At 53.1% G+C, this 61,317-nt stretch overlaps 1 protein-coding gene, 2 long non-coding RNA genes and 1 pseudogene across 3 annotated transcripts in view; all 4 read right to left on the bottom strand.

Annotated features, from left to right (window-relative positions):
• Positions 1-639: 639 nt before the first annotated feature.
• Positions 640-7,030, bottom strand: LOC135978578 (formin-2-like). The gene is made up of 5 exons (XM_065579461.1): positions 6,941-7,030; positions 6,642-6,794; positions 2,266-5,727; positions 1,619-1,790; positions 640-1,465 (listed from the first exon to the last, which is right to left on the bottom strand). The coding sequence occupies exons 2-3, from the start codon at positions 6,729-6,731 to the stop codon at positions 5,239-5,241; spliced, it is 579 nt and encodes a 192-aa protein (XP_065435533.1). The 5' UTR covers positions 6,732-6,794; positions 6,941-7,030; the 3' UTR covers positions 640-1,465; positions 1,619-1,790; positions 2,266-5,238.
• Positions 7,031-17,281: 10,251 nt separating this feature from the next.
• LOC135978576 (centrosomal protein of 164 kDa-like) lies at positions 17,282-38,350 on the bottom strand (annotated as a pseudogene).
• A 9,941-nt stretch (positions 38,351-48,291) lies between these two features.
• Positions 48,292-51,987, bottom strand: LOC135978577 (uncharacterized). Its single transcript, XR_010595973.1, has 4 exons — positions 51,904-51,987; positions 48,956-49,012; positions 48,546-48,632; positions 48,292-48,426 (listed from the first exon to the last, which is right to left on the bottom strand). It is a non-coding gene; the product is annotated as an uncharacterized LOC135978577 (long non-coding RNA).
• Positions 51,988-60,305: 8,318 nt separating this feature from the next.
• LOC135978579 (uncharacterized) overlaps positions 60,306-61,317 on the bottom strand; it is a 5,052-nt gene continuing 4,040 nt past the window's right edge. Inside the window, exon 3 of the long non-coding RNA XR_010595974.1 lies at positions 60,306-61,317. This exon is cut by the window's right edge and continues 253 nt beyond it. This is a non-coding gene — a long non-coding RNA (uncharacterized LOC135978579).

The following is a 61,317-nucleotide window of genomic DNA, read 5'->3' as shown; positions in this document are numbered from 1 at the left end:
CCACCAGAGCCATGTTAACAGGCAACACTGCCTCTGTCTTTCCTTGGCCACATGTATCGTGTCCTTTATCTGGTGGCTAGTCCAGAAAAGGAGGACAAGCGCTCACTACTGCTGCCACCTGAGGGAGTTGCAATAGCCCCAGAATCTGGGACTTCAAGCCCCTAGACTGACCTCTTACCTTTATAGACACCCCCCTCGCCCATACACAGCTATTTTAAAGTTTAGCCTGATAGTAAAGAGACCCCTTTTCAACCCTTCACCACACAAGAGAAAGCCGGCAGCATTTGTTATTAACTATTTATTTCTTCTCTCCTGGCTCCCAAACTGCTTCTCCTCCCTACTGCCGCCAGCCACCTTCGAGTTCTCCCTCTTCTCTCCCCGGCTCTGCTCGCTGGATTGCAGCAGCTCAGCGGATGGTCCAGCTTTACTCTTTCACTTCCATTCTTCTTCCCTTCTTTGCGTGGCTGCATTTGCCATTGAGCAGGCTGATGGAAATACCTGAGTGTCTGTCTAGGCCAGGGGTCTCCAACACGCGGCCTGCGGGGCTATTTCTCTAGGACAATCCATCAGCTCCCATCTGGTGTTCAGCTCCAGGATGGATGGGGAGCCCTAGCCGGAGCATAGAAAGACAGGGGGGTGTTCTTTGGTGGAAACTGCTGGAGCTTCAGCCTCTGCTCCCACCTCCGCCCCCACGCTAAGGGCTTCAAAAGTGGTGCCTGACCCCAGGTAAACAAAGTAGCCGAGCTGAGGCCAGAGTGGGACTGATCCTAAGAAAAGAGCAGATTTCTCTTCTGCTCTAGGGAGATTCCCCTAGGAAAAGCAGCTGGGGTGGGGCGATACAAGCACTACCCCTCAGCCCATGAATAGCGGGCAACTGGGACTTTGGGAGCCAAGGGACTGGTGTATCTTCCTGGAGATCAGAAAGGGGCAATGGAGAAGTTGTACCAAAGTCAATGTCATGGCTGGGTCAAGGGCAGCCAGACCTACTGGTCAGAGCCAGAGTCCACACTCACATGACAGGAGTGGAGAGTCAGCCAGGTCAGGATACTGGAAGATGAGCAGCAAAAGACAAACTTGCGATCACCACCACAACTCAGATGCCAGGAAATCAAGCCAGGGGAGCGGCAGCAGAACCAGGCAGCGCACAGTCCAGAACCGGGAGGAGGCCTGGTGTTCAGTCAGCTTCGTGTTCCTGCTGCTGTCTTACGTAGGGCCAGGGGGCCAGTGAGCTTTCCTGGGACTCCTCCAATAGGACCTCAGGAGTGGAGCCTCAAACTGGGGCTGAACTTCATGGGTCCGAGGTAAGCAATTTTCAGCAGGCTTCCAGGTGGAGGGTTGGAGTGTGGCTGCTCCCGTGAACCCTGCAGACCCGGGTTGGAGACCCCTGGGTCGTGACAGTGAGTGATCTCTCCCTGCTCAAACCTCCTGCAGCAGGAAACAGTCTCCAGGATCCTGGACACTGCCTCTGAGAATAAAATGAGGATATCATGATGAGAAATAGTGCTCTGTACCAGGGCTGGGATCCAGGGACAGGGAAAGCTCCCAGACAGGCTATGCATCGGGGATGCCATTTCTCCCCCAAGAGACCCACACGCCCCAAGAAGTAAATGGCTCTTACCTCCATGAGGGACTGGGGTCTTCCATCTAAGCCTCTTTGAGAGCCGGCATTGCTGGGACGAGGTGACCTGTCCCCACTGCTCCCTGACGTGGCTCAGCTACAGGAAGCGCCCGTCTGGGAGGCTGTGCCAGATCCCAGGGCCTGAAAGACAGCTGGAAGGAGGCTCCTATTCCTGTGACACCCAGAGACCCCATAGAAGGGCCAAGGGGAGAATAAAGGGCAGAAGGTGAAGCTAGCCCTGAGCCTCTGTCCCACCCCCACCTCCTCAAAAGTGGAGCTTTCCGAGCCCCAGTGGGGCTGTGGCCCTGACACAAGGGCTTTTCTGCACAATATGGGGCAGGGAGAGCTCTGCCTGGGCGCAGCGGGAATGAGCGGGGGTAGACCAAGGATAGGGAGGAGGGGAGTGGGTGCAAGGGAAAGAGGTCCTGCCCCATATGAAGGAATTTGGGGGGCAGAGGGAAGAACCCTGCTCCACAGAGAGGGGAGAGAGTTTCTGTGAGTGCCAGGAGGCTCCATTTCCCCTTCTCACTCTCCCAATCAGAGGAAGAGGGCCACTCCAGCTGGCCCAGTCTGGTCCTGACCAGAGTCTGCAGGGTAGCAGTGGGCCCACAATAGGGCTGGGCGGTTTTGACAGGGTTGGGACTCACCAGCATGGCGCCTCCCGCTGGTCGCTCTGGGAATGAGCTCAGTCCATGGGGAACGCCCTCTGCTGGCAGCGTCCCATCCGTCTCTTGTCCTCCCTTGGCATCTGGAGCCGCGTTGCTCACCGCTTGACACTGCCTCCAGCAGTGCCCACTAGTCCATCCTCACCCCATTCCAGGGGCGGGGGTTAGCAACAGGCCTTGCACCTGCCTTGATGGCCAACTGCAACCCCCAAAGTCTAGCCCCTTGTCTCAAGGGCCGGTTACAATTTGTCTCGGCCATCGGATGGCCAGATGCAGTACTGCCCAGCCCGAGATGCTGGTCTCCTGCTCTGGAGACAGACCTTCCCCCATGAAATTCTGGGACACACTACCTGCTGCTCTCCTGGGCAGCCATTATATAGGGCCTAGCCTAGCCCTGATTGGCTGGCTCTAATCTCGGCCCTGATTGGCTCTCAGTAGGCCCTTCCCTGATTGGAAGACGGCTTGCACAGCCATTCTGGCCTACTCTAGTTCCCTCTCACATGGGGGTGGGGCAGCCGTCCCACCACAAACCCTCCCCCTTAAAAAATGCTCACGGGGGAGGGGAGGAAAGGGGTCCCTATAACCCCAGCTTCCTTCGTAGTGGGGCCTGCAGGGCATCCCTTTCCTCTCACAGGCCCGCCAAAGTCTGGAGTCAGCAGCTTCCCAGCTGTAGGGTCTGGGTTCGCACTGTTGAACGCCCTGGTCCTACGTGGGTTCCTACTTCTGTTTGGGTTCCCACATGGGCCCTCCTGGCTCCTATGTGGGTTCCCTCATTTCGGTGGGGCCTCTCTGCCCCAGCCCCTTTCTCTCTAGGGGCCTCCGTCTTCACCACCTCTTCTCTGTGGCTAGTCTCTGACCGAGCCCTTGTCTCAGACACTCCCCCTTTCTGCCTCAGGGGGCAGTGCCTCTTTAGATGTCCCCGTTGGTGGCAGTGGAAGCACTTTCTGGGTCTTCCCCCTGCCACATCCCTACTCCTGCTTGTTTGGGCCCTAGCCCTTCCTTCTGGGCTGGCCTGGGCCTTGGGAGTCCTGTAGGGGCACTCTCTCTTCAGGTGCCCTGGCTCCCCACAGACCCAACAAGCTGGGGGCCCCCCTGTTACTCTCACAGGGGGTGCCTTTTCTAGGTGGGGTCTCTCTGCCCCATCCCAGGAGGGACACTCCCTCCTTTAGTGTCCCTGTCACCTACAGGCGAAGCAGTTCAGCGTTCCTGGCCTCTCGCCCTCGGTGACGGATCTCTTGTTTGGTCTGGGTGCCGACCTCCCCAGCAGCCAGAACAACTCCCTCTGCTGTTCGGCAAGCCGAGCCACCCAGGCCCTCCAATAGAAGTCTCTTTTCTCCACCATTTTGGACTCTCCATGTGGCACAATCTGCCTAGTCCGCTTGATGGTGTCCTTCTTCAGGCCACTTCCCTCCAGCAGTGCCCCCTAATCCATCCTCATCTCCTTCCGGCGGGGAGGAGGAAGCAGGTTAGCAACAGTCCTTGCACATGCCTCAGCGGCCAACCAAAACCCCCAAAGTCTAGCCCCTTGTCTCAAGGGAGGTTGCAGTTTGACTCAGCCACCACATGGCCAGGTGCAGTACAAGAGGGAACAGGGGGACCCAGGCCCACCAACTATCCTGGGTCCAAACCCAGGGATCCTCTAGTGGCAGTCTCCCTGCTCTCCCCTTGTCCAACTGTCCCTGGGCCACTTCTCCTCTTGGCCCTCTAGGCCCTTTCTATCAGGGCCCGCAGTCTGGCAGGTCTTGGGCCGGAGCTGTAGTATGCTCCCTTCAGCCTGCCCAGCACTGCTCTTTTGGAGATGCTGGTCTACTGCTCTGAAGACAGACCTTCTCCCATCAAGGTCTGGGGGATACTGCCTGCTGCTCGCCTGGGCAGCCTTTATATAGGGCCTAGCTTAGTCCTGATTGGCTGGCTCTAATCTCGGCCCTGATTGGCTCTCAGTTGGCCCTTCTCTGATTGGCTACCAGCCTCTGCAGCCGCTCTGGCCTACTCTAGCGCCCTCTTGCATGGGGGTGGAGCAGCCGCCCCACCTCAGCGATCAGCTGTCGCAACCAGGCTGTGGCCTGGGCTGCGGGGCTGGCTCCAGGCACCAGCGGAGGAAGCACATGCCTGGGGCGGCATTCCGTCCATTCTTGGGGCAGCACAGGCCGGGCGACTTTTTTGTTTTTTGCACTTCAGCAGTTCGGGTGGCGGCAGTCCGAGCTTTGTTGTTGTTGGTTTTTTTTCTGCTTCGGCAGTTCGGGTGGCAGCAGTCCAAGTGGTTGGGAGTTTTTTGGTTTTCTTTTTGCTCACTTTGGCAGTCCGAGCGCTGTTGTATTTTTTTTTTTTTTTGCTTGGGGCAGCAAAAATGGTAGAGCCGGCGCTGCTGGGCTGAGGTCGCTCAAGTGGTCAGCCCCTCAACACACTGTATCGGGGGTGGCTCAGGTCTGGGCGGGGCCCAAGCACCCCACAAACAACCAGACTTCAAGGGCGGGCCCTGGCCTGTGTGGGGACCCGGTGGCCAGCCAACAAACAGTTCCTGTCCTGGCCTAGAGCCCCCTTGCACCGTGTAGGGGGTCAGCCACCCGGGGTGGAGTGGCAGGGGGACGCGGTCCCACCCTCCTCCCCCGCGTCCCAGCCCAAGGCGCTGGCAGGGGCAGGATTGGTTGCCCCTGCGTCGGCGGGGATCCAGCCGCAACACGCCGACTGAGCCGCGCCGGGCTCTGCAGCCAGCAGCTCCCGGGCTGCCCCTGGGCTACTTCCTGCCTCCCCGGGGTTTGGTATCTGCGGCCTCCAGGCCTCTTCCGGCTCCTTGGGGTAAACCGCAGCGGGTACTCCGGGCCAGTCCTCGTCCATGTCTGGGGTTAGGGTTAGGGGACTCTGGAGAACAGGCCAAGTGTCCTCCTCTGTTGCGGGCTGTCCCCCAACTGTGGTGAAGGGCCGGCCTTTTATATTTCCGACCCCACGCCCCGGTCCTTATGGCGAGGGGGGCGGGGCGATATAGGCTCCGCCCTCCAAGGGGCGTGTAGGGCAGCCCTCGCTCTCCCGCTCGGAGGGAGGCCGCTCAGTTGCAACAGCGTCTACCAGAGGCCCCGGTGGCCAGCCAACAGGCGAGGGGGGTGGGGCGATATAGGCTCTGCCGTCCAAGGGGCGTGTAGAGGGGCCCTCGCTCTCCTGCTCGGAGGGAGGCCGCTCAGTTGCAACAGCGTCTACCAGAGGCCTCGGTGGCCAGCCAACAGGCAAGGTGGGTGGGGTGATATAGGCTCTGCCCTCCAAGGGGCGTGTAGAGGGGCCCTCGCTCTCCTGCTCGGAGGGAGGCCACTCAGTCTCACTACACTCCCCGTTTAGAGGGAGTAGGAGTTGCTGGTGGCCTTGGAGGCAGAATTCCTGCAGCGCCTCCGGCACTTGGCGCAAGTGCCGGATGATGTGAAGTTGATTCATTATGTTGGCCGTGACGACCTCCTGCTGCAAGGGAACGAGGACCTGTCAGAGACTCAGATGCCCCCGTGGAATCAGGGGGAATTAAGGGCACCTGGGACCAGCAGCAATTCCACCCAGCACCCGCGCACCTCTGAGGGATGAAGTCCCCCTCCTGACCCCCAGAATGGAGTCTTGTTTTCCTTTTAAGGGACCTCCAGTGCCAACAACCTCCTTGTAGGGGAGCTCCTGCCACCTCCCACCCAGTGCCCCTGACAGCTGTTCCACCTCCAATCCACAGCTCAAGTTCTCTGACCCCTCTCCTCCACCCCCACCCAGGTTGGGCAGGGAGGGGGCTCTAGCGGGGCGGAGGGATTCTGGCAGCAGTGAAGTGGGATGTGGGCAGCTTGAGACCTTTCCCCAAGTCATCCCAGCCACTGAGGCTGAAGCCGCAGGATGGCAGCCCTGGTGAATGGGGCAGATCAGCAGCCCCTGCTGACTGAATCCTCCCATTCTCTCTAGAGCGAGTCCAGCCCTGCCGGCAGCAGGACGAGCTTCCCCCGCCCATGTGCCTCAGAACTGCCCGCTCAGTCGCCATCACCCCTCAGTCCTTGGCCTCCCAGGCTGCCAGTGATGGGAACAACTCTGGGTGGTGGCACGGGTGACAGGAGAGGCACGCAGAGGGCACGTAGAGGACTCTGCTGCCCTTCCCAAGAACAGAAGTCCGTGCTGAGGCAATGCTTGTCAATCATTAGCCTTGCTAACGAGCTGGGCTGGAGCTGCTCCGGGAACAAGCTGGCTCCCTCCTGCTCATGGAGGTGAATTCATCTCCCTTCCCAGGAGCACCTGCTCTCACTCTCATTCCCCACCGGTCGCCTTGCTGCCAGGCCGGCGAATGGCCAGAGGATGGGAATGAGGCCTGGGCCCCGCCCCAATCTCCTGAGTCTAATGCAGCTGCTCACCTTGCTCCCCATCAGCTGCTCGGCTTGCCCCAGGAGGGAGTAAGTGAGGAGCAGCCCAGCCTGGCTGACACGCAGCTGGGGGTCGTGCATGGCCAGCACTGTTGTCTGCAGGAAGAAGCTTCTCTGCCCCTCCGAGAACAATTTGGCAAAAACCTGAAACCAACCAGATGTGAGGCTTCAGCAGATTGCCCTGAACCAGGCTCCAAATCCTGGCCTAGAACGGCAACTCTGTTGCGTGGCTCCAGGAGGCAGTCACCTGCCCTGCAGAGCTGTGCCATGCCCTGGCAGAGCGTCCTTACCTCCCCCACCCTGGCTGTGTTCTTATAGCCGAGGAGCCTGTTGTCCTGGTGCCAGTCCCAGCACCAAAGGTATTCGACCTCATGGATGTTCAGGTCTGGGAAAGAGAGAGACACATACACATTGGTCATTCTGGTTGCAGGGCTTGTGTCCTTCCAATCCCATATGTGGCTGCACAGTGGGCAGAGCCCAACAGAACTGCGGGGGTAGTGGAGAACACAGAAAGAGATAGAGAGAGACTGATCCGCCAGCCGGGGTCACTCGGAGAGAAATTGGCTGGGGTCCCAGTCTCACTCGTCTAGCCGGGTTCCTTACCCCTCTGGCGCAGCAGGAGCTGGTAGAGCCGGTAAACCCCCTCCCTGGCCTGCTGGCTGATGTCCTCGTCTGGGTCACCTACGAACAGAGCCAGCTGTGCCACGTGGTGGCCCATCCTGGGGAATTCGGCTGAGTTCTAATGGAAGGGAGAGGGAGAGGGGACTCCATCAGCATTTTCCTGTCAGCTCCCAGTCCCCGCCTGGGCCAGGACTCTCCTTCCCCTCAACCCCTCTGCAGGAGATGCTAGAGGACAGGAGCTAGAGCTGGATCCTTAGTTATCTCTGCCCGCAAGGGAGCCCGGAGAACAGGGATGTGGGCAGGGCCCTCCAGGAGGATTTGCTTCCCCAGCTGCTCCAGGATGACAAGAAGGCAAGAACCTGGAGCATGGTCTCCTTACAAGCGAGAGTCTTCACTTAACCAGGACAAGAAGAACTTGTCTCAAGCCAGGCTCATTCTCTGCTCTGACTCTGCCTCCCCAAGAGGAACACTCCTAGCCCACAGCCCCTGCAGCAGCAGATCCTCCAGCCCGTTGGATCCAGCCCACCTACGCCTGGAGTCAGGAAGCTGGGCTCAGAGGCCACTTACGTCAAAGTCAGGGAGGGAGATGACGGACGTGAGCAGGGCTGCGCTGCTCCTGATGGCCCTGGCTCTCTCTCGTGGCACCCTGGACACGGTCCAGTAGTTAATGTGCTGTGGGGAAAGGAGGCAGCTCAGGATTGATGAGGGGGTGCATGTGTAGTGCTAATGGCCCCCCCATCCCAAGGGGGCTGAGACATTGCATGCGGTGAGGGTGGAATATCAGATTCATTGACTGCAGAGCTTTAGAAGGGGACTCTTGCCCCCAGGACGATGCTTGTATCCTGCAGGTCACAACTTGTCATTGTCTCTCTAGATTGGGACAATGCTCAGTGTTGGGGCTGGTCCCATCCTCCCTGAACACCTGATTCCTGAACAGCTCCCCAGGAAGGAGACAGACCCCTCCCCCCTCCCTGGCTCTCAAGTCCTTGGCTGGGTGAAGGGACTGAGTGTGAGCACAATCCCCCCAGGAATCTCGGGGCCCGTCAGAGACAAGGGCTGATTCTCTGGGGCCCTCCTGTTTCTCCAGGAATGAGGCTGTGGCTCTTCTCTGAGGACCATCTTCTGGATCTCCCAGGAGGGGTTCAGACTCTCACTCCTCAAGCCAGCCGGGGGCCCTGTGGTCAGTGCTCAACACAAGCAGGCAGAGCTCTGGCTTGAAGTCCCAGCTCCTTCCTCTGTCCTTCAAGGAGGAAAGGCCTGACCCTGCATTGCACTGACTGCCCTGACCAAGGATGGCCACTGGGGGCCCAGCTAGGAGGACAGACTGGAAAATGGATCTAAGAGTTAAGGTAAAATTGCCCCCACCCTCTCACCAGACTCACCTGCAAGATGTAGTGGAGCTTGTCCGTGTCTGGGGTCTTTGCCAGCAGGTTCCCCAGCATGGCGTCCAGGAGGTCTGGTATGACCCTATGCAGATCCTGCAAAGCAAGGGAGAGCCATGGGTCAGAGTTAGGGAAAGTGGGGCTACACCTGCCACAGGATGGGAAGAGGGGTCTCTGGGAAGCACTGGTGAGACCCCCAAACACATATCCTGGCCTCTCTCATTCACATCCCACTGCAGGCAATTAGCAAGGATTCGGGCAGGATAACAGCTGGCTGATCTACCTGGACTTGGTTGATGTCCGTCTGCGTGCCCAGGGTGAAGACGGCGTGCAGAGTGGCTCGGAGGAGGTGGGTCTCCAGCTCCGGCTCCAGGGCAGGTGTTATGGTGCTGGCAAGAGAGAGGAGCCGGTATTAGACTGTGCAGTGCGGGGGTGGGACTGGCACCAACACGGACGTGAAACTGCAGGGAAATAGGCAGAGGCTGGCGAGAATGGCAACTGAGGCACTGAGCCAGGGAATGATAAGGCCAAGGTTTCCCAGACCGACAGTGGCAGGGCAGGAATGGCGCCTGTTCCCTGGACCCTGCTGCCTCTCCTGTATCTGATCCTGGGAGTCAGCCTCTCCCCAAAGCCATTGCAATGTGAATGGAGTGAAAAGAAAAGAGCAGCCAGGAGAGGGAGTGACCCTTCCTGCCACCTCTGCCAGAGGAGCCCCCCTTGAGGGGTGAGCTGGGAGTGGGAGGGGCAGTGACTCCCAGCCATGGGCCTGAGCAGCACCGGGGTTAGGAGAACCGGGCGGGAGGGTCTCGGTACCTGAGGTTGGCCACAGCAATGAGGGAGTTGGCCAGGACGGCGTCAGGTGGAGAGTTAGGAGGAATCTCCTCAATGAGCTCCTGTGAGACGCAAAGGAGACAAAGGAGCGGGTGAGATTCGGGCCTCACTGACACTCCCCAAGGAGGAGATTACACAGCCAGCAGGATCCCCCCAGCTGCCTCCCGCTCCTCCGATTCCTGCCCACTAGTTCTCCCGTCTCCTCTCCCCAATCTTCAGCCCCAGCAATCCCTGCCCTCAGCTGCCCTCCAGCACCAGCCATCCCCCAACCCTCGGCCCGGGGAGACCCCTGCCCCTCCCATGTCTCTGTCCACCCTCCAGCTCCCGGGCGCCGTGTCTTACTCACCACAATCCTCTCCACCACAGCCGCCTTCGAGCAGTGTGGCTCCATTGTGTAGTCCCCTCTCTGCTGGGCAGCGAGGCACGCGGGGTAGATGGCGTGCAGGAACTCGAGCTGCTGCGCCTCGTCCTGCGCCCACCAGGAGTGGGGTTAGGGGAGAGAGAGCCAGTTAGCCAGGGACCTCCCTGCCCCAGCCACACCAGCTGCAGGACATAGGCCTGAATGGGGGATAGTGGGGACCTGCCTATTGTTCAAATCACCCACGACTCCTCCACAATCAGGGTCAGGAACTGGGACAGTGCCTGTGGGGGGAGGAGACCCCGGCTGGTGTGTGACAAACACCCCCATCTTGGGGGTCCCAGATCATGAAGGAGAAAGGTCCCCATTAGAGCCAAGACCTTCTGCAGGGGGTCGGGATGCTGGGAAGGAGCAGGAGAATCTCAGTTCCAGCACAGCTGGGGAACGTTTGTACCTTTTCTCGGGCATGGAGCTGCTCTCGGATGTTCATGAGAGCAGCCTCCTCTGTTACCAAGTCTACCCGGTCTTCTTTCTCCTCGTCGTCCTCGGAGTCCCTGGCGGACGCTGCACCAGGGAGAGAAGGGGACAAGGTGACTGCTGCTGCCACTCGGGGGAAGGACAGGGGCATGGTGGGACAATGTGTCCCCTTCCCACCTCCGGGACATAGGGCAGATTGGGCCCCACACTCCCCCCTCTCAGTGATGGCATCAGCCCCCAACTCCTTCAGGAGCCCATAGCAAAGAGATCCTCCCCACTGTCCTGGACTCCCTTGGAGGTGCCTCCCCCCAGCCCCGCCCAATGGAGCACCAAGGACCAAAGTGGCAGCATCTAGTGTCCGTGGAGTTCACATGGCTCAGGCCAGACACCTGGGCTGGAGACCCGCCCCCATAGCACTGCTTGAGGGCCTGGGCCCAGGGTGTTCACAGCCCCCTCCTCACCCCTCCCCGAGCCCAGCCTGGATCCTCACCTAGAACAAAGCAGAAGCGTCCGTCGGCCACGCTGCTAGCCGAGTCGCAGGCGCTGCTGCTGTCGGATGGGGAGCGGCCCGAGCTGCTGGGGCTGGCAGAGGGATCCTCCACCTCCTGCCCTGAGGAGGCTGGAAGGTCCTCACTGACCGGGCAGGGCGATGGCCCCTGTTGGAAGTTGGGGCTGGGCGCCTGGGGCCGCTGCTGCCCACACAACAACAAGCCCCAGAGCCACCCTGCCCGGTTCCGCCCCTGGGCTGGGTCCTGCCTGCCCAGCCGCAGCCTGGCCCAGCTCCATTTTGGCCTGGGAGGTGATGCTCCCACCTCGGCGCCTGTGCCGGGAGTGGGTTTCCTCCGCCAGAAGGCTGGGCGCTTCCACCTCCTGGCGCGGCCGGAAGCTTCTTCCCCTCCAGCGGGGACGGAGAGGCCGCTTCGCTCCTGGGGAAGATGTTGTCTGCTTCCCTCAGGCTCTGGGGCCACCTGCACAGCCTTCTTCCCGAACATCCTCAGGAGCCTGGCCATCCTGGAACCCAGTGGGAAGCAGGCATGAGTCTGGGGTCAAGGCAGCCTCTCACTAACCAGCCTGTTTGGTCCCTCCCCATCCCTGCCCCAGCCAGAGCAGCTCCTGCTCCCCCCACAGGGGTGCAGGGAGGGCAAGCTACCCGCATTGGCAGGAGTTCATTGTATGATCTGCTCCCCCTCAACGCTCCCCCTCGTCATCGCTGGGGCTGCAAGAACTGGGGAGTCTCGTCCTTTTCGAACACTGGGGTCAGTCACAAAGACACTGGTCACTTTGGACAAGCAGCTCCCTCCTGCCACCCCAGACCACACTCACACCCCCCCACCCTCCGCCCAGGCTAGAGAAGGAACAGAACCCAGGCAGGGCAGGCTTTAGGCCGATTTGCCCGATTCCCCAGAATTGGGCCCCGTGCATAAGAGGGCCTCTCGCACTCACCCCAGCGGCATTCGTCTTCGGGGGCCCCGCTCCCCTGGCCAGAGCGCCGGCCGGAGCGCGGCAGCCCCGCGGCCCCACTCTCCCGGCTGGAGCTCCGGCGGAGCGTGGCAGCCCCGTGGCCCCGCGACCCAGGCCGGAGCGCGGCAGCCCTGTGACCCCGTGACCCCGGCTGGAGCTCCGGCGGAGCACGGCAGCTCCGCGAGCCCGGCAGGAGCTCCGGCCAGAACATGGCTGCCCCATGGCCCTGCGACCCTGGCTGCAGCTCCGGCCAGCCCCGTGGCCCCGCAGCCCCAGCCGGACCGCAACAGCCCTGCAGCTCCACGACCCCGGCCAGACCGCCGGCCGGACCGCGGCAAGCCCCGTGGCGCTGCATTCCTGGCCAGAGCGCCGTCCAGAGTGTGGCAGCCCCGCGGGGCCACCTCCCCCAGCCAGCAATCCGAAGTGCCGCCCCAGGAATCGGGCCCCGCACTTGCTAAACCCGGCCCTGAACCCAGGAGTCTGGACTTCTCCTGGGAAACCATTCCCCACTTCAAAGTCCCTAGGCATAGCAAGGCCAGGGCCCCCTCGGTTCCCATTGATTTCCATGCTCAGCAGCTCACTGGGTCTGGCCCAGCTCACAGACTCTCAGCCTGGGGAACAGTCTCCCACAAGGGAAGGGCTGGGAGCCCCATTGCTGGGACCTTGCCAAACACACTGGAGACGGCTCTGGAGAAGCCCTTTCCCGGTCTGAGAGCGAGGGGGTCCTGGGGGCTGTTTGCAAATCCAATCTCCTTTGGGAGAGATTCTCTCCCCCTCTTTCTGCCTCTCCCCAGACAGACAGGGGACGCCCCCGAGGAACCCTAATGCCACTCACTTGCTCTGGTGACGGAGAGATGGTTGGAGGATGTTCAGGGTCGTCCCTCGCCCTTCTCCTCTCTCTCCAAGCCCAAGGCAGGCTGGAGAGGGTGGTGGTGAGCTGAGGAGGTCCCTGCCCAGGAAGCAGGCAGGGTGATGGCACGGGGCGATCGGCTGGCTGTGAAAACAAGAGTCTGTCTTATTACCAAGGGACAGAGAAACTCGGCCAGCAGCAGGGGGTGCAGAACACCGCCCTAGTGCAGGGGTGACAGCGCCTCTGGGATCCCGACATCCCTGCACTTTACACACCTTCCTGGAGCCTCCCAACCCCCCTGGGCTGTCGGGACTGCGACCCCAACCCCACTGATGAGAACCAGGCCTGGGAGGGGAAGCTACTGGCACAGGGTCACACCAAGTGTCAGAAGAATGGATGGGACCCAGCAGGCCTTCTTTCCAGGCCCCTTCGCTAACCACTGCTGCACACTCCCTCCCACAGCTGGCAATTACAACCAGGCCCCCATGTCCACTCCCCCGGCTTTGAGAGGGAGTGTGCTCCGCTGGAGTGACTGGACCAGGGGACTGAGAACCAGGACTCCAGAGTTCCATTGCTGGGTTTCCTGTTGGTTCCACTGCTGGTTGTTTTCCTTTTCCTGTGGGACTTTGGGCAAGTTGCTCCCCCGTCTCTGGCTCTGTCCCCAGCAGTCAAACGGGGATTTCATACTTTCCCACTATTGGAAAGTGCTGGGAGAATTGCTCGGCCAAGAACCACGCCGGCCCCGGCCCCCGGTGCAGCATCGCGCTGGCCCCCGGCCGTGCACCGCGCCAGCCCCCGGCACGGCTCCCTGCCGAGCACCGCGCCAGCCCCCAGCCAAGTGTCCACACCGCTGGCCCAGCACCGCGCCGGCCCCTGGCCGAGCACCGTGCCGGCCCACGGCCCGGCCCACGGCCCAGCACCGCGCCGGCACCGGCCCCCGGCCCCCGGACAAGTGCCTGCGCACCCGGCCCCAGCTCCGGCCGAACACCACGCCGGCCCCCCGGCCAAGTGCCCCCGCCCCCGGCCGAGCACCGCACCGGTCCCCCGGCCAGCACCGCACCGGCCCCCGGCCGAGCACCGCGCCAGCCCCCGGCACGGCTCCCGGCCGAGCACCACACCGGCCCCCGGCATGGCTCCCGGCTGAGCACCGCGCCAGCCCCCAGCCAAGTGTCTGCACCGTCGGCCCAGCACCGCGCCGGCCCCCGGCCCCGCGCCCCCGGCACGGCCCCCAGTCCAGCACCGCGCCGGCACCGGCCCAGCACCGCACCGGCCCCTGGCCAAGTGCCCGCGCCCCCGGCCCGGCCCCCGGCCGAGCACCGTGCTGGCCCCCAGCCAAGTGCCCGAACCGCCGGCATAGCTCCGCGCCGGCCCCCGGCCGAGCACCGCGCCGGCCCCCGCCCGGCTCGCAGCCGAGCACCGCGCTGGCCCCCAGCCAAGTGCTCGCACCGCCGGCCCAGCTCCGCGCCGGCCCCCGGCCGAGCACTGCGCCGGCCCCCGGCCCGGCCCCCGGTGCAGCACCGCGCCGTCCCCTGTCCAGCACCATGCCGGCCCCGGCCCCTGGCTGAGCACCACACCGGCTACTGGCCCGGCCCCCGGACCAGCACCGCGCCGGCCTCCGGCCCCCGGCCGAGCACCACGCCAGCCTCCGGCCAAGTGCCCGCACCGCCGGCCCAGCACCGCGCCGGCCCCCGGCCAAGTGCCCGCACCGCCAGCCCAGCACTGCGCCGGCCCCCGGCCGAGCACTGCGCCGGCCTCTGGCCCGGCACCCGGCCCAGCACCGCACTGGCCCCCGGCCGAGCACCGCACCGGCCCCGGCCCCCGGCTGAGCACCGCGCCGGCCCCCGGCCCGGCCCGGGCCCCGGCCCAGCACCGCCCCCGGCCCCGGCCCTCATCCGAGCACTGCGCCAGCCCCCGGCCAAGTGCCCGTACCGCTGGCCCAGCACCGCGCCAGCCCCCGGCCCCGCGCCCCCGGCCCCAGCCCCTGCCGAGCACCGCGCCTAGACAGCAAGGCGGTGGCAGAGCCAGAAAGAGAAGCCACCAGTCCTGACTCCTGTTCTAATGGACAACAAACCGCCCAGAAGCACGGCAGAGGGGAAAGTAAACCAGTCCGGTCCGGTACAGCGGAGCGGCAAGAGCCAGTACGCCATGCCGGACTGGACCGGCTTCCGCGGCGGAGATTTAAAGGGCCCAGGGCTCCAGCCGCTGTGGGGAGCCCTGGGCCCTTTAAAGCGCCGCTGGAGCTCCGGCAGCCGGTCTCCCGCGGTGATTTAAAGGGCCCAGAGCTCCGCGGTGGCTGGAGCCCCGGGCCCTTTAATTCGCCCTTGAACCCCGCGGCTCCCAGCCGCCTCTGCAACTGGTAGCTCCGGGGTGATTTAAAGGCCCTGGGGCTCCCAGCCACAGCCGGAGCCCCTGGGCCTTTAAATCTTGAAAGGCCCCGCCTCTTCCGGTTGAGGCTAGACCCCCGCTCAGGACTCCGGCGTAATGGTAAATCCTTTAAGTTCCTTTCACCCCTGGGCAGGGATAGAGCCCTGGAATCAAGATGGTGGGGAAATTTCATTGAAACCGTTTCTGTCAGAAAATCCCATTCAGACTAAACCAGTTTGTTTCTTGAACTCATAACAAGTGGGATGAAAGTTCTTTGCAAAAAGATTTTCTTGCAAAACAAAAGCATCTCCTGTTTGTCACAGTGTGTTAAATTGTCTCCTCGCACACCAAGAGGAGACACTTAGATCTCGAAAATTAGATAAGATGCTTCAGTCTGAGCTAAGTAGTTGCTGCTCTTATCAATTTCAAAATAAAAAAATACAAATAAAATCAACTATTTCAGCTATTCTATTATGTCACACTCTGATCTGAGTAAATGTGATAGGACACCTCATATTATGCACTCCTCCTAGTGACACTCTCCAATGGATCTCCATCCTCCACCCACTGTGAGGTAAGTAGGAGCGAATCATTATTATCCCTACTTGAAAGAGGGAGAAGCTAAGGTTGAGAAAGGAGAATTGACTTGTCTTAGGTCACACAGCCAGTCAGTGGCAGAGTTGGGAATAGGACCCAAGAGCCCTGATTTTCAAACTAACCATCGGATCTTGAATTTGCGTGCAGGAGGTCAGCGCCGGCCGGGCAGGCCAAGCAAGCTTCAGAGCAGAGCGTGGGCCCCGCCCGCTGGCGCCATGGTAACCCCTGACTAAGGCGCCACTTTTGGAAAATGTGCTGAGGGGAAGTGGCTGCTTCCCCTGCACCGCCCTTAGCTACGCTACTGGTGGGGATCACTGCCGGGGCACTATTTCAGCCCCACATTTTCGGGTGGACCTCCCACCGTGGGAGCTGCAGAGCACTCCCCCGCGACACACAAACACACACACCCTGGTGTTGGGGAGGGGAACAGGGGAAAGGACAAAAGAAGCAAGAGAAGAAAAGAAAGGAGGGAGGGCTGGAGGAAAAGGTGAAACAAAAAGGACAAACCCCAATGTCCCCAGTGATTCTAAGGGACAAAATCCCAGGTGCGGAATAAAATTCTGCCTCCTTAGGCTCGTGTTTTCCATGCCTAGAATTCAACTCTCACCCGATGGATCAGACTGAACAGGTTTCAAACCTCGAGGAGGCTCTTACCTTCTACACAGGGACGTCTGCTTTCTAGTACAAATCACTAAAAGGGAAGGAGAAAACTCAACAGAGGTTCCTCCTGCCGCTCACGTGCGTGAACTCGAATGTTCTCTCAGTCCTCAAAGAGAGACCTCGAGACAGAGACTTGCTGAAGCAAAGCCACAGGAGTCTCTGAGGTTTCCCGGGCCACTCGCCTCTGTCCTGCCTGGCTGATGTCAGCATCTCTCTGTGAGGTCACCACCTTTGACCAATAGTCTGAGGTCCTGCAAAAAGCCTTTGTGATGTCACTGCCACGCCCCTCCCTTGCTGTGCTAATGTCCTGCCCCTGGCCAGGCACCTGGGAGCTTTGAGCTACTCCCTGTGGATCACCCCACTCAAGGCGTGTTCATTCTAGGAAGCAAGCCGACTAGACAGTAAAACCTCAGACGCTGCTCCCAATGCTACACTCAGTTTTTCAGAAATTAGTAGACTTGATGGCCAGAAGAGACCATTAGAGCATGTAATCTGACCCCCTGCATGTCACAGGCCTCCTGTATGACACAATAGCTACTTTGGGGGCAAACACATTCCAGAAAGGCATCTAGTCTTCATTAAATGACAGCAAGAGAGGGCGAATTCACCACTTTCCTTGGTAGCTTGTTCCTGTGGTGAATCATTCTCACTGTTGCAGGGGGTGCAGCAGGGGCTGGCTGCAGGCAGCGGGTGCGGGGCTGGCTGCAGGCAGGGGCTGGCTGGAGACAGGCTGGTGGGGGCAGGGGGTGCGGGGCTGGAGGCAGGGCAGGGGGTGCAGCAGGGGCTGGCTGCAGGTAGGGCAGGGGCCCCCCTGCTTCTACCACCTTGGCCCTTTAAATAGCTGCCGGAGCCCTGGGGAAGCTGCGGGGCTCTCGCGGCTATTTAGAGGACCGAGGCAGCAGAGGTAGCTGGAGCCCCGGCACTTTAAATAGCCCCCGGAGCCCCCTGCTACCCCAGGGCTCTGGTCCAACCACTAGACCCCCCCCATAAGCGCCACAGCTCCCCCTTCTCCTCCACTGGGTACATAAAACTACAAGTCCCAGAATCTCTTGCTTCCCCCGTCCCATCTCCTGAAGGGGCAGCCAATGGGCCGGAGCCGTTTGCTGATTGGCAGGTGCGCGTGCCAGTGGGGGGGAGCCCGTGCCCGGCGCGAGTTGGCAGCTGGCGATGGCCCAATGTACAGGCCCAACCACTCGGCCTTCTTCACTTTAAAGCGCTGCCCGTAGGCCGACAGGAACTCGTCCATCTGCTTGTCCAGCTCCTGCTTCAGCTCCTCCAAGGCCGCCTGTTTCTGGGGGTCCTCGCCCCGCAGCTCCCCCCGGCAGCGCTCCCCTCCTGGCGTCGCTTCATCTCCAGGGGCTTCACTCTCAGACAGCTGCTCATGCTCTGGTGGCCACGGTCCTGCCGGGAGGGGGGCGAGATCGTCCATGAGGGACGGGAACTAGCATTACCCAGCCACAGGGGGAACTTCTGCCTCACACACCTGTAGCCCCCTCAACTCCAACCTACAGCCCCCTGCTAGCCCAGCCCTGCCCCCCGTCAGTCCTGTCGGTGCCCCTCACTCCCGACCCGCAGCCCCTCTGCACTCACCAGCTGCTGCACAAATTGTTCATATTCCCTCCTGGCAGCTTCTACTGCTTTTCTGTTTGCCTTCTCTCTCATCTCTGCCATCTCCGCCATCTGTGGTGGGAGAGGGAAAAGGGTAGGGGTGGGGATGGGATCCCCTCTGAACTGGGAGCCCCCCTTCCCCCACTCACCACCTTCTCCTAATTCCTCCAGGACCCTGCTTGCTGCTGTCACCCCCCCACTGGTGCCCCACTGGTGCCCCCTTTGTGGTGCCCCCTCCTGGCCCCCTAGTGCAATTGGCCAATGGCGGGTGGACCTGGGCTGAGAATGAACTGAAAACTGTCGGACTGGGATTTGGGCTTTCAGACCTCCCTAACCCCTTTGTATTGTTTTCAAATCAGTGGGGAAATGAGGGGAATCACCCAAAATTGTCCCCTCTACACATACGGACTGTATCAGGGGAGGAGAAAATCTTTAAAACAAACACAAAATATGAAAATCAATTTTTCTCCTACTTGTTGAAAATGAAAGCCAATGAAATTTGTCACTGAGCGATGCAGGGGGTAGCTCGGGGCGCAGGGGCCAGGACCGGGTTATTTATTGACTGACGTCGATGGGGTCAGGGCTGGATTCTGATCTCGGTGACCCCGCTGTAAATCAATCAACCTATGTGTCCTTTTGGACACTCACCTTCTCCCCATTCTTCCTAATACACCACCTCTATCTAATCTATCTATCTATCTATCCCCACACACCCCCTCTATCTATCGATCTATCTATCTATCTATCCCCACACACCCCCTCTATCTATCTATCCCCACATACCTCATCATCTATCTATCTATCCATCCATCTATCTTGAGTGGATCACTGCAGACTACGTGGCTCTGGGAAGAAGGATAAAGGATTTGAGGCACAAGTGGTGTTCTCGTCCATCCTCCCTGTGCAAGGAAAAGGCCGGGGTAGAGACCGTCGAATCGTGGAAGTCAACGAATGGCTACGCAGGTGGTGTCGGAGAGAAGGCTTTGATTCTTCGACCATGGGATGGTGTTCCAAGAAGAAGGAGTGCTAGGCAGAGATGGGCTCCCCCTCTCCACGAAGAGAGGGAAGAGCATCTTCACCAGCAGGCTGGCTAACCTAGTGAGGAGGGCTTTAAACTAGGTTCACCGGGGGAAGGAGACCAAAGCCCTGAGGTAAGTGGGGAAATGGGATCCTGGGAGGAAGCACAAGCAGGAGAGCGCAGGGGAGGACTCCTGTCTCATGCTGAGAAAGAGGGACGATCAAGGAGTTATCTTAAGTGCCTATACACAAATGCAAGAAGCCTGGGAAACAAGCAGGGAGAACTGGAAGTCCTGGCACAGTCAGGGAACTATGATGTGATTGGAATAACAGAGACTTGGTGGGACAACTCACATGACTGGAGTACTGTCATGGATGGATATAAACTGTTCAGGAAGGACAGGCAGGGCAGAAAAGGTGGGGGAGTTGCGTTGTATATAAGAGAGGAGTATGACTGCTCAGAGCTCCGGTATGAAACTACAGAAAAACCTGAGAGTCTCTGGATAAAGTTGAGAAGTGGGAGCAACAAGGGTGATGTCGTGGTTGGAGTCTGCTATAGACCACCAGACCAGGGGGATGAGGTGGATGAGGCTTTCTTCTGGCAACTAGCAGAAGTTGCTAGATCGCAGGCCCTGGTTCTCATGGGAGACTTTAATCACCCTGATATCCGCTGGGAGAGCAATACAGCGGTGCACAGGCAATCCAGGAAATTTTTGGAAAGTGTAGGGGACAATTTCCTGGTGCAAGTGCTGGAGGAACCAACTAGGGGCAAAGCTTTTCTTGACCTGCTGCTCACAAACAGGGAAGAACTAGTAGGGGAAGCAAAAGTGGATGGGAACCTGGGAGGCAGTGACCATGAGATGGTCGAGTTCAGGATCCTGACACAAGGAAGAAAGGAGAGCAGCAGAATACGGACCCTGGACTTCAGAAAAGCAGACTTTGACTCCCTCAGGGAACAGATGGGCAGGATCCCCTGGGAGAATAACATGAAGGGCAAAGGGGTCCAGGGAGAGCTGGCTGTATTTTAAAGAATCCTTATTGAGGTTGCAGGAACAAACCATCCCGATGTGTAGAAAGAATAGTAAATATGGCAGGCGACCAGCTTGGCTAAACAGTGAAATCCTTGCTGATCTTAAACGCAAAAAAGAAGCTTACAAGAAGTGGAAGATTGGACAAATGACCAGGGAGGAGTATAAAAATATTGCTCAGGCGTGCAGGAGTGAAATCAGGAAGGCCAAATCACACTTGGAGTTGCAGTTAGCAAGAGATGTTAAGAGTAACAAGAAGGGTTTCTTCAGGTATGTTAGCAACAAGAAGAAAATCAAGGAAAGTGTGGGCCCCTTACTGAATAAGGGAGGCAACCTAGTGACCGAGGATGTGGAAAAAGCTAATGTACTCAATGATTTTTTTGCCTCTGTCTTCACGCACAAGGTCAGCTCCCAGATTGCTGCACTGGGCAGTACAGCATGGGGAGAAGGTGACCAACCCTCTGTGGAGAAAGAAGTGTTTCGGGACTATTTAGAAAAACTGGACGTGCACAAGTCCATGGGGCCGGATGCGCTGCATCCGAGGGTGCTAAAGGAGTTGGCGGGTGAGATTGCAGAGCCATTAGCCATTATTTTTGAAAACTCATGGCGATCGGGGGAGGTCCCAGATGACTGGAAAAAGGCTAATGTAGTGCCCATCTTTAAAAAAGGGAAGAAGGAGGATCCGGGGAACTACAGGCCAGTCAGCCTCACCTCAGTCCCTGGAAAAATCATGGAGCAGGTCCTCAAGGAATCAATTATGAAACATTTAGAGGAGAGGAAAGTGATCAGGAACAGTCAGCATGGATTCACGAAGGGGAAGTCGTGCCTGACTAACCTAATTGCCTTCTATGATGAGATAACTGGCTCTGTGGATGAGGGGAAAGCAGTGGATGTGTTATTCCTTGACTTTAGCAAAGCTTTTGATACGGTCTCCCACAGTATTCTTGCCGCCAAGTTAAAGAAGTATGGGCTGGATGAATGGACTGTAAGGTGGATAGAAAGCTGGCTAGATCGTCGGGCTCAACGGGTAGTGATCAATGGCTCCATGTCTAGTTGGCAGCCGGTTTCAAGTGGAGTGCCCCAAGGGTCGGTCCTGGGGCCGGTTTTGTTTAATATCTTTATTAATGATCTGGAGGATGGTGTGGACTGCACTCTCAGCAAGTTTGCAGATGACACTAAACTAGGAGGCATGGTAGATACACTAGAGGGTAGGGATCGGATACAGAGGGACCTAGACAAATTAGAGGATTGGGCTGAAAAAAACCTGATGAGGTTCAACAAGGACAAGTGCAGAGTCCTGCACTTAGGACGGAAGAATCCCATGCACTGCTACAGACTAGGGACCGAATGGCTAGGTAGCAGTTCTGCAGAAAAGGACCTAGGGGACACAGTGGACGAGAAGCTAGATATGAGTCAACAGTGTGCTCTTGTTGCCAAGAAGGCTAACGGCATTTTGGGCTGTATAAGTAGGGGCATTGCCAGCAGATCGAGGAACGTGATCGTTCCCCTTTATTCGACATTGGTGAGGCCTCATCTGGAATACTGTGTCCAGTTTTGGGCCCCACACTACAAGAAGGATGTGGAAAAATTGGAAAGAGTCCAGCGGAGGGCAACAAAAATGATTAGGGGTCTGGAGCACATGACTTATGAGGAGAGGCTGAGGGAACTGGGATTGTTTAGTCTCCAGAAAAGAAGAATGAGGGGGGATTTGATAGCAGCCTTCAACTACCTGAAGGGGGGTTCCAAAGAGGATGGAGCTCGGCTGTTCTCAGTGGTGGCAGACGACAGAACAAGGAGCAATGGTCTCAAGTTGCAGTGGGGGAGGTCCAGGTTGGAAATCAGGAAAAACTATTTCACTAGGAGGGTGGTGAAACACTGGAATGCGTTACCTATGGAGGTGGTGGAGTCTCCTTCCTTGGAGGTTTTTAAGGCCCGGCTTGACAAAGCCCTGGCTGGGATGATTTAGCTGGGAATTGGTCCTGCTTTGAGCAGGGGGTTGGACTAGATGACCTCTTGAGGTCCCTTCCAACTCTGATATTCTATGATTCTATGAATTTGGGGGCTCGTCCGGGATGACAACGCCTGCAGAGGTACCGGCAGCTGCTACGGATCGTTCCCCTTCGAACCCCATGGCGCCACAATAGAGGTAAGAGACCTTTTAAAATCTCTATTGGGGTGTCAAGGAAGGACTGTCCGTGGAGCCGTCTGTCCCTGTTGGGCTCACGCCATCCAAACTTATTGACTGTGCAGCAAGATCTGATGCAGAGCGGTTCTGGGGCATTGTTTTGCCGCCCCCAATAAGGTAGTTGTATGTGGTTCTGGGACCTGTTAGTTTGGCCGCCCCCATATGCATATAAAAAATGCATAGGTATGCACCTGTGCTGAGGGGTTGTTACCGCCTCAAGAGGGGTTGTTACCGCCTCATAGTGTATTGAGTCTGGACATAAGGTACAGATGCATCGTGGTATTTGGAAATAGAGGCCTTGGGTGTGGGTGTGTGTGTGTGTGTGTGTGTGTGTGTGTGTGTGTGTAAACACCAGTGCGAATTGAGAGTTACCAGAAGATGCCCAGAGTACTCTGCGAAGTCTTTTGGCTCGTGACCAGAACTACTCTAACACAAGCCCGGTAACTAGAGGATCTTTTAGGAGATCTGACTCACGGTGGGCTGACTCGGCCTGGCATCGTCCGGCAAGGAAGCTACCTGGGTCTAGGAGTGTGTGAACCCATCTTCCCTCCCCTTTCCTCTCTGTGTGAGCCACTGACAGTCTGATCATCTCGCTGGATGCAAAGAGAATGAGCGGCGCCGTCTCTCTGAGACTAGCCGACGCTCTTTGCTGAAGGGAGGTGTAGGAGGGTTGTGGTCATCCTCGTTAGCCTCTCCTGTGAGAGTATTCTCTAGGGAGTTGTGACAATGCGGTTCTGGCGGGACCCAACCGAGAGTGCCAACTCAGGACAAATTGCTCAAACAGGGCAGTTACAGCCCAAGGCCGGGGTTCTTCCACCTCTAAGGCAAACCAAACCAGCCAGACTAAAACTTCGGTCTCATCCCACTGGCTAACCGCAAGTCTCACAAGCAATCTCCTTAGACACTCCAGTTTCCCAGTATTACCACCAGTGCCACTCGTTATGGGGACAAATGGTTATGAAAACCAATACCCCAGTAAAAGAAAAAGGTTCTCCTGATCCCAAAGGACCAAGCCCCAGACCCAGGTCAATATACAAATCAGATCTTACCCACAAATCACGCTGTTGCCAATCCTTTAGAATCTAAAATCTAAAGGTTTATTCATAAAAGGAAAAAGACAGAGATGAGAGTTAGAATTGGTTAAATGGAATCAATTACATACAGTAATGGCAAAGTTCTTGGTTCAGGCTTGCAGCAGCGATGGAATAAACTGCAGGTTCAAATCAAGTCTCTGGAATACATCCCCAGCCGGGATGGGTCCTCAGTCCTTTGTTCAGAGCTTCAGTTTGTAGCAAAGTTCCTCCAGAAGTAAGAAGCAGGATTGAAGACCAGATGGAGATGAGGCATCAGCCTTATATAGTCTCTTCCAGGTGTAAGAACACCTCTTTGTTCTTACTGTGGAAAATTACAGCAAAATGGAGTCTGGAGTCACATGGGCCAGTCCCTGCATACTTTGCTGAGTTACAAGGCGTATCTGCCTTCTCTCAATGGGTCCATTGTATAGCTGATGGTCCTTAATGGGCCATCAAGCAGGCTAGGCAGAGCTAATCTCAGCTTGTCTGGGATGTCACCCAGAAGCATAGCATAAGTTTGCCATACAGACAGTATAGAGCCAATATTTATAACTTCAACTACAAAATTGATACACACATATAGACAGCATAATCATAACCAGTAAACCATAACCTTGTCCTAGGCACCTCATTTGACCCCCTTTATACAAGATTTGCGTGCCACTACAGGACCTTGGTTGCAACAATGATCTAGACGGTCCCAGTTTATGTCAATAACGTCACACCCCCAACGCAAAATTGATGCAGGAAGGGATGACACAAACATCACTGACTGCATCCCAAGAGCTCCCCATCCTGGGTTCTGTCTCACTACAGCTAGTATTGGGGTAGGAGCCATACCAGTGTGTAACAGAAATGGTTTATCAAAATCATGTTCAACCACATGATTGAACCTCTTTACAAACTCAAGGTAAAACTTAGTTAGAACAATAGTGGATTGGATCTGCTCTGGCAGCATGGTTCCTGTATGTGTCATGTGATCTTGCCAAGAGCTAAAGAAAACAGCTACTTTATCCATACAAGCTCGGGCAAATGTTTGGAACCCAATTAACATCGAATAAATGCAGATATTAATGTTCTTCATAGTACAGGAATCTTGGCATTTAGCCATGAAAGCAATATGGTAGTGTGCCTCAGTCTTCCTTTTCATACAGCACATTAGGTCTGGAATGCCTTTTCCCTTGTGAAAAGTTCCCATATTGTTTATAGGCATTAACTGTGAAACCCCAGTGTAACAAGGCCTTTTAACATAACGTGTGTTCTCATGTATTCCTTTTAACATGTTCAAGGGATTCTCCAAAAGATTAGGCACATTGTATATTTTTACAGTTTGTGGCAATAGCAACACATTCATTACAAAATTTAGCAATAACAACAAGTTCATTGCAAGTGTCCATCTACAATCATGTTTGTCATGCCACACCTTTGGCTCAATACCATTGGAGTTTGGGCATTTTAGGGTTAACCTGTGGCTTCCCTTTGCAAAATTCAGTTTTCTCTTTCCTCCTTGTCCTGCAGGATCAAACCCTGATTTCTCTTGCTTAACAGAATTCACTGGCTGATGGGGTGGGCCCTCTGTGCTAACAGCTATTACCAAGTGTAAGCGGGGGAATGGTCCCGCTATTGTGGGGAAATTTCCTGACTTCTGCACTACCCCGGTGAGGTGGGCAAGCGAAAGGATCTGAGTCCCCGCTCCCACTTCCTTTACCCAGAGGCCTCCCTGCCCTTGAGGGCTCCCCTTCCACTCTCCTGTCTGGCTGAGTCCTCGTAACCCCAACAAGGCTGGGCCCAGGATTCCTGGGGGGCTCGACCCCCAACCCTGCTGTGGTCACCTAGGACAGGGGCTAGGGTGTCCCCACTCCGGGGTACTCTCTTTACACTGGGCACCTCCCTGACCCACTGATTATTCCATACAATTTAAAGCAAATACAAGTTGTTTAATTAACAATTAATCTAAAGAAAAGAACAAGGAAAAATGGGAAAGGTTAAAGGAAAACACATCACCCTGCTCTGTGGCAGGGAACATCACAACCAGTGTCTCTGGAATGTCAGGGCAGGTCACAGTCTGCTTCTTGTAGGTCCCAGGCCTCCTTCTCAGGCCCAGGCCGTGCTGCAGAGACGCTGCGGGTTGGACACTTGCAATGGTGGTGGCCACACACCTCCGGGCTTTGAGTGGTGGGACCCTTCTTCCCAGCGTCAGCCCCCCGTAGGGTTAAGGTCCCCCTCCCGGTCTTGCCTGCAAGGGCCCTTGTCTGGGGGTGTCTTTCTGTGCTGGGCCCTTTGACCAGGTTCCCCCTTGGCTGGCCCCACTTGCTCACCACACCTGGCTCTGCGGCTGCAGCTCTGCTCCCAGCACAGGATCTGCTCTCCCTGGGCTGCGTCTCTGGCTCTGTGGCTGCAGCTCCACTCCCAGCACAGGATCTACTCTCCCTGGGCTGCGTCTCTGGCTCTGCGGCTGCACCTCTGCTCCCAGCACAGGATCTGCTCTCCCCGGGCTGCGTCTCTGGCTCTGTGGCTGCAGCTCCACTCCCAGCACAGGATCTGCTCTCCCTGGGCTGCGTCTCTGGCTCTGCGGCTGCACCTCTGCTCCCAGCACAGGATCTGCTCTCCCTGGGCTGCGTCTCTGGCTCTGGATCTGGCACGGTTCTGCTCTCCAGCTCAGCTTGGGCCCCTGCTCTCTCCTTAGCTCGGCCCCACTCAGTCTGACTCAGGCCATTCCAGTTCACACGGAGGACGGGACCCCCTCTGGCCTCCTGACTCCCTGATTAGCCTGCCCGCCCTGTCAATCAGGCTGATCTGGAGCATTGGCCTCTCCCCATGGTTCCTGGGGACTGTCAGTCTCAGGCTCCTGATTTGCCCTCGACCCTTCCCCTTTTAGTGCTGGGAGCTAGCCAACCAAAACACCCCCACTGAATGTTAATAAGGGGGCAACAGTCCCCTTACATTCCCCCTTGCTAAAATACTGCCACATCCACAATATTTACACCGGTACATCCGGGCCCCATGGTAACAACATAACCCATGTCATTGTATATCAACAACCCATTAACAATTATCAAAAGAACATTTAACATATTTAACATTCCACATCTACTTCTTAATACCATACATAACAATATTCATTAAAACACTACATAGAACCAATAACATAATTATCTCTAAGTCTAACAGGAAGTACACCCTTATTAGCCCTCTGGGACCTTCTTAAGACTGGTGGTTCGTTACCCATATTTTCTATTTCCCTATCCTCGGGTAATACTGGGTCAGTTTGAAGGATCTGGCCATTCTCGTTAGGGTTTGGGTTTGCCCCACTCGGTCCCTCTCTATATTCGGTTTGTGGGACTAGAACCATTTCCCAATTGGTTTCAGCCTCCTCGGGGTGTACTGATCTACGCCTCCTATGGTCCCTGTCTGGACTAAGAGTGCAATGTTTCAACTGGTCCCTATGTACTACTCTCTCAGGACCTCCTCGTTCAGGCCGGATGGTGTAAACTGGTAGCTCAGGATTGTTGTGAGCGACTACAATGTGGGGATTTGACTCCCATTTGTCCTGTATTTTATTACGCCCCCGGTGTCTATGGTTACGAACTAGTACACGGTCACCAGGCCTGATGAGAGCCCCACTGGACTTGCGATCATAAGTCCTTTTCCTACTCCGGGCTGTGTCTTTAGTTGTATTGAGAGCAACGTCACAGGCTATCTTCAGCCTGTCATGGTGACCTTTGACCCAGTCATCCAAATTGGTCACCTCATCCTCCTCAGGGCCCTCTCTGTCCAGAATATCCAATGGCAACCTGGGATCCCTCCCAAACATGAGATAAAAAGGAGCGTAACCTGTCGACGAATGGACATGGCTGTTATAGGCCAACACCAGCTCAGGAAGATGTTCCTGCCAGGCTCGCTTCTTTTCTGGCGGGAGCGTTCTTAGCATGTCATGCATTGTCCGGTTAAATCTCTCGCACTGAGCATTTCCTTGCGGGTGATAGGGTGTTGTTCGGCTTTTGGCTATGCCATACAATTTACACAATTCAGATATCACCTCTGATTCAAAATTCCTCCCCTGATCCGAGTGTAACCGTGCCGGACAACCATAGTACACAAACCAGTGTTTTATGAGGGCTTCAGCCGTTGTCCGCGCTGTCTGGTTTCTAGTTGGAACTGCAACAGTGAATCGGGTGAACATGTCCGTGAGAACCAGTATGTTCTCATACCCCTCTGAAGATCTCTCTAGCCGTGTGTAATCCATCGCTAGGACCTCCATTGGGGCAGTCACATTAGTACAGGTCAAAGGGGCTCGGTTGGGAGGAAACACATCCTTGGCTAAGGCACACCGTTTGCACTGACGGATCCACACTTGCACGTCGCTACCCATCGTGGGCCAGTAATAGTTTCTCCTCATTACCTCCAGAGTGCTCCTGTCTCCAAAATGCCCCCCATGATCATGCCTGGCTTCATAAACTTGACGGCGGAGTGACACAGGCACCACTAACTGCCACACTTCTTCACCATCTCGGGGATGATATGTTACCCGGAACAGCACTCCACGATGTAATCTAAGTCGTTCCCACTGTCTGGCTAGCTTCTTAGACTGGGGGTATCTGGCCCCAAATCTCCGGTCTGGCCTCGTTTGGCTCATGACTGCCACTAAGACAGGTCCAACATCACCTTCTCGTTGCAGAGTTTGAATCTCCTCCCATGAGTACCCCGAGATTATTGCGCTCTCTCCTCTTACCAGGTTTTGTACTGCATCCTTTACCGTCACTTCGTCCTCGGGCTTTGGATTCTCTAGCCACAAACACGTACGCACAACATCTGCAGGAATGACTAGGAAGTCTTTCTCCAGATCCTCGCCCTCTTCTGACTCCTCCTCCAGAGGCAATCTAGACAGGGTGTCAGCATTGATGTTCTGCCTTCCAGGTTTATACTGTACTTCAAAAGTGAACTCAGCGAGTTGGGCCACCCAGCGGTGTTCAATTGCACCTAAGTTAGCCGTTGCCAGGTATCGGAGTGGATTGTGGTCTGAGATTACCGTGAATTTAGAGTACACTAAATAATCCTTAAATTTTTCAGTGATAGCCCACTTCAAGGCCAACAGTTCTAGTTTAAAAGCACTGTAGTTTTTGTCATTTCTTTCTGACCTCCTCAGCCCTCGGCTCGCATATGCGATCACACGCTCGGCCCCCTCTTGCTTCTGGCTGAGCACCGCACCTAGGCCGTGCAGGCTCCCGTCTGTTGTCACTATAAATGGCAGGCTAAAGTCAGGATATGCAAGCACAGGTGGTGACATCAGCCGATGTCTTAATTTGTCAAAAGCTGTCTGACAGGCATCATCCCACACAAAACATTGATCCCTTCCCTTCCTTTGGGCAGGCTGGCCCACTAGTCCATATAGTGGTGCAGCAATGTGTGCAAACTTTGGAACAAATCGTCTGTAATAGCTCATGAAACCTAGAGCCTGCCGCACTTGCTTGGCATTCTTGGGGACCGGCCAATTTTCCAGCGCCCTGGTCTTCTCTTCATCTACCTGGATTCCATCCTTTGAAATCACATGGCCCAAGAATTTGACTTTTTCACGTAGGAGGCAGCACTTACTTGGCTTCAGCTTCAATCCATGTTCCTTCAATCGTGTGAAAACCAAGTCCAATTTTTCCATATGACTCTCAAAATCCTTGGAAAACACAATAACATCGTCCAGGTATATCAGCAAAGTGTCTAAGATATAGTCTCCTAACACCCCCTCCATTAGTCTCTGGAACGTAGCAGGTGCATTACACAAGCCGAATGGCATACGTGTCCATTCAAACAGCCCAAACGGAGTCGTCACTGCTGTCTTTTCCCGGTCTCGTTCTTCCACTGCAACCTGGAAATAACCAGAAGTTAAATCGAGGGTTGAAAACACTCTTGCACTTCCTAATGCATCCAGTGACTCTTCCACCCGGGGTAGCGGGTAGGCATCCTTGTGCGTTACCTCATTCAGTTTCCTGTAGTCACAGCAAAATCGCACCCCACCATCTTTTTTTATTACAATCACTGCGGGTGATGCCCACGGACTGTGGCTTTCTTTAAGGACACCTTGAGTCACTAGGTCCAGAATGTGTTTTTTTACCTCCTGGAACACTCGTGGTGAGATCCGCCGGTGTCTCTGTTTTATCGGGACAGCATCTCCAGTGGCTATTTGGTGTGTCACTGTGGTGGTGTAACCAAAGTCCCGCTCATCCCTGGAAAAGACCTCTTGATGTTTCTCCAGTAGCGCCCGCAAACGGCCAACCTGTGTAGGGGTTAGCTGTTGGAGGTCCACTTGGACTGGAATGGGTAGCTCTCCATCAGGTGCCGCTTGCGATGTGGTAACCTGTGTGCCTTTTTTTACTTCTATCACCCGCAGCTCATCCCCATTTTCTTCCAAGGCCACCCCCAATGGGGGCACCACTCCTTCAGGACGGTGTACCTCTGCCACTCTGGTTCGGGGGTACAATTTTATGGCCTTCTTACTTGAGTTTAACAGCCTGACTGGCACTTTTCCTTTGCTGGCATTAGCAAGTACATTTGCAACCAGGAGCCCATTAGGGAGACTGGCCCCAGGTGTTGGCTCGACAAGCACTCTGTATCCGTCAAAGTCGCTTGGCACCCGGCAGCGCCCATCAATAATCTTCTCACTCCAGGGAGGTATAACCACCTTCTGTCTCCCTGCCACCTTAACATAGCCAATTTGTCCCGTTGGACCCGGGAAACGTCCATGTCTCTCCACTTGGGCTAGTACCCGCTTCAGTGTAGCGTCCTTCCTAGGCTGCCCGTGACGGTTCATCTCCAGGGTTCCTTCTCCTACCAACAGTAATTCTTTCAGCTCTCTTATAATATTCATCCCGAGAATTCCCGGTACTCTGTTCTCCATTAAAGTCTTTCCTGAAGCTGTGTCCTTTAGGATAAAAATGCATTTCCCAGGGATTGTTCGACCCATGTACCCTACATCAGCTTCAAGACACCCCACCACAGGGATGGCAAGTCCATTAGCTGCCGTTAGCTGTACAAATCGGGTATTATGCATTGTCAGATCTCTCTCTTTTAAGTAGTTTCGGAAATATGATTCAGAAATAGTGGTGACTTCTGAGCCAGTGTCTATCAAACAGCGGGTTCTCACCCCTGCTATGGTTATATCCACTGTCAAGCAGTCCCCGAAAGCTCGGCCACAGAAGTCGTTGAATACACTAACATCATCAGGGTCCTTTTCCTTGCTGCTGACACACTGCCCTTTTCCTAGGGACAGCCGTAGAAACCCTTCAGTCCCCACTTGGCCTTCTGATGGTTGGCTGCTTGCTCCCGGTGCCTTTTGAATTTCAGGCGCCTGGGACTCCAGTCTCCTTCTCAGTGTACAATCTCGGCTAGTATGTCCTGGCCTTTCGCAAGTATAACAAATGTATCTTCCCAGCTCGTCCTTCAGTGGAGATCTTCGGGATCCTGGGGCCCTTGGATATCTTGGCATATTAGTGGGAGGTTTTCCTTTCATCACCTCAGTCATCACTTTCAGCATCTCCCCCTGCTGGACCGCCAGTTTTTGGACAGCTTCACTCAAGCTTTCCAATGTTAGCTGTGTTTGGGGCAGGGCCTTTTCCCCAGCAGCTGCATTCACAAGGCCGCCACTTCGTGTACGGGGGTTAGTCTTTGCTGTCTCTGCCACAGGAACTTCCTCTTCTTCTGACCACATAATAGCAGCCTGCATGAGTTCATGGAACTTCTTACTGGGCTCTTCCTTAAACCTCCTTTTCATTTCACGGCGGAGGGAATCATCCTGGAGCCCCAGCACTAACTGCTCTTTCAGAACCGTATCTGGGTCTGGAACTCGCTGAGGGTCTCGCCGCTCCACTCTGCTCATTTTCTCCTGGAGGTCATATGCATATGCCCGGATAGTTTCACCGGGCTCCTGCTTTCTCTCAAAGAACTCCTTTAGTCGGGTTCCAATAGGTACCTTGTCCCCATACACTTCTAGGAGGAGTTCAAATATCTTTTCCACATTTTTTTTGTCTGCCACTGCCATGAACTTTACTGTGGCCTTGGCCTGGCCCTTGAGGTGCTCCTCTATGAAGTCCACATGATCTTCTTCAGGTACTCTTAGCACACGCAGAGCCGCCTTCACAGACTTGACCCACTCCTCTACTGTAATGTCTCCTGGTCTAGTCGGGAAGCCACCAAACTCCGTGACCTTCCGCTCCCGTGGGACATAAATAGTAGGGGGTTTCTTAGCTTCTGCTGTCTGTTGCTCTATTACTGCCTTGGCCAGCGATAAGGCTTCTCTCTGTTCAGTTCTAGCTTGCTGTAATGCCTCCGCTTGGTCTGATAATCTGCGCTGAAGTTTAGCAAACTGGGTTCGTAGTTCTTCAATTCCAGCCATGGTAGGGTGCTCAACTAGGCCCGGACCATGCTACTAGAACTTAACCAGAAAACCAATGGGATGGACCCTGTGGATAGGATCCTGTTCGTGACGCCAATTATGTAAGCGGGGGAATGGTCCCGCTATTGTGGGGAAATTTCCTGACTTCTGCACTACCCCGGTGAGGTGGGCAAGCGAAAGGATCTGAGTCCCCGCTCCCACTTCCTTTACCCAGAGGCCTCCCTGCCCTTGAGGGCTCCCCTTCCACTCTCCTGTCTGGCTGAGTCCTCGTAACCCCAACAAGGCTGGGCCCAGGATTCCTGGGGGGCTCGACCCCCAACCCTGCTGTGGTCACCTAGGACAGGGGCTAGGGTGTCCCCACTCCGGGGTACTCTCTTTACACTGGGCACCTCCCTGACCCACTGATTATTCCATACAATTTAAAGCAAATACAAGTTGTTTAATTAACAATTAATCTAAAGAAAAGAACAAGGAAAAATGGGAAAGGTTAAAGGAAAACACATCACCCTGCTCTGTGGCAGGGAACATCACAACCAGTGTCTCTGGAATGTCAGGGCAGGTCACAGTCTGCTTCTTGTAGGTCCCAGGCCTCCTTCTCAGGCCCAGGCCGTGCTGCAGAGACGCTGCGGGTTGGACACTTGCAATGGTGGTGGCCACACACCTCCGGGCTTTGAGTGGTGGGACCCTTCTTCCCAGCGTCAGCCCCCCGTAGGGTTAAGGTCCCCCTCCCGGTCTTGCCTGCAAGGGCCCTTGTCTGGGGGTGTCTTTCTGTGCTGGGCCCTTTGACCAGGTTCCCCCTTGGCTGGCCCCACTTGCTCACCACACCTGGCTCTGCGGCTGCAGCTCTGCTCCCAGCACAGGATCTGCTCTCCCTGGGCTGCGTCTCTGGCTCTGTGGCTGCAGCTCCACTCCCAGCACAGGATCTACTCTCCCTGGGCTGCGTCTCTGGCTCTGCGGCTGCACCTCTGCTCCCAGCACAGGATCTGCTCTCCCCGGGCTGCGTCTCTGGCTCTGTGGCTGCAGCTCCACTCCCAGCACAGGATCTGCTCTCCCTGGGCTGCGTCTCTGGCTCTGGATCTGGCACGGTTCTGCTCTCCAGCTCAGCTTGGGCCCCTGCTCTCTCCTTAGCTCGGCCCCACTCAGTCTGACTCAGGCCATTCCAGTTCACACGGAGGACGGGACCCCCTCTGGCCTCCTGACTCCCTGATTAGCCTGCCCGCCCTGTCAATCAGGCTGATCTGGAGCATTGGCCTCTCCCCATGGTTCCTGGGGACTGTCAGTCTCAGGCTCCTGATTTGCCCTCGACCCTTCCCCTTTTAGTGCTGGGAGCTAGCCAACCAAAACACCCCCACTGAATGTTAATAAGGGGGCAACAGTCCCCTTACACAAGTCCTCCCTTTCCCAGCCAGGCAAGTAATTTGCACTACCCCAGACCACAGCCAGTCCACCAGTTTTCACATCCTTAACTGCTATCATTTCCAAGGCTGGACTCTGCCTTAAAGAGATACCACACAAATCCAAAGAGTCTGCGGGTGAGACTTTGCTCGCTCTCCCCCGCATCCTCAAGCATTCAGCCATAAAACTGCTCTGCTCTGACACATCAGTAACCAAATCTGTCCTCAAACCCTGAAGCACAAACTGCTCATTTAAAGAATCAGAAAGGAGACATTCCTGTTCCAACACCATTGTCTCCCCAACAGGTTGGCCCCACACAGGCACTTGGTTATAGGGCTGCCTCAATTCCTTAACAACTTTTACTTCCTCTGAGACCTTCTCAAAGCTACCCACACTGGATCTTTTAAAAGGAAAGTCAGTGGATCCATTCACAACAGACAATTTTTGGCTGCTAGGAACTGAAACTTCCTTGATTAAATCACTCTCACACCCTTCAGTTGCAGGGAACTGCTTGCACCGAATACCATGAGGATTCCTTTCTCCAGGAGCTTTTCTAAGCAGCAATTCACCCCTCACAGAAATTCTGCCCTTACCCTCTTCACCTAGGGCTTGCTCTAAAGGAACACTTTCCTGAGCAACAACAGACTCTGTCTGGGTCTTACTTACATTCAGGATCACCTTTGGCCCATCAGGCAGATCTCTACACAATCCCCTTTCAGGCGAACCCATAGACTTCCTTGATAAAAGGTTAGAAATATTTCCCTTCTCTTTGCCACACACAAGCTTAGGAATTTTTTCCTTTTTGCTACAAGTTGTTAAACTGTCCGTAGGTACCACAACCAAATTACCTTTCTGCTCTCCTTGTGCCCTGGCTAGGGTATCACCCTGATCAGACAGAGTTGTTACACCCTTCTCCAACCACACATGAGCAACAGGCCAAATACAAGCACCAGAATTGTCTGGTCTCTGGGATTTTGCTAAGACACTAACTGGATGCAACCTAGTTACGGTGCCATTCTCCCCAGCAGATGCAAACTTAGGACCATTCCCTTCCTGGGCTTTAGTTAAATCCAGAACCAACTCTGAGACAACTAAATTACTCTCAACCATCACAGGCCGAAAGGCACCTTCTGTCTGCTCCACAGACAAAAAAGAGTTGGCGACGCATTTTCCTTTACTAGACATACAGTTTGGGATTTCATTTCCCTTGTCCCAGCACACCCGGCTGTTCACAGACAACTGCTTGGAGACTGGGGTAGCTTCCTCCATAGGCAAGTCAATACCCCTGACAGACACAGGCACATTTCCTTCACTGTCACTATTCTTCGCACAGGAAACAGATAAGGTATAGGGACACTCATCTTCCACTCTCCTTGCCTTCCCAAACTGCTGACTAGATAAAGCCATCAGCTCACAAGACTGCCTAGGCTCATCCAAAATCTCCTTGTTCTCCTCTCCCTTCGCTTGATCTAATTCCAGGTTTACTTCTGAGACATTAGATAGACATTCAGAAACTTCATTCACAGCCAAACAGCTACTTTCCAAAGACAAACTTTTGGAGAAACCCTCCATAGGCATAACCTTAGGATCAATCCTCTCTTGTGCCTGGTTTGTATTAACTTGACTGACCATAGCTTTAATATCATTTCCAATCATAATATCCTTAGGGATTATGTCTTTTACTCCCACAACCATGGTGCCCTCCAATCCCTTCCATTTCAGGTGGATTTTAGCCAAAGGCACCCCGACAAAATACTTGGATAAGGCTACAACAGTTACATCTTCACCTGGCAAATAATCTTCCTTCCTGACAAGACTTGCTTTAACCAGAGTAATATCTGCTGCGGTGTCCCTCCATGCCATACACCTCACTCCATTCACTTCGGCACTGCTAATAAACTCTGCGTTATTTCCCCCATATTTAGCTTTAATGTGAGTTTTAAGGTCAAATTCTTCAGAGACCACAGAAACAGCATTTGCACACAGGGCACCAATGCTGGGCTCTGTGTGGCTTGCCTGTGAGTTTACAACAACAGGGTTAGCATTGGCTGTGGCATTTGGGGTTGCTGGTTTTGGGCTGCCCTTCAGTGTCGGGCAGTCTGGTCTCATGTGGCCCAGCATACCACAGCGATAGCATGTAACCTGTTCCGTTCTGGGATGTGAGTTCCTACCCTCTGGGCCCCCTTGAACTCTTTTAGAAGAGTCAGGTTTATTTTTAAATCCTTCCCTCCTCTTGAACTGGGGAGAATGGTGATCAGTTTTCCCCGGGGTTTTACACCCTTCTCGAGCCCTGTTTTGGGTATGGGCATCCGCAATCTCTGCTGCCCGTAGGACTGACTCAGGGTCCCTGTCACACACAGCTGCTCTCACATTGTCAGGCACAATGTCTAAGAACTGTTCCAAAGTTATTAAATCCAGCAGTTTTTCAAAACTCCCATGCGCCTTAGCTCCCATAACCCACTATGTCACAGGAGTGATCCTTAATTTCTGAGCCGCTAGCGCGGACAGGGCATCCTCCCTGTGTGTGTAATTAAAAAATGGGTGGGGAACAGTCTAAGCATTCCCTCTCACCCCCTAAGGGTACCCCAGCTTATTTCATGTACGTACATTATGGTCCGAAAACCTGCAGGTATTTAGAGAATTGAAATCTTTACACGCGTGCAAATCCATCTAAACAATGGCCACTAGAAGGTACCTTCAATTTAAATAAACTTACATATCTCAGAAAAACCCTGGCTTCGCCAAAAGCCTCTGATACTCAGTGGGAGCAATTTGTCTATTGGTAAAAGAAAGCGACAAAGAGACTCCATGAGTCTCGGGTGCGGAGTCTAAAAGTGATATATTAAATATCACTAAGGCTAAAAAGGCATTGCAGTAAAATCTAGCAAGTTCAAAAATTCAGAATTTCCTAAATAACCAGCTAATGGCCATTCAAAATGATCTTGAGCATCAGGCTTGGCCCACTGCCCTTACAGACACATCAGAAGTACCATCTAATCTGTGGCCATAAAAACATACTTGGAGACTTTCTGGGTGAAAGTGCGGACGTTCTCAGTGCTCCTTCCAAGCATATGAACCGGTTAGGGGGGTGTGGGCTCCCACATACCGAATCCTGCCGGGTCCATGAAAAAAATGCATGTGGAATTGGGTAATTCACCAAAACATCTAAAAAATTAAACTACCTGGTATGCCCAATCAATTTTTAGTCAGTGCTCCTAAAATTACACCTGACATTTAAATAAAGTTAGAAAGTCAATGGACATTTTGGCCGTTAAAACCCCCACAGCTTCAGTGTATACGTAAACTAAAACCAAAAAAAGTTGTCACTGTTCATAATTACGTTTGCTAAAAAAATAAAAAACAAAAAACTACCCTAACAAAACATTTACTTTTCCAAGCTAATAATAACTGTGTGTATATTAATGCCACCACATTGCACGACATATATTTTAATCTCACTACCACTGCAGCAATCATATTATCTACTGGCCTGCAAATAAAGTTTTGCAAATAGCCCTTAAGTTCCAAAGACCCTTTAATTAAACTAGTTTAATACCAAAATCAATTTCAAAATTTGCTTTCACTGTTACCAAAGGTTCAAAAAATCTCTAAAGTACAGAAGCAAATTCACATGCTTCAAAATATATATCAAGTTAAAAAGTATGTCTTTCATACAGCTTATAAAATGTCCACCTTATGTACTAAATATAATATATTATGTTTTATAACTAAAAATGTACAACAACCCCATCATATTCTCGCTATAAAAATGTTATTGCTTGCATTGTTGTTAGCTAGTGTAAAAGTATGTTATTATTATTGTAGAAAACATAATAATAATAATACCTTTCATGTCCATGCTCATCATGCATTATCATTACATCCAATCAAACCCTCTAAGATTAAAGCATCCAATGTAAAATCTAAATTCCAAAACTTAATGCAAATAAAAATTGAAAAATATTGGTTGTACTAGTAGTACAAAAGTGGGGGTTGTGGAAGCAGAGAAAAAACTGACAGGAAGGGGATTGCAAAGCATGACAGTTTGTTAGCAAGAGTCAGGCTAACTGTAACCCTAATAACGCGAGATTTGTAGACGCGAGGATTGTGTGAGGCGAGTGGGAAAGAACTGTGTGAGAAGTTGTTGCGATCTTGTGTAGATAATGTGTAGAAAATATTGTATGTAGACTAGAGTCAAAACAAGTGAGAAAAATAAGATATCAAGATGGCCTATGTATAAACGAAATGCAGCTGTTGCTTATTATTGTTTGTAATGAAAGGTATAAAGGTTTGCTGTAACTGTTTACCACTAGAGAGACCTGTTTAGCTCTCTCCCTCTACGCAATTGTTAGAGAAAATCAAGTATCTGACTTGCTGTACCCAAACAAAAAGTGAGAACTCTGTTATTCTCCAACACTATCTATCTATCTATCTATCTATCTATCTATCTATCTATCGCCACACACCCCATCTATCTATCTATCTATCCCCACACGCCCCATCTATCTATCTATCAATCTACCTATCTATCCCCTTGAATACAGAGGTTCCCAGTGCTGAGGGCTGGGACAGACCCTTTACCCGAGTGAGGTGTGATGGTTCCTTCCCGCTGTGTGTCCCTCCACAGAAGGGGCTCCTGATCTGAACACCCTGCCCTGCTCTCCCGCTCATCCCCCTGACCTAGGGTGTTGGTGCCTGTCTTGCTCGAGGCCACCTACCATCCAAACTGGGGCCCACCCAGCTGCCGAACCCTCCCCCGCATCAGGCCAAAGCCCCCAGCCAGAACCCCAATGGCCACTGCTTCCTCCAGCTCCACTACAACTACACTCGCCCTGATGCCTACTCCGATAGCCGCACCCACCACTGCCAGGAACCACCCCCCGACCCATGGCCAGGCCCAACCACTCGGCCTTCTTCACATTAAAGCGCTGCACATGGGCTGTCAGGAACTCGTCCATCTGCTTGTCCAGCTCCTCCTTCAGCTCCTCCAGGGCCGCCTGTTTCTGGGGGTCCTCACCCCGCAGCTCCGCCCGGCAGCGCTCCAGCAGCTCCTGGCGTTTCCCCTCCAGGCATCGCTGCATTTCCGCAGGCTTCACACTCAGGCAGCGGCGCATGCTCTGGTGGCTACGGTCCTGTGGGGAGCGGGAGAGATTGGCCATTAGGGACGGGTTCTAGTGTTTCCCAGCCACAGGGGGCACCACCATGTCATGCACCCACAGCCCCTTCAATTCCGACCCACCACAGCCCCGTGCTATCCCATCCTTGCCCCTCCGCCCCCCCAGCTCTGCCGGTGACCCTCACTCCCGACCCGCAGCCCTTCTGTGATCACCAGCAGCTGCACAAATTGTTCATATTTCCTCCTGGAGGCTTCTACTGCTTTTCTCTTTTCCTCCTCCATCATCGCTGCCATCTGTGGTGGGATGGGAAAAAGGGTGGGGGATGGGGATGGAACCATCTCTGAACTGGGAACCCCTCTCCCCCCACTCACCATTTCCACATTCCTCCAGGGCTCTGCTCGCTACTGTCATCTCCCCACTGCCCCCTGACCCCCCACATTCCCCCAGAGCCAGGGACAGCCCCCTAATGATTCATAGATTCATAGATTCTAGGACTGGAAGGGACCTCGAGAGGTCATCGAGTCCAGTCCCCTGCCCGCATGGCAGGACCAAATACTGTCTAGACCATCCCTGATAGACATTTATCTAACCTACTGTGACAATGCGGTTCTGGCGGAACCCAACTGAGAGTGCCAACTCAGGACAAATTGCTCAAACAGGGCAGTTACAGCCCAAGGCTGGGGTTTTTTCCACCTTTAAGGCAAACCAAACCAGCCAGACTAGGACTTCGGTCTCACCCCACTGGCTAACCGCAAGTCTCACAAGCAATCTCCTTAGACACCCCAGTTTCCCAGTAATACCACCAGTGCCACTTGTTATGGGGACAAATGGTTATGAAAACCAATACCCCAGTAAAAGAAAAAGGTTCTCCTGATCCCAAAGGACCAAGCCCCAGACCCAGGTCAATATACAAATCAGATCTTACCCACAAATCACGCTGTTGCCAATCCTTTAGAATCTAAAATCTAAAGGTTTATTCATAAAAGGAAAAAGATAGAGATGAGAGTTAGAATTGGTTAAATGGAATCAATTACATACAGTAATGGCACAGTTCTTGGTTCAGGCTTGCAGCAGCGATGGAATAAACTGCAGGTTCAAATCAAGTCTCTGGAATACATCCCCCGCTGGGATGGGTCCTCAGTCCTTTGTTCAAAGCTTCAGCTTGTAGCAAAGTTCCTCCAGAGGTGTGAAGCAGGATTGAAGACCAGATGGAGATGAGGCATCAGCCTTATATAGTCTATTCCAGGAGTAAGAACACCTCTTTGTTACCTCCTTACAGCCAAATGGAGTCTGGAGTCACATGGGCCAGTTCCTGCATACTTCCCTGAGTTACAAGGCATATCTGCCTTCTCTCAATGGATCCATTGTACAGCTGATGGTCCTTAATGGGCCATCAAGCAGGCTAGGCAGAGCTAATCTCAGCTTGTCTGGGATGTCACCCAGAAGCACAGCATAAGTTTGCCATACAGACAGTATAGAGCCAATATTCATAACTTTAACTACAAAACTGATACACACATATAGACAGCATAATCATAACCAGTAAACCATAACCTTGTCCCAGACACCCCATTTGACCCCCTTCATACAAGATTTGGGTGCCACTACAGGACCTTGGTTGCAACAATGATCTAGACGATCCCAGTTTATGTCAATAACGTCACACCCCCAACACAAAATTGATGCAGGAAGGGATGACACAAACATCACTGACTGCGTCCCAAGAGCTCCCCATCCTGGGTTCTGTCTCACTACAGCTAGTATTGGGTTAGAAGCCATACCAGTGTATAACAGAAATGGTTTATCAAAATCATGTTCAACCACATGAGTGAACCTCTTTACAACCTCAAGGTAAAACTTAGTTAGAACAATAGTGGATTGGATCTGCTCTGGCAGCATGGTTCCTGTATGTCTCATGTGATCTTGCCAAGAGCTAAAGAAAACAGCTACTTTATCCATACCAGCTCGGGCAAATGTTTGGAACCCCATTAACATCGAATAAATGCAGATATTAATGTTCTTCATAGTACAGGAATCTTGGCATTTAGCCATGAAAGCAATATGGTAGTGTGCCTCCGTCTTCCTTTTCATACAGCACATTAGGTCTGGAATGTCCTTTTCCCTGTGAAAAGTTCCCATATTGTTTATAGGCATTACCTGTGAAACACCAGTGTAACAAGGCCTTTTAACATAACGTGTGTTCTCATGTATTCTTTTTAACATGTTCAAGGGATTCTCCAAAAGATTAGACACATTGTACATTTTTACAGTTTGTGGCAATAGCAACACATTCATTACAAAATTTAGCAATAACAACAAGTTCATTGCAAGTGTCCATCTACATCATGTTTGTCATGCCACCCCTTTGGCTCAATACCATTGGAGTTTGGGCATTTTAGGGTTAACCTGTGGCTTCCCTTTGCAAAATTCAGTTTTCTCTTTCCTCCTTGTCCTGCAGGATCAAACCCTGATTTCTCTTGCTCAACAGAATTCACTGGCTGATGGGGTGGGCCCTCTTTGCTAACAGCTATTAGCAAGTCCTTCCTTTCCCAGCCAGGCAAGTAATTTGCACTACCCCAGACCAGAGCCAGTCCACCAGTTTTCATATTCGTACCTGTTATCATTTTCAAGGCTGGACTCTGTCTTAAAGAGATACTACACAAATCCAAAGAGTCTGCGGGTGAGAGTTTGCTTGCTCTCCCCTGCATCCTCAAGCATTTAGCCATAAAACTGCTCTGCTCTGACACATCAGTAACCAAATCTGTCCTCAAACCCTGAAGCACAAACTGCTCATTTAAAGAATCAGAAAGGAGACATTCCTGTTCCAACACCATTGTCTCCCCAACAAGTTGGCCACACACAACCACTTGGTTATAGGGATGCCTCAATTCCTTAACAACTTTTACTTCCTCTGAGACCTTCTCAAAGCTACCCACACTGGATCTTTTACAAGGAAAGTTAGTGGATCCATTCACAACAGACACTTTTTGGCTGCTAGGAACTGAAACTTCCTTGATTAAATCACTTTCACACCCTTCAGTTGCAGGGAACTGCTTGCCCAGATTACCATGAGGATTCCTTTCTCCAGGAGCTTTTCTAAGCAGCAATTCACCCCTCACAGAAATTCTGCCCTTACCCTCTTCACCTAGGGCTTGCTCTAAAGGAACACTTTCCTGAGCAACAACAGACTCTGTCTGGGTTTTACTCGCATTCAGGATCACCTTTGGCCCATCAGGCAGATCTCTACACAATCCCCTTTCAGGCGAACCCATAGACTTCCTAGATAAAAGGTTAGAAATACTTCCCTTCTCTTTGCCACACACCAGCTTAGGAATTTTTTCCTTTTTGCTACAAGTTGTTAAACTGTCCGTAGGTACCACAACCAAATTACCTTTCTGCTCTCCTTGTGCCCTGGCTAGGGTATCACCCTGATCAGACAGAGTTGTTACACCCTTCTCCAACCACACATGAGCAACAGGCAAAATACAAGCACCAGAATTGTTTGATCTCTGGGATTTTGCTAAGACACTAACTGGATGCAACCTAGTTACGGTGCCATTCTCCCCAGCAGATGCAAACTTAGGACCATTCCCTTCCTGGGCTTTAGTTGAATCCAGAACCAACTCTGAGACAACTGCACTATTCTCAACCATCACAGGCTGAAAGGCACCTTCTGTCTGCCCCACAGACAAAGAAGAGTTGGAGACGCATTTTCCTTTACTAGACATACGGTTTGGGATTTCATTTCCCTTGTCCCAGCACACCGGGCTGTTCACAGACAACTGCTTGGAGACTGGGGTAGCTTCCTCCATAGGCAAGTCAATACCCCTGACAGACACAGGCACATTTCCTTCACTGTCACTATTCTTCGCACAGGAAACAGATAAGGTATAGGGACACTCATCTTCCACTCTCCTTGCCTTCCCAAACTGCTGACTAGATAAAGCCATCAGCTCACAAGACTGCCTAGGCTTATCCAAAATCTTCTTGTTCTCCTCTCCCTTCGCTTGATCTAATTCCAGATTTACTTCTGAGACATTAGATAGACATTCAGAAACTTCATTCACAGCCAAACAGCTACTTTCCAAAGACAAACCTTTGGAGAAACCCTCCATAGGCACAACCTTAGGATCAATCCTCTCCTGTGCCTGGTTTGTATTAACTTGACTGACCATAGCTTTAATATCATTTCCAATCATAATATCCTTAGGGATTATGTCTTTTACTCCCACAACCATGGTGCCCTCCAATCCCTTCCATTTCAGGTGGATTGTAGCCAAAGGCACCCTGACAAAATACTTAGATAAGGCTACAACAGTTACATCTTCACCTGGCAAATAATCTTCCTTCCTGACAAGACTTGCTTTAACCAGAGTAATATCTGCTGCGGTGTCCCTCCATGCCATACACCTCACTCCATTCACTTCTGCACTGCTAATAAACTCTGCGTTATTTCCCCCATATTTAGCTTTAACGTGAGTTTTAAGGTTGAATTCTTCCGAGACCACAGAAACAGCATTTGCACACAGGGCACCAATGCTGGGCTCTGTGTGGCTTGCCTGTGAGTTTACAACAACAGGGTTAGCATTGGCCCTGGCATTTGGGGTTGCTGGTTTTGGGCTGCCCTTCAGTGTCGGGCAGTCTGGTTTCATGTGGCCCAGCATACCACAGTGATAGCATGTAACCTGCTGGGGATGTGAGTTCCTACCCTCGGGGCTCCCTTGAACTCCTTTAGAAGAGTCAGGTTTATTTTTAAATCCTTCCCTCCTCTTGAACTGGGGAGAATGGTGATTAGTTTTCCCGGGGGTTTTACACCCTTCTCGAGCCCTGTTTTGGGTATGGGCATCCGCAATCTCTGCTGCCCGTAGGACTGACTCAGGGTCCCTGTCACACACAGCTGCTCTCACATTGTCAGGCACAATGTCTAAGAACTGTTCCAAAGTTATTAAATCCAGCAGTTTTTCAAAACTCCCATGCGCCTTAGCTCCCATAACCCACTTTTTAACAAAACCCATCAGCTTATGAGCACATTCTACAAAAGTACAATCCTTAGACATTTTAAACTCTCTAAACTTAACTCTGTAAGATTCAGGAGTAACCTTGAACCGCCTTAACACAGAATCCTTAAACCGCTCATAATCTAAGGCTTCTTGTTCCCCCAAGTCATTAAACACCTCCCTGGCTTTTCCAGTCAGTCTGGTCAGCAGGACAGGCATTCGCTGACCCTCAGGGATCTGGTACAGATTGCAGAGGCGTTCAAAGGTAGACAAAAACTCCTCTATATCCTCAGTATCATTGTAAATGGGACACATCCTTTCCCAGTTTTTCTCATGGCGGGGGGGAAGTGGAGTACCAGGTGGGGATGACTTTCTCCGCTCTTCCATTACTTGGAGCTGAAGTCTGGCCGTCTCCTGTTCAGCAGCGAGCAGCTCTAGACGTCCCTTACGAGCTCTCTCTTCTCTCTCATCAGCCTCCTTCTTTCTTTGATCAGCTTCTTTCTCTCTCTCAGCAGCCTCTTTCTCTCTCTCAGCAGCCTCTTTCTCTAATTCTGCTATTTTTTGCTTCTCCAGCAATCGAAGATCTGCTAGCTTCTGTTCATGCTCAAATTGCAGTTTACTTGTCACCCTTTGCATCCTAATTTTTTCTGCCTCTTCTGCAGCCTCAGGTAAGGGCTGTGCTCTTCCCCCTGATCACTGGCTATTAACAGATTTCTCAGTTCTTGATTTGTAGCTTTCTTTCTAAAGCATATCCTCTTTTCTGAACACAAATTTTCCAGGGCTTTTTTGCCAAGTCCCTCATATGCTCTTTGCTCAGCCATTGCAGCAGCTCTTTAACCAACAAACTCTCAATCCCAAAATTCAAATTTGGACAGCGTGGGGTTCTGACCCAAAGCTTGATTGACCTGGTTCTGTGGATCCAAGCACGACTACGCCACTGTGACAATGCGGTTCTGGCGGAACCCAACTGAGAGTGCCAACTCAGGACAAATTGCTCAAACAGGGCAGTTACAGCCCAAGGCTGGGGTTTTTTCCACCTTTAAGGCAAACCAAACCAGCCAGACTAGGACTTCGGTCTCACCCCACTGGCTAACCGCAAGTCTCACAAGCAATCTCCTTAGACACCCCAGTTTCCCAGTAATACCACCAGTGCCACTTGTTATGGGGACAAATGGTTATGAAAACCAATACCCCAGTAAAAGAAAAAGGTTCTCCTGATCCCAAAGGACCAAGCCCCAGACCCAGGTCAATATACAAATCAGATCTTACCCACAAATCACGCTGTTGCCAATCCTTTAGAATCTAAAATCTAAAGGTTTATTCATAAAAGGAAAAAGATAGAGATGAGAGTTAGAATTGGTTAAATGGAATCAATTACATACAGTAATGGCACAGTTCTTGGTTCAGGCTTGCAGCAGCGATGGAATAAACTGCAGGTTCAAATCAAGTCTCTGGAATACATCCCCCGCTGGGATGGGTCCTCAGTCCTTTGTTCAAAGCTTCAGCTTGTAGCAAAGTTCCTCCAGAGGTGTGAAGCAGGATTGAAGACCAGATGGAGATGAGGCATCAGCCTTATATAGTCTATTCCAGGAGTAAGAACACCTCTTTGTTACCTCCTTACAGCAAAATGGAGTCTGGAGTCACATGGGCCAGTCCCTGCATACTTCGCTGAGTTACAAGGCGTATCTGCCTTCTCTCAATGGATCCATTGTACAGCTGATGGTCCTTAATGGGCCATCAAGCAGGCTAGGCAGAGCTAATCTCAGTTTGTCTGGGATGTCACCCAGAAGCACAGCATAAGTTTGCCATACAGACAGTATAGAGCCAATATTCATAACTTTAACTACAAAACTGATACACACATATAGACAGCATAATCATAACCAGTAAACCATAACCTTGTCCTAGACACCCCATTTGACCCCCTTCATACAAGATTTGGGTGCCACTACAGGACCTTGGTTGCAACAATGATCTAGACGATCCCAGTTTATGTCAATAACGTCACACCTACTCTTAAATATCTCCAGAGATGGAGATTCCACAACCTCCCTAGGCAATTTATTCCAGTGTTTAACCACCCTAACAGTTAGGAACTTTTTCCTAATGTCCAACCTAGACCTCCCTTGCTGCAGTTTAAACCCATTGCTTCTGGTTCTATCCTTAGAGGCTAAGGTGAACAAGTTTTCTCCCTCCTCCTTATGACAGCCTTTTAAATACCTGAAAACTGCTATCATGTCCCCTCTCAGTCTTCTCTTTTCCAAACTAAACAAACCCAATTCTTTCAGCCTTCCTTCATAGGTCATGTTCTCAAGACCTTTAATCATTCTTGTTGCTCTTCTCTGGACCCGCTCCAATTTCTCCACATCTATTTTAAAATGCGGTGCCCAGAACTGGACACAATACTCCAGCTGAGGCCTAACCAGAGCAGAGTAGAGCGGAAGAATGACTTCTCGTGTCTTGCTCACAACACACCTGTTAATACATCCCAGAATCATGTTTGCTTTTTTTGCAACAGCATCACACTGTTGACTCATATTTAGCTTGTGGTCCACTATAAGCCCTAGATCCCTTTCTGCCGTACTCCTTCCTAGACAGTCTCTTCCCATTCTGTATGTGTGAAACTGATTTTTCCTTCCTAGGTGGAGCACTTTGCATTTGTCTTTGTTAAACTTCATCCTGTTTACCTCAGCCCATTTCTCCAATTTGTCCAGATCATTTTGAATTATGACCCTGTCCTCCAAAGCAGTTGCAATCCCTCCCAGTTTGGTATCATCCGCAAACTTAATAAGCGTACTTTCTATGCCAATATCTAAGTCGTTGATGAAGATATTGAACAGCGCCGGTCCCAAAACAGACCCCCTGCGGTACCCCACTCGTTATGCCTTTCCAGCAGGATTGGGAACCATTAATAACAACTCTCTGAGTACGGTTATCCAGCCAGTTATGCACCCACCTTATAGTAGCCCCATCTAAATTGTATTTGCCTAGTTTATCGATAAGAATATCATGCGAGACTGTATCAAATGCCTTACTAAAGTCTAGGTATACCACATCCACAGCTTCACCCTTATCCACAAGGCTCGTTATCCTATCAAAGAAAGTTATCAGATTGGTTTGGCATGATTTGTTCTTCACAAATCCATGCTGGCTGTTCCCTATCACCTTACCACCTTCCAAGTGTTTGCAGATGATTTCCTTAATTACTTGCTCCATTATCTTCCCTGGCACAGAAGTTAAACTAACTGGTCTGTAGTTTCCTGGGTTGTTTTTATTTCCCTTTTTATAGATGGGCACTATATTTGCCCTTTTCCAGTCTTCTGGAATCTCTCCCGTCTCCCATGATTTTCCAAAGATAATAGCTAGAGGCTCAGATACCTCCTCTATTAGCTCCTTGAGTATTCTAGGATGCATTTCATCAGGCCCTGGTGACTTGCAGGCATCTAACTTTTCTAAGTGATTTTTAACTTGTTCTTTGTTTATTTTATCTGCTAAACCTACCCCCTTCCCATTAGCATTCACTATGTTAGGCATTCCTTCAGACTTCTCGGTGAAGACCGAAACAAAGAAGTCATTAAGCATCTCTGCCATTTCCAAGTTTCCTGTTACTGTTTCTCCCTCTTCACTAAGCAGTGGGCCTACCCTGTCTTTGGTTTTCCTCTTGCTTCTAATGTATTGATAAAAAGTCTTCTTGTTTCCCTTTATTCCCGTAGCTAGTTTGAGCTCATTTTGTGCCTTTGCCTTTCTAATCTTGCCCCTGCAAGTTGTTTGTGTGTTGTTTGCCTATATTCATCCTTTGTAATCTGTCCTAGTTTCCATTTTTTATATGACTCCTTTTTATTTTTTAGATCATGCAAGATCTCGTGGTTAAGCCAAGGTGGTCTTTTGCCACATTTTCTATCTTTCCTAACCAGCGGAATAGCTTGCTTTTGGGCCCTTAATAGTGTCCCTTTGAAAAACTGCCAACTCTCCTCAGTTGTTTTTCCCCTCAGTCTTGATTCCCATGGGACCTTACCTATCAGCTCTCTGAGCTTACCAAAATCTGCCTTCCTGAAATCCATTGTCTCTATTTTGCTGTTCTCCCTTCTACCCTTCCTTAGAATTGCAAACTCTATGATTTCATGATCACTTTCACCCAGGTTGCCTTCTACTTTCAAATTCTCAACGAGTTCCTCCCTATTTGTTAAAATCAAGTCTAGAACAGCTTCCCCCCAGTAGCTTTTTCAACCTTCTGGAATAAAAAGTTGTCTCCAATGCAGTCCAAGAATTTGTTGGATAGTCTGTGCCCCGCTGTGTTATTTTCCCAACATATATCCGGATAGTTGAAGTCCCCCAACATCACAGCAAGGGCCACATTAGCATCACCCCTGTGGAGGGGGCTGGTTCTCCGGCTGGGTCTCTGGGGGTTCCCTTATCTCTCAGGGGCTGGGGTCAGGGAGCCCCAATCAGGACATTTTGCAGGGGCTGTCGTGGTGCCCCCTCCTGGCCTACTGCAACTGGCTAATGGCAGGAGGATCTGGGGTGCGAATAAACTGAAACTGTTGGTTTGGGATTTGGGGGTGTTCTAACCTCCCTAACCTCTTAGGATTGTTTTAAAATCAGTGGGGAAATGAGAGGAAATGCCCCCAAATTGTCCCCTCTACACACGCACTGAATCAGGGGAGGAGAAAATATTTAAAACAAACATAAAGTATGAAAATCAATTTTTCTTCCACTTGTTGAAAATGAAAACCAAAAAAACTTGTGACCGAGGGATGCAGGGGGTGGCTCGGAGCACAGGATCTACGGCCATGTTATTTATCTACTGAGGTCGATGGGATCTGGGCTGGATTCTGATCTCGGTGACCCGGCTGTAAATCAGTCAACCTCTGTGTCCTTTTGTAATCTCGCAAAATTACCTGTTGTAAGTTTGTTTTTATCTATCCCCAAACATCCTCATATCTATCTATCCCCTGCATACAGAGGTTCCCAGTGCTGACGGCTGGGACAGACCCTTACCCAGAGTGAGGTGTGATGGTTTCTTCCCACTATCTGCCTCCCGCAGCAGGGGCTCCAAATCTGAACCCCCTGCCCTCCTCTCCAGCTCATTCCCCTGACCTGGGGTGTTGGTGCCTGTCTTGTTCTGGGCCATCTTCTGTCCAAACCAGGCCCACGGCCAGTGCCCAACCCCCCCAATCAGGCCAAAGACCCCGGCCCCAATCCCAATGGCCACTGCTTCCTGAGAGGGGAGAAGATGAGGGTCTCTTACCATCTGGCGTCCCTGCCCTGCTCCTGGTGAACTGAGTGCCAGGGTGGGGCAATAGATAGCACCGGGTGCCGCTCGCCCTCAGGGCTTCCAACACCAGGGGCTGCTCAGCAGAGACCTCCAGGTCCTGCGGGAGTCAAAGCAACATTTGTGGCCGTCAGCAGGGAATCAGACCCGCTGTGGAAACATTCAGCTCCGCCCCAAAGTTTGCTGTTTCCATGAACACACGTGGTATCTGATCATTACCTGTGTGATTTCTCCAAGATACTCCTGCCCCGCGTCCGCGCCGTAGGCTCCAGAGAGCTGCCAATCTCGCACCAACAGGTCCAGGCGCTGCAACAGAGAGCACAGGAGAAGGGTCACACTGGGGCTGGGGGCACAGAGAGGAGACCAGAGCTGGAAGCTGTTGTCCAACCCAGCCACGGACACTGAGACCCTGGACATGACGTGGGCGTGGAGGGAGAACAATGGACTGGCTGTTTCTTTGTCCAGCATCTGACACAATGGGGTCTGGGTCTAGGACGGGGGCTCTGAGGTGCTCTGGCAATAGAGACAGTAAATAGGAATAGTAAGAATCAGGTGGGATAACAGGACTGGTGGGGGGTGGAACAAGCATTATATCCTCATATGGGGGGTGATGGGAAACAAGGATCCACCTGGATTGGGGCCAGATTGCAGGTCCCTCCAACCTCCTTCGCAACCTGAATAAACATCTGAGATGCAGAAAGAGAAAGAGAAAGAGAAAGAGAGAGAGAGAGAGAGCGAGCAACATTTTTCCATCTTGAACAAACCATCCCCGCACATGTGACCAATCAAGATTGGCAATGCAAAATAAATGAGTGAAATAAATGCCACTGAAACTAAAGGGATCCCAGACAACATTCAGTGGAAACTGATCATTGAAGAGAGAAAAATTGACAAAATGAAGAGAGAAAACATCATTTCAAACAACAATAACTCAACACCAGTAATCAAAGATATAAAAGCAATAACTGAATTCAGAAAACCCAATAGTGGTTCTAGAAAAGCAGTCACAGAAGACACAGAAAGCCAAAAATCAAACTCATCAGCCAACAATTGGAGACCAAAAAGAAATAATGAAAAGAAGAAAACTAGTCATTGGAATCAGAAAACCAATGATTGAAACCAGAAAAGCAGTGAAATAAATCACACAATCACTTAACAAAATCAACACACTAATAATTAATGCCAGAAACCAATGGTCAAAAATAGAAAACCAGCATTTATCAAAGTCAGAAAAACAGTAATCAAAGCAACTTATGGGGAATTAACGTCTGAAAGCCAACAATAAAAAATAAGTATTTGAAATAAGAAAACCAGTAGTCAAAGAGTCAAAACCAGCAATGCAAGTCAGAAAACCAGATATCAAAGTCAAAATACTGTACCCCAAAGTGAAAGACAGAAAACCAGTAATCAATATCAGAAAAGCAATAACTGAATGCAGAAGTCCAATCATCAAAGCCAGAAAAGTAGTCATGAAAATCAGAAAACCAATAGCCAAAACAGAAAACCAATAATTGAAGTATGAAAACCAGATCAAGGTCACAAAACCAAGTCAAAGTTAGAAAATGAATAGTCAAAGACAGAAACCAATAGTATAAAGAAGCAATAAGTGAACAGCAGAAATGAAAAAAAAGTTTAAACACTCCAAATATATCAAGAAAAATTAAAAGCCGGTAATCAGTAGAGAGACACTAATAAATGAAGCTCTGTAAACAAACACTGAAATCTTGTAACCAATAAACAAAAAGCAGAAAACCAATAATGAACCGCTCCCCTCAAACCAGTGAGATCAAAATCTGACAATCAAAGAATGAAACCCAATAAATGAAATGGGAGTGGTGATAACTAAAGCCACAAAACTGACAAGCATGGACCAAAACACAATGAACGAGAACTGAAAACCAAAGGCTGAAAATCATAGATCGAAACCTGAGAAACAATGAGTGGAACCCAAAAACGTGCAGAGAGAAACCCAAGAAATGCTAACATTTGGCTGTTCTTTGATAGTGGAAATTGGCATGAAAACATTCTGATTTTGTCAGCTTTCCATTTTTCAACAAAACTTTTATTTTCCATCTCCCCACATGGTCACTATGAAATCAACTGACAACTAATGGTGGGTACGAAATAACAAACAGCTAATAGCCAGTAGTGACTCACAAATAATCAATAACTGGCAGCTATTAATGAATATAAAATAACCAATTATACAAGTTAGTTAATTGGCTAAGTGAAGTAAAAGGCCTAAAAGACAACCGGATGGCATTTCTCTTTGTCTGTATCGTGATCACTTTTTGAGACCACATCTGATCAATTCCCAAATTTCAGGGGACACGCTGGGCAACAGTTGAGAGAACGCTACTGACTTGGGGGCGGGGGAAATTGGAAAACGGGAAAGCCCAATTTCCATTTAGATCTGGTGAGTAGCATCAGCAGCCAATGAGCCAATCACTCTGGGGAAGGAAGGTAGCAGGGACTTCTGGGTGCTGAGCAGGGAGAATGGGGGGCACATAGACCCCTGGCACGGGGGGAGGGGGAATGAAGCACACACAGAGGTGGGGCTGGGGGATGGGACATAGGTTTAGGGTTAGGGCTGGTTGGGAAGATTCCAATGGAACATTTTTCCCATCACAAACCCTTAACTAACGCAGAGCGATGCATGGTGCCCAGGGCTGGCTCCTGCCCATCCAGACTCAGTGTCTGGGTGCAGGGCATGTGCAGGTGGCTCCTGCCCCATATGGGGCACAGGCAGAGAGCAGGGCTGGGTGCCACAGGTATATTGGAGCGCAAGCCCAAGAAGGCCGAGGTACGGTTGGGCGGGCATTTCCCTTAACTCTGCTGGCCCTGGTTTGGCTGAGCACGACATTCTGGCTGGGCACGTTCTGTGAGAAATGCTGATTTCTGGGGGCATCTGTATCTGGGCTACCCCTTGCTCCATGGTGGCACGGTGCCAGGGCCACTGAGAGGGCGGGGAAGGGCGATCAGCAAGGGCGGATCGGCTAAACAGGGCCGACGAGAAGGGGGGAAACCTGGGCTCCAGACCCCGTTCCGGACCGCTGGGTCCTGGGCCCCCTTTCGGACCGCCAGGTCCCGGTAATTTGTACCGGTTCCCCCCCTCATCAGCCCTGGTTCCACCCACCTCAGCTCTGGGTCACCAAAGCTACCACAAGGCTACCTGACCCTCCCGGAGACCTGAGTCTGCAGGAGCATTTCAGATCACTTAGGGGAGTGAACCGGGACACAAAAGTCTCTTCTCCACCAGCCCCCCAGCAGGTCCAGCACTCAGCAGTGAGAACCAGAGCTAATCGGTTAATGACAAATAGCCACCAGGTCATGATAAAGAACCAGAAATATGACAGTCACTAATATTTGATTAATTACTGCTCACGTATTACTGTTCAGACTCATTGCTCGAATCCCAGCCTGGGGCAAGATCTCTGGGACTTTCTAAACATCAATAACAGCCTCTAGACTGCCCCCCTCCAATCCCTACATCACCCAGGATCTTGGGTCCCCCCAGCAGAGACCTGGCTGGCAGGTCCGTGTCAGTAGAGCTGTGTGTATCCTCTGCCCCACCCACCTCCAAATAATCTGCCTCCGCCTGCTTAAACGTACTGGAAATGTTAAAGATCTGGAAAATAATAATAAGAAAAGGTGAGCCCCCCTGCCAACCCCACACCTCACCCCACCGCAGCACAGCCCCCCTGCTGGCCCCCTCACCCCGCTCCCCACAGCACGGCACCCCCTGCAGAGCCCTCAGTCCCATCCCCCGCAGCACAGCTCCCCCACCCAGTAGGAGCTGAGCAATATGCCCAACACAGAGAGCTTGATGCTGGTCTCCATGCGGCGCTGCAGGTCCAGGGAGTCTGTAGGGAACTACAGGGCTGGGACCTTATCCCCATCTGCCCATTTCTTTCCCCCCCTCCTCCAGTCCCTCCCGTCCCCCTGCCCCTGCACAGGACTTTACCCCCTCCAGACTCCCCCATTCCCCCCCCCCACTATTCCAGTCCCCTGCTCCCCTTAGAATCTTCCCCCCACATCACCCTCATTCCCCTCCCCTACTGCCGCATCCCCCATTCCCCTGCCGGCTTCCCTGCCCCACTCACCCTCCTCCCCTGGGCTTGGACCCAGAGGGGCTGGTCCCACATCCACACGCCCCTCGTCACGGTCGCTGTCCCATTGCGACACTCAACCCCCCCCCCAGGGCCTCGTCGTCTCAGCCCATCCATGACGCATCCACAGCCTCCTGTAGGGGGTGACCAGGGCAAGGTCAGAAGGGAACGGGGATTGGGTCTGGCATTTTCAGGGGGCAGGGTGGTGGGACACTGGGGGAGGAGGTGGAATTCTAAGGGTCTGGGGGTGGGGTTACAGCTGGAGGATGGGACCAGTGGTACATGGGGAGGGGCCATGGCTGGAGGGTGGGGCCTGTGCTGCAGGGGGAGGGGCCCTGATTGAAGGGTGGGGTCTGTGGTGCAGGGGGAGGGGCCACGACCAGAGGGTGGGGCCTGTGGTGCACGGGGAGGGGCCATGGCTGCAGGGTGGGGCCTCAGTTGCTCTGCCCTGGGCCTGGTACAGCGGGAGGGCCCTGCCTGGGGAGAGGGGACCTTTGCTGTAAGGGGCATGGCCAGTCGTGGAGGGGGAGGGGGCCCTTGCCGAGGTGGGTGGGGTTTGTGTTGCAAGGGGCAGGGCCCTGGCTGGGGTGGGTGGGGTCTCTGGTTCAGGCCATGGGGCTATAGCTGGGGCTCCTGTCCCCACTCACCGGGCTCTGGAGCCGGCGCAGCTGGAAGTTCATCAGGAAGGATTTTCCCCGGCGCTGCTCCCTGATGATGGACACCAGGCAGACGGGGGCGTCCCCCACCCCACCCTGCTCCAGGCAGAGGCTCAGGGCCTCCTCGTACAGGATCAGGCTGCCTTTGTCATCCAGACGAACCAGCTGCATCGGGCGCCCCGGCTCTGGCTGAGCCCCCGGCCCCTGCTGCAGGGACAGAGCAGGGTCAGAGCTCGGACCCCATCCCAGAGCCAGCCAATCCCTGCTTCTGGATGAGAGCCCCGTGCCCCATTCCCATCCCCTGAACCAACTAGTCCCTGCCCCTCAGATCAGATCCTCTTGAGCCATTTCCACCCCTCGTGAGCCATCCAGTCCCCTGCCCTCCAAATCAGAGGTTGCGCCCCCTAGAGAGGAAAGGCCCCGTGTCCCATTCCCCACCCCCTGATCCAGCCAGTCCCCGCCCTGCGCCCCTTTCCCCTGATTCAGCCTGTCTGGTCTCACCAGCTCCATCTCTTCCCGCAGGGGCTCTGTGATTTTCTTCACCAGGGCTCTCAGCCACGTGTCTGGGGTCATCCTGTCCCTGGAGCAGGGAGTCCGGCACTCGGGGCACTGGTAGCCCTGGGCCGAGACCCCGCGCCAGTGAGCCACGAGGCAGCCCTGGCAGAAGTTGTGGCTGCACTCGATGGAGACGGGGTCGTCCAAGACATCCAGGCAGATGGAGCAGGTGACGTCCTCCCGGAGTTGATCCATCTCTCTAGACCCACTGAGTGGGGGAAACCTACTGGGTCAGGACCTGGCACCCGGAGCAGTAGGGCTCTGCTGGAGGACGGCTGATCTCTAGCCCAGGTGTGCCCCTTCCTGGCAGCAGAGTCTGGGGAGGAGCGAGAGAACATGGGAATATTTCTGTGAACAAGCTGTGTGACTCAGTTTACCTGCCCACTTTGTGTCCCTGTCCACCGGGCAGCACCAGAGCGAGAAGACGGATTCCAAGAAGTCATGGCGGAGATTGGTAGATTCCCAGGCCAGGAGGGACCAAGGCTGAGCTCCTGGATAACAGACCAGAGAACTGCCCCCAGTTAATTCCTGTTTGAACGAGAGCAGATCTCTTAGAAACACATCCCACCTCGAGGGAGAATCCACCGCACTCCTTGGTACATTGTTCCCATGGTTAATTCCCCTCCCTGGTAAACGCAGATATCTTCTTTCCAGGCTGAATGTGTCCAGCTTCAACTTCCAGCCATGTGGTCACGTTAGAGCTTTCTCTGCTAGCCTGAAGAGCCCATTATTAAATATTTGATCCCCGCGTAGGTGCTTCTAGACTGGAGCAAGTCACCCTGGGAGGAGGGAGCTTCTCTTTGGAAAGCTAAATAGCTTGAGCTCCTGGGGTCTATCACTCCAGGCCACGTTTTATAATCCTTTAACCATTTGCGTGGCCCCCCTCTGCCCCCTCTCCAATATATTCACATCCTTCTTGGACTGCTCCGGAACTGGACACAGGACCCCAGCAGCGGTCGCACCAGCGCCAAATCCAGAGGTAAACTGACCTCTCTGCTCCTATGCGCGATTCCCCTGTTTGGGCATCCTTAGCGCCTTTGACCACAGTGTCGCACGGGGGCTCACGTCCAGCTGATTATCCCCCATGGCCCCCTGCACTCTGTCAGCGTCTCTGCGTCCCTGGAGAGACATCCACCCCTCCATCCCCCACCGGGCTGGGAGCATGGCCGACGCTCTTTGGCTGTATCACAGCACGTGTTGTTGGCTTGTGCCCAGCCTACCCTAGCGCTGGGGCTGTTGGTGACACTGGACTTTTCTCTGCTGCCTACGGCCTGGCAGACGCCATGTGCCAGGGGTTAATCACTGGCAGTGCCACGCCCAGCAGGGGCACAAGCCTCTGAGAGGAGTTGGATCTCAGTCAGACTCGCTGCCGAGGGCAGCTGGGGAGACACAAGGGCTCCTGGAGCCCGAGTCCGGGAGGCACCGAGCTCGGCCTTAGGAAAGGCCACGCTCAGGGCCTAACAAGGAAATAGCTTCCTTCTCATCATGCAGTGAGCTGGGTGCTGACTGGCCGAGCTTTCCTCCAGCTGGCGTGAGAGCAAATTCACCCTCTCACCCCCACAGAGCCCTGGGCATTGGGTGGGGGAAACTGAGGCACAGAAAGGGGATAGAACATGCCCTGGCCCAACCCCACTCCCCTAACGCTGGGCTCTAGTCCTGGAGCACAAAAGTCTCCTCTTTTTCTGCTGGAGACTCCCCAGTTTCCCACCCTGGGATCCCTCCCAGCCACCGATGGGCCCCAAAGGGGACCGGCTCTATCTGTCCTACCATCAGTGATGTCTCCTGAGCAAGCACCAGGGCCAGCCCAATTCGTTTTTTCATCCTAAGTGGACACTCCCTCCCCCCCCATCAAGATAGAAAATGGGAATTTTGTTTCCCTCCCTCTTTGGACGAAATCTATCAGCCAGCCCCCTAAAAAAGAGGGGTTCTATATATTTGCTTGCTGGTCTTTGTGGCAAGGGCTGGAAAAGCGTCTCCAAAGACCGGCAAGCAAATATATAGAACCCCTCGTTTTTGTGTGTGTGTGGGGGGGGGGGGTGAATATCTGAGGGGCCGGCTCTCCTTCCATAGATTAGCTTGTGCCTGTAAATGTCCCGATCGCGGCTAACGCAAAACAAGCCACTGTTCTAGGGGATTCCACAGGCCCAAGGGTTTGCCCGGGTTTTAGCTGGTTGAACTGGTCAGAGTTTGACAGTGTTTCAAATCACGCCATGAGCCAGACCTAGCGTTGGGGGTAGATTAGCCGCTGTCTGAGCCTATCTTTCTGCTGGACAGAGGGCAAGGTCCGAACTGACCCTGTCCCACCCCGCCACCCCCAGCTGCAGGGAATTTCCGCCCCACAGAGAGCCAGGACTTATCATGTGACTTGGCAATGCCCTAGCACAGTTAGGGAGGGTGAAACATGGGGAACAAGCAGGGACGATCCTGCCCCATGGGTGGGGAATAGACTGCGGGGGTACAATCCTGCAACCTGGGGGAATAGAGCAGAGGTAGGGTTACCATTCGTCCGGATTTACCCGGACATGTCCTCCTTTTTGTGCTAAAAATAGCGTCCGGGGGGAATTTGTAAATAACTCAAAATGTCCGGGATTTCCCCCCTCCCCCGGCAGAGCAGAGCGAGCAGCTGGGAGGGCTGCAGGAAAGTCCCGGGCTGGACTCCGGAGCAGCTGTAGAGGAGCCGGATCCGCCCTGCATTCTGAGCCGGCAGCTCTCCCCTGCAGCCCGGTCCAGCAGCACTGTGCAGGGCCAGGGACCGGGTTTTGTTGTGCTGGGGAGCGCAGACACGTGTCCGGCTCGCACAGAGCCCAACACCCTGTTCTGAGCAGCAGGGTAAGGGGGCCAGGGGGCAGGAGAAGGGGCAGGGAGGTTCTGGAGGGGGCAGTCAAGAAACGGGGGGGGCTTTTTGGGGGTAGTGGAGAAAGTTTTGGGCAGTCAGGGTACAGGTAGGGGGTAGGGTCCTGGGGGGCAGTTGGGGGGGGTCTTAGGAGGGGGCAGTTAGGGGACAAGGTACAGGGAGTCTTAGGTAGGGGGTGGGGTTCTGGAGGGCAGTTAGGAGCAGGGGTCCCAGGAGCGGCAGTCAGGGGACAAGGAGCGGAGGGGGGTGGGGGGCTGGGAGTTCTGGGGGGGAGCTGTCAGGGGGCAGGAGTGGGGAGAGGGATCGGAGCAGTCAGGGGACAGGGAGCAGAGGGGTTTAGATAGGTTGGGAGTTCTGGGGGGGGCTGTCAGGGGGTGGGGAGTGGTTGGATGGGGCGTGGGAGTCCCAGGGGTCTGTCTGGGGGTGGGGGTGTGGATAAGGGTTGGGGGCAGTCAGGGGACAAGAGGCAGGGAGGCTTAGATAGGGAGTGGAGTCCTGGGGGGCAGTTAGGGGCAGGGGTCCCAGGAGGGGGCAGTCAGGGGACAAGGAACGGGGGGAGGGTTGGGGGTTCTGGGGGGGCGGGAAGTGGGAGGGGCAGGGGCGGGGCTAGGGCGGGGCTCCTCCCGTCCTCTTTTTTGCTTGCTGAAATATGGTAACCCTAAGCAGAGGGGACGATCCTGCCCCTTGGCGGGGGAGGGGGGAGGGGGATAGAGTGGGGGGGACAATCCTGCTCCTTGGGGGGGGGATGGGCTAGATTGGGGCAAACACCCTCCACACGACCTCAGCCTCTTGCTCTTAGCCGGCCAAATCTCCGCTTCTCTCTGTGCAGGCAAAATTTTGTCTGAGAAACAAAAGCGTAACTCCCTGTGTCTTATCCTTCCAGCAGCCTAGCTGGCGGGGATTTGAAGGTGGGTGGGGCGGCCCTGCTCTCACATTGTAGTGCGAGGGGGTGGGAGGCAGAGTGCGTGTGGGAGGGGAGCACAGAGAGGCCCGGAGAGATGGGGCCAGGCTGGAAAAGCAAGTGACAGAAACTGGAGGGTGCAGAGAATCTTCATTCCCCAGATCCCCCCACGGGCTCTTTGGAGCAGCAGGGTCTGGAAGTGCACGTGCTTTAAAAGGCACTGAAAGTGCCAGGAACTGTGATCAACTTGGGGGGCCGGACAGCTTGGCCAGAGATACACCCCCCTAGTGAATTTCTGGATGTGACCACTGCCTCTCCATCCAGAAATGACATCCCAACTGCCTCTTCTTAGAAATGAGGCATTTCTTAGAACTGAAAACAAAAACCCTTAGCAAATATTGAACTCTTTCCACTGCTGGGTAATGGTCACCTGGGGCTGAGATGCAGTCACCTCTGGGGTGGAACAGCTGAGGAACAGCAGCACAGCAACACTATATGGGGATGGCTCGCCCAGCGCTGAGATGCAGCTGTCTCTGGGGTGGCTTCTTCAGATAACATGATCTTATGAATGGGTCCTTTTGTCTTTGGAACTCACTGCCACATGAGCCCTGCTATGTATCCTGGAGCTCTTTGCTGAGGCTTTTTACTGCTTTTTACTCCTGTTTGATGGTCTCCTGTCTGGTATTTCCCAGGTTTTGGTTCTTTAGATTAAGGGTGAACCACTCAATAAGACTCATAGACGTTAAGGTCAGAAGGTCATCTAGTCTGACCTCCTGTACATTGAAGGCCACAGAACCTCACCACCCACTGCTGTAATAGACCCCAAACCTCTGGCTGAGTTACTGAAGTCCTCCCGTCGTGGTTTAAAGACTTCAAGTTACAGAGAATCTACCATTGACACTAGTTTAAACCTGCAAGTGACCTGTGCCACGTGCTGCAGAGGAAGGCGACCCCTCCCCTCAGGTCTCTGCCAATCTGACCTGGGAGAAATTCCTTCCTAGTCCCAAATATGGCGATCAGTTAGACCCTGAGCTTGTGGGGGAGACCCAGCAGCCAGACACTTGAGAAAGAATTCTCTGTAGTAACTCAGAGCCCTCCCCATCTAGTGTCCCATCACCGCCTGTTGGAGATTTTTGCTGCTAGCAGTTACAGATCGGCTACATGCCATGGTGGGCAGTCTGGTCATCCCATCCCCTCCATAAACTTATCAAGCTCAGTCTTGAAGCCAGTTAGGTTTTTTGCCCTCACTGCTCCTCTTAGAAGGCTGTTCCAGAAAAAACTAACGTCTGCCCCAGTCTGTAGTGGGCCTCACACAACAGCTATCGGGGTGGTGGGGGCCGGGGGGGGGCGCGAGCTGGCCTCAGTCCATCTCAATGTGGTGCTAACTCTGAACCCTACTAATGGCAAGCCACTTCTCAACACCCCACATCTTCACTTTGGATCTCAGGCTGGGAGGCAGGAAGGCAGTGATCAGACAATGAAAAGTTACACAGCCAGCTGTGAATGCTGTTGGGTTTTCTCAGAGTGCATCACGGCCGTGACACCCTCCACTCTGCACTGGGTTTGTTTCCTGTCTGACGCGGGTGGAAATCGAAAGAAACATGGGAATGGCTCTTTCTGGGAAAGAAAAGATTTAGCAGATTTTATCTGCTGTCTATGCATGCAGCCAGCATGAAGCCACTCAAAAAGCACTGAGTTGCAGCTGATGCTGGGGTGGGACAGGTGGGTAACAGCTGCAGAGTCGCACTGAAGTTCTCAGTGGGGACCTTGCTGTCACCAAAGGCTGTTCCACGGGAGCATCTCCTTTGGGCTTTTACTGCCATTGGCCATGATCCACTGACACTCTGGAACCCTGTATCCCTCAGTAGCACACAGTATTCGACACTGATATGATTATGAGATGTTTTGTATTATGCATGCCTTGTGAGGTGGGATGTAAAATGTCTGGATCTGTTGAACATTAATAACCTGTTGGATGGGATGTGCTGTCATTGTATGGGAAGTTATGCTCTCTGTACGTTTCTGAAATATGTTGTGAGGTTGGGAGACGCCCACAGCCAGCTTTACAGTAGAAACAAAGGAGGGCCAGAAAGGTGTTGATGGCCCATCAGGAAGAATCCACTCTGAGAGACTCCTTGGAGAGGGCACTTAGTCAGTAGGGTACTGCCTGACCAATGGGCTTGCCTGACCCCCATGACACAGCAACGATCTTTCTAGCAACTGAAAGAGAGTATAAAAGAGGGACAGAGACATCATAGAATGTCAGGGTTGGAAGAGACCTCAGAAGGTCATTTAGTCCAACCCCCTGCTCAAAGCAGGACCAATCCCCAACTAAATCATCCCGGCCAGGGCTTTGTCAGGCCTGACCTTAAAAACCTCTAAGGATGGAGATTCCACCACCTCCCTAGGGAACCCATTCCAGTGCTTCACCACCCTCCTAGTGAAATAGTGTTTCCTAATATCCGAGCCTGACTCTGTGACTGCATTAGTCGCCAAGAGGGGAGTGTTGCAGGAGAGGACACAGAACATGTCTACAAATAACTTTTTCTGGACTGCTGAGGTGGGGGGAGAGGCCAGATTCCATCTGGCGCTGTAGGACTCTGAGGACGCTCTGGGATCGGGAGCGAAGTCTCTGGAGCCTCGGGAGGTGCAGGTTTGGAGACATGTGGTTCCTACCTAGTCCAAAGTAACCTGCCGTGCTCCCCCACCAGAGCCATGTTAACAGGCAACACTGCCTCTGTCTTTCCTTGGCCACATGTATCGTGTCCTTTATCTGGTGGCTAGTCCAGAAAAGGAGGACAAGCGCTCACTACTGCTGCCACCTGAGGGAGTTGCAATAGCCCCAGAATCTGGGACTTCAAGCCCCTAGACTGACCTCTTAACTTTATAGACACCCCCCTCGCCCATACACAGCTATTTTAAAGTTTAGCCTGATAGTAAAGAGACCCCTTTTCAACCCTTCACCACACAAGAGAAAGCCGGCAGCATTTGTCATTAACTATTTATTTCTTCTCTCCTGGCTCCCAAACTGCTTCTCCTCCCTACTGCCGCCAGCCACCTTCGAGTTCTCCCTCTTCTCTCCCCGGCTCTGCTCGCTGGATTGCAGCAGCTCAGCGGATGGTCCAGCTTTACTCTTTCACTTCCATTCTTCTTCCCTTCTTTGGGTGGCTGCATTTGCCATTGAGCAGGCTGATGGAAATACCTGAGTGTCTGTCTAGGCCAGGGGTCTCCAACACGCGGCCTGCGGGGCTATTTCTCTAGGACAATCCATCAGCTCCCATCTGGTGTTCAGCTCCAGGATGGATGGGGAGCCCTAGCCGGAGCATAGAAAGACAGGGGGGTGTTCTTTGGTGGAAACTGCTGGAGCTTCAGCCTCTGCTCCCACCTCCACCCCCACGCTAAGGGCTTCAAAAGTGGTGCCTGACCCCAGGTAAACAAAGTAGCCGAGCTGAGGCCAGAGTGGGACTGATCCTAAGAAAAGAGCAGATTTCTCTTCTGCTCTAGGGAGATTCCCCTAGGAAAAGCAGCTGGGGTGGGGCGATACAAGCACTACCCCTCAGCCCATGAATAGCGGGCAACTGGGACTTTGGGAGCCAAGGGACTGGTGTATCTTCCTGGAGATCAGAAAGGGGCAATGGAGAAGTTGTACCAAAGTCAATGTCATGGCTGGGTCAAGGGCAGCCAGACCTACTGGTCAGAGCCAGAGTCCACACTCACATGACAGGAGTGGAGAGTCAGCCAGGTCAGGATACTGGAAGATGAGCAGCAAAAGACAAACTTGCGATCACCACCACAACTCAGATGCCAGGAAATCAAGCCAGGGGAGCGGCAGCAGAACCAGGCAGCGCACAGTCCAGAACCGGGAGGAGGCCTGGTGTTCAGTCAGCTTCGTGTTCCTGCTGCTGTCTTACGTAGG

The sequence above is a fragment of the Chrysemys picta genome, unplaced genomic scaffold (assembly GCF_011386835.1).
Source record: "Chrysemys picta bellii isolate R12L10 unplaced genomic scaffold, ASM1138683v2 scaf315, whole genome shotgun sequence".
NCBI lineage: Eukaryota > Metazoa > Chordata > Testudines > Emydidae > Chrysemys > Chrysemys picta.
This window is presented reverse-complemented; position numbering and strand designations above follow the sequence as displayed.

Coding starts and splice junctions, on each gene's coding strand:
- LOC135978578 (XM_065579461.1), bottom strand. CDS start 6,731: ATGCACGACCCCCAGCTGCGTGTCAGCCAGGCTGGGCTGCTCCTCACT. Junction 5,728..6,641: donor AGCAGCTGATGGGGAGCAAG/GTGAGCAGCTGC, acceptor GTTCCCTTGCAG/CAGGAGGTCGTCACGGCCAA.